Raw genomic sequence first — 71575 nt, forward strand, 5'->3', positions numbered from 1 at the left:
ATGAATCTGTAACAGATTTGACAATGGACCTTTGTAAATCATACATGGAGGCGCACCAGATGGCTGCTGATAGCCAGATGACAGATGACAAGGATGAACATTTTGTGGCAGCAGATCTGATAAGTGGTCTTTCTGACCAGATGACTGCGCACTGATATCAGAACCAGAGTGCCGTGGAGTACCTGGAGATGATTGATCTCACGATGGACAAAGGCCAATCAAGCACGGAGACGCATGCCTCGAGGATGATGCTAATTTTTTTAAATAATACATTTTTTTTATTAATTTGCACAAATATTACGCCTAAAAAATAATTTTCAAAAATAATACACCGTCGGCCCGGCCTAGTCAGCCCACAGCAGGCCGACTGGGCGTACTCGGCCAGTAGCAGGCCGATAGCTGGCCCGCCTGCCACTTGTCGCACGCGCATTGGGCAGGCCACGTCGCGGGGTGGGGAGAGGGAGCTGTCGGCGCGGCGGTCACGGGGTGAGCCCCTGTCAGCCTACTGCGGGCCGATCGGCCAGCTGCGGGCCGACAGGGTGCGGCCCCACGTCCCACGTCGCGCAGCACGCCCGGCTCCCTGCGGCCGGCTGCTTCCTCCTTTATTCGCTGCTCTTTATTCCCACTCGAGCATATCTGTTCTTCCTGTGTTCTTTCCTTCTCCTCTCTGTACACGGAAATTCCTTCAATTTGTACACCTAAATGAGCCATTTCTTGCGGATTTGGCACCGTGAATGGATTCAACTTAGTTAGGGCAGCCAAAAGAGTCCTCGATCTACTGATGGGGTAGCTTGTGGTGGTCGTGGTGAGCATTTTGGTAGCTCGTGGAGGTGAAGGTGGTGGTGGTGAAGTTGGGGCAGTGTGGTGGAGGTGGTGGAGGTGAAGCTCGTCGTTCGTCGTTCTTTGTTGGAGGCGGAGCACCGGCAGTTTGGTGGCCGCCGTTCGTCGTTCTTCATTCGCACGCACGCTTCAAGGGTATATTTTAGCAAACATTTTATTTTTCGTAGGTGCTCCGGTAGTATTTGTTAATATGTTTGGATGTGAAATAAATAAGGTGTGCGATTATTGTTATTTGCCCCGGTAGTATACGTAAATATATTTAGATGTCAAATAATTATTTGTGTAAAAATGTGTAGTTGCTCCGGTAGTATACGTAAGTATTTAGGAGTGTCAGTATTTGGAGTAGCTCCGGTAAAATCCGTAACATAGGTAGTCAAATATTAAAATCTGTAAATATTTGTAGTTGCTCCGGCAAATATTTGTAATATATTTGTAGGTGTGTGAATTGTATTAGTTGCTCCGTTAATATTTTGTAATATATATATATAGACATGTCTAATATTTTTTAGTGAATTGTATTTCGTTGTTGAAAAAAAATAGGTGAGCCGAGATGTCTGATGTAGTGAAGTTCAGATTTTACTATGGTCCTGGTACTGTCCAAACAACTGAGATGGGAGCAGATCTGAGTGAATTTACTCACATAGAGGTGCCAATGAGCGCACCTCAAACATGGTCTGTCAGTGAGTTGAAAGAATGGATTGCGGCAAGTTTAGGTCTTGATACTGAAACACACACCGTCGGTGTTCATGCATTATGGACACGGTCAAGTACAACAATTTACTTTTATTTGAGGCCGATAGAGCGAGACTCCGATTGGGTACGGTGGTTACAAGGTTGTGAACGAAGGGGATGCAATCATGTTGCTTTAGTGCTTCCCGTCGTGAAGGAGGTCACTGCACATGAAGGCGAGGGTGGCTACGATCCTGGTCATAGCAGTGTAGGGAGGCAGTTATCTATGTCAAATGCTGGAGATGATGGTTACGAACAAGGACAGAGCAGTCAGGTAGAAGGAGGAAATGCTTATGGTTATGAACCAGGGCAGAGTAGTCAGGTATAAGGAGGAAATGCCGATGGTGATTACAATGGTGAGGTGGACGCTGACGAGGTAGATGGGCACATGCAGGACCAGATGGAAGAAGAAGACACCGATGTTGAAAGGGGTCATGCCGATGATTCTGACGAGTCAGATGAAGAAGAAAATGCAGAGGAGGTCCCGAATCCTGCATCGTGGAATCATGACTTCTCATCTGCAATGACTGTGAATGATGGACATGATTCAGCCTGGCAATATCACCAGAACAATATTGCGACGGGTGCTATGTATCCGAACAAGCAAGCCCTGAAGGGTGCAATAATTAATTGGGCAATGTCCACGCAAAGGGTTTTCACAGCTCAGGTGTCCAGTCAGAAATTCCTGACAATGGTATGCAAGAACTCAGATTGTCCCGCCAGGGTGCACGGCTTTCTCCCTAAGTATGGCACAAGTTGGGTGATAAGTGACTTAGTTAATCACACTTGTCTTATTCCCTGCATCCCTCAAGATCATGCCAACCTTTCATCCACGCTTATTGCTCGGTTGTTTTACGATGAGATAGTGCAGGGCAAAGCTATGGAAGTGAAGGCAGTCCAGACAAAAGTCTTCGCTAGGTTCAAGTACATAATTTCTTATGGCAAGGCTTGGAGGGCTAAGCATGCGGCGCTTGAGAGGAGATTTGGTTCTTATTTTGATGCATATGACTCTGTTGTCCACCTCCTCCACACCCTGCAGCAGCGGAATCCAGGCACCTATATCGATATCCAAGACATGTTCATGCCAGAGTTCCCAACTGTGAGGGTGTTGCATCGTCTCTTCTTCTCTTTCGGTGTATGCATCGAAGCTTTCAGGCATTGCCGACCGGTGATATGTGTTGACGGTACTTTTCTCACAGGCAAGTACAAGGGTCAGATCCTGACAGCCATAGGTCAAGACGGCCAAAATCAAGTCGTCCCACTGGCATTTGCTTTTGTGGAGAGTGAGAACATTGAAAGTTGGACATGGTTCTTCAGGCAGTTGAAAATATCAGTTGTGAAGGAGAAGCCCAATGTGTGCATCCTTCATGACAGGCATGCAGGTATACTCAGTGCGATAAGGACACTGACAAACCCAGGCCCTGAGGAACAAGTTCCATGGCAGGACTTGCAGAGCCGTTGGTGCATGCGCCATCTGGGGGCTAATTTCTTCTCGCAGTTTAGAAATAAGAACCTGATGAATCTGTTCAAAAAACTCTGCAAGCAGAACCAGTTACGGAAGTACAATTTGATACGCGACAGACTTAATGTGTGCACACAGAGACACATGAGGGACAGGAAAGCTGCAAGAGATGCAGCGGTGAGGGCACATGTTGAAGCAGTAGCTGCACAGTTGGCAACAGGAACAACGGCCGTGGAGGAGGAGCCTGTTGGGCTATGTGACCTGCCAGGCTTTGACCCACCTGATACTAGGAGAAGGCTCGGGAGGTCGATTAAAACCTTCGAGCAGTGGATAGAGCATGAGCCTCTGGAGAGGTGGTCTTTGCTACATGACACACATGGAGCAAGGTACGGTGTCATGACAACGAACCTCGCGGAAACATACAACTTTGTCCTCAGAGGAAACCGGGCATTGCCACTTACAGCCATCGTTGAGGGTATTTTCTATAGCACCGTCAAGTATTTCAGAGATAGACGTCAAAAAGTATAGCAGCATATCTTAAACAACCCAAATACACGGTACTGTGAAAGAGTCACGAAGTACATGGACAACAAGATGCAAAAAGCTAGGTCACACACTGTAGTCGCCATCGGTAATCAAGAAAGAAGGTTTGAGGTCCGCTTAGCCAATAACAAATTCGAATGTGCAAATGAGTTGAGGACGCATGAGGTGAATATTGGTAATGAAGCCTGGCCAACGTGTGAGTGCACATGCAACAAACCGAAATTGCTTCACCTACCTTGCTCACATGTACTTGCTGCTTGCGGGCAGTTTGAAATGGACGCAATATCGTCTGTGTCTCCATTTTTTCTGAAAGAGTCTGTCCTCAATACCTGGACAGGTGAGCTGATGGGTTTTCGATCAATGGGTAATTTCAACAGCGTCAACCCCGCTGAAAGGCGTTACATTCCAAACCCAGAGCATATGCGTACAAGTAGAGGCAGACGGCAGTGTCAGCGCATCCGGAATGATATGAATGAATCTGAAGCAGGAGGTCCGACTAGGCAATGCATTCTATGCAATGAATTTGGCCATAGGGACACTAATTGTCCCACTTTCGTCACTGTGCGTGGACGAGGCAACAGGGGAAGAAGAGGAGGTAGATGCAGTAGAGGAGTAAGGGCGAGAGGAAGAAGCTAAGCTAGCAGTAGTATGTTCTGAATTTTTATTAAGTGTGGCACTATGTTCTGAATTTTTATTAAGTGTGGCACTATGTTCTGAATTTGTATTAAGTGTGGCACTATGTTCTGAATTTGTATTAAGTGTGGCACTATGTTCTGAATTTTTATTAAGTGTGGCACTATGTTCTGAATTTGTATTAAGTGTGACACTATGTTCTGAATTTTTATTAAGTGTGACACTATGTTCTGAATTTGTATTAAGTGTGACACTATGTTTTGAATTTTTATTAAGTGTGACACTATGTTCTGAATTTGTATGCATGCGGCGCTTGAGAGGAGATTTGTATTAAGTGTGACACTATGTTCTGAATTTTTTATGTGCAGGAATGTCGGGATTGTGGTTGCTGAATGGGGACATTGATAGGGGTCATCGTGCTGCGATATGGTATGAGCGCAAGCTTGAGCCTCTGGTCACTCGCACTCCTAAGGAAAACTGGATGATACACCCAGGATGGCTTCAGCGGTACATGCTTTATTAATTTGCACACTGACATGCATATTAATGGGAGACACTAACTGAAATGTTCTCTAATGAAGGTTGAAATGGGCCGGCCTTTTACCTTTCGTGCGTCTGGTTGAGTCTATCCCGGGTGAGAAACGCCTAGCCATCGACGGGTCCTTACTGAGCTGCTTAGTGGACCGTTGGAGGCCAGAGACCCACACGTTTCACTTCAGATGGGGAGAGATGGCTCCTACTCTGGAGGATGTGTCACTTTTGCTCGGACTATCGATGGCAGGTCATGCCGTAGGACCGTTGGACGCACCGGCTGGTTGGGAGCGAGCTCTTACACAATGTTTTCATGGTGTTTTTCCGGATGCTCTGGATCCAGTATGGGAGCATCACGGACCTAAGTATGAGTGGTTGCTCAATTTCTGGGTAATTTCCCCTATCTCTTATCTTCAAGTTATCGTGCATACGGTTTTACAGAAAATAACTGCGGCTTACTAAAACTTTCTCTTTGCTTAATGCAGATCCAGAACTTCCGGGCGCCGTTGACTGCGGAACAGATCACTCGGAGCCTGGAGGCCTACTTAATGTGGCTTTTCGGCAAGGTGATGTTCACAGAGAACCATGTCACCACTATTAGCGCCCTCTACATCCCTATGGCACTCGAGATAGCGAGCGCTCAGACGGCTGATCAGATCAGACAGAGGAGTTGGGGTTCGGCGGTCTTGGCGGCTACATACCGAGGTATGTGCAACGGTTGCCCGCTTACATCGAGAAAGCCAGCCCTTCTTGGATGCCCTCTATTCCTACAGCTGTGGTCGTGGGAGAGGTTCTCTATAGGGCGACCAGATGTACGTGTTCGTGAGCCTATAGACGCCATGTTTGATGTTGACGGCATCGACATGCCTACTTTCGGTCTGTGTTGGACACGTCGCAAGGTATGCACCGTGTTGTAGTTTAATGCAACTTTTTTCTGCACAAGAGATAATTTGATGCTAGTGGCTACTAACTTTTGTTTTCTGCAGAGACGCTTTGCTAGTGATCAGACCAGGAAGGCATACACAACATTGAACGAGCAGTTCGATGCATACACCGGGGTCATCTGGCAGCCCTACACGGAAGCAGCCATACAAGCGAGATACCCTGGTGGTATGTCTATGCACAAGGGACCGAGATTACTGGATGACAAAATCAAAGATCATCTTCGATGTCTTCGTCGAGGAGATGGCACAACAGAGGGTTATGAGGCAATTTGGTCTTCTGCAGTTGGAGCTGCCTCCCCCTATAGAGAACCCGGTGCCAGCACACATCCACAGGTATTAACCAGTTTTTCAATGTTGCATTATCTTTCATAGTACTCCATTCGAAGCTTTAGGTAATTGTTGAACACACACCATAATTTTAGGACGACAAGGAAGGGCATGACCAGGACAACTGCTGACTGGCTAGTTAGACTAGAGTCGTATGTTATAGAATGGGAGACAGCAAACACACATCTATGGCACGAGAATCACGATTTTGATCTCAATGAATTCAATCTCTATTTGCGGCGCTACATGACCGGAACACGGTTACGCATCGTTGAGCATTCCTACCCAGAGGAGATACCGGATCCTACTCCATCGGATATGTACCCGAGCTATGACACTTCGGGCTCTAGGCAGTACGCGGTAAGATTTATTTTCTTTAAGTAATGTTGTCACATACTTTGACGTGCAAGAGACAGACATTATTAATCATCATGGAAATTTGCAGGCTACCTTGACACACGAACTCTACGCAGACGTGACCATCTTTGGACGATCACTGTCGTCTGGACCTCTTCTTCAGCACCGTCCAGTGCTACAACCCTTCTTGGAAAGAATTCAGAATAAGATACGGACTGTGTACGAGGCTATCACGTGCACCTGGAGAACCGACGTTGTTCAGCACCAGCAGCAGCAGCCGCGTCACTCCATGCACCGACATCAACCACGTCCACGTCTAGCACATCAGCCGACAACCAGGCCACCCCGTCCTGACCAACCTGGCAGCAACCACAGCACTATGGTCCCACGTCGAGCTTCGTGTTTTCTCCACAGCCACAACAACACGGTCCCTCGTCGAGCTTCGTGTTTTCTCCACAGCCACAGCAGCACGGTCCCTCGTCCAGCTTCGTGTTTGAGCCAGAGCAGCTGTCACATCCAGCAGGTACGTGTCTTCATATTTATTGTTTTCAATATTAATTGACGCGACCTCATTCTTCATGATGAAACGTTCCATCGCGCAGGAGCATACAGATATCAGGCATCTATGTCGGCATCACATGATACGTGGGGGAGTGATCAACATCCCGAGGAGAACATACAGGCTCAGATGTCGCAGCACACCCAGTGGATGAATATGTTTTCGGCTCCTCCACCAGGCCCCACACAGGATACACAACATGACCAGGAAGAGTCTGAGATTCCTCCTCGTCACATTAGGCCACCCGACAGGTGGGGATGGTCGCCGCTTCCAGATCCGCCTCCCCGCCAGGCCAGACATCGTCACTGGCGCTTCTATCTATCCGTACAGACATTACCATCTATTTCTGTGTGAGACTTATTTCTATTCTATGTATGAGACAAATGACTATGTACTTATGTATGAGACATATGCCTACTCTATTTTAGTACTCTGTTATCTGAACTACAAGATCATATTTAGATAGAACATAATGCTCATACAACAAGACATTACAAACAACTACATAGAACTATATCTAAATTAAACGGTATGTACGACTGAACTTGCAACATACAGCATAAAAACTACATGAAGTCATCATCGTCATTCTCAATCGATGCAGAACTCTTGCCCTTCGACGGTGAAGAACTCTTGCCCTTCGACGATGAAGAAGTCGTGCCCTTCGACGATGCAGAAACCTTGCCCTTCGACGATGCAGAACCCGAAAGCGGCGGCATGAAGATATCATCTTCGTCCTCGCTCTCCTCAGTCCATAAACATGGATTATTTGCTGCAATCCTTCTAAAAGTTTCACTCTTCGGCACCACTACCTTCTTCCACCTTTCATGCAACCTAAAAAGTTCTTTACGTACCTCCTCATAGGTCCTTTCAGGCCACCCAGACCGACGTAATTCGTGAGCCAACTCATTCATTATGGTGTCACTACCGGTGAGTTCGTCCCATGGAACTATCCTATTGTCCCTCCTGAAATCGGTAGCTAGCCTCAGAAGAGTCCTGCTCATCCCAGGGTGAAAACTATGATCGAAAGGATAATGCGACATCTCAACTACACTACACTGGAATGCTTATCCACCTCCGTATGAAGGGGGTTTTATAGGTAGAGAGGAGAAAATGGCGGGAAAGAACGACTGCAGTATGGCGGGAAAGAGTTGGCGGGAAAGAGGTGGCGGGAACATATGGCGGGAAACGGGTGGCGGGAAAGAGTTGGCGGGAACATATGCCAGGAAACGGGTGGCGGGAAAGAGTTGGCGGGAACATATGGCGGGAAACGGTGGATGAGAAACGGGTGGCGGGAAAGAGTTGGCAGGAAAATATTGAGGGGAAAGGGTTGCGCGAAAATACGTCATAGTTTAAAAAAAAATCTGTAATATCGTACGGGGCAAAAAAAATCTGTAATATGCTATGCATGCACCAGTCGGCCCACAGCAGGCCAATTAGTTCCCGTCGGCCCACAGCAGGCCAATTAGTTCCAGTCGGCCTGCTGCAGGCCGACTGGACCTTGTCAGCCTCCAGTTGGCCGACTGAACTTTACCTGGTGGCCGATAGGCCAATCGGTCGACTAGGACCAGTCGGCCTGCTGCGGGCCGACGGTGTATTATTTTTGAAAATCATTTTTTGGGCGTAATATTTGTGTAAATTAAAAAAATGTATTATTTAAAATTTTTTAGCGGAAAATCAACTAGTGAAGGAGAATCAAGTAACGAAGGCCAATCAAGCACGGAGACGCATGCGTCAAGGATGATGGACCAAGGAAAATCAAGTAGTGAAGGCCAATCAAGCACGGAGATGCGTGCGTTTAGGATGATGGACCAACGAAAACTCGCTGGCGTGGACGAGCTCGCCTGCACACGGTATCACGATGCGTCCGTCCAGTTCGGGATGCGTGATGCACGACGTATTTCTGGATGCGGACGTGAACGTATTTAATGCGTATACGTGACGGCTAGAGACGCCGTTGCAGCAGATTGTGACGGTGACGCCGCTTCGTCCTGTATCGCATGTATAGGAACTTCATATGTATTGATCCACACAAAAACATGTGTATTATTTTGCCATGACGACATAATTTAAACTGCCATGGCATCAAATTTTAAGTTTGCCATGGTGTATGCAATATATTTGTCATGATTAAAATATAAAAAAATAACTACACACGAAAAATTACCATGGTACAATACAAAGGTGAACATGGTTAAACGGAGAGTGGCATTTTGGCACATGTGAGCGCGCGCTCATGGTTTTTAAAATGTGTTTTAAACATATTTTGAAATGTCAAAAAAATTCAAACAAAAACTTGACGTATAAATCTCAATATTGTACGTGCTCACAATGTTGTTTCGTGAAAAAGAGAACTCATCTGTTGCATGTTAAAAGACAAAATCCGGTGTTAAAAATACTTTTCACAAGACATCCTTCCGTCTTTTTACACAAGCCAAAAAAATGACGGTTTTCTCCGAAACTTGACGCGAACACATATAATGTCGAGATGTATGCGCCAAATTTTTTTTTTTGGAAATTTTTCACACATTGAAATATTTTTTCGCGTGCAGAAGCGCGCACTCCCGGGTGACAAAAAAATAGATATAATTTTTTTCTGAAATTGTGATGTATCAAACCTAGTCGACTATTCTACTCATGTGTGAAGTTTCGTAAAGAAATGAATCCCATGGTATTCTTAGTAAACAAAATATAATTGGGACCATACTATCATCAACAATGCTTTTAATATAGTTTCGATTTTCTCATTTTCACCGAGATTACCATGGTTGTGATTTCCTCGTGGAACTTCTTATCGGTTGACTAGCTATGTATATTACAAAAAAGTTTTTTTTTGTTTTTTCTAGTATTTTTATACTAGTCATAAGGGGTACGCGTGGAACCATGTTCACAAAATCCACGTCTTGGCAAAAATTCATTTATAAAACATATGTGAAGTTTTCATGGCAAAATTTCATTTTGAAACCATATCCAAAGTAATAAACAGTTGACACGGAAATATTATTATTTTTGAAACATATGCCTCTAATAAAAGTTGCCATGGAAAAATTCGTTTCAAGATCTAAACATGTTGTAACAAAAAATATTCAAACCGTTCGATCAAAACATTTGCGAGAGATTTGATGATCCGCACTTGAACTCTAATAATAGAAAAATGGTATTCTTGGCTCACCCAAGGCAAGCGACTGGGCGCGTGAGCCTCTTTTTCGCAGGGATGGATCCGCGTACTGCTCCTCGCTAGCTGTCAATCACCCAATAGGAACCATATTCGGGAAACAGCATTTCATTAGTTTGCATGCAAACAAATTAGATATATGGGAGTTTCGCAAAAAAAAAAGATATATGGGAGACCGAAGCTACTCACTTTGACCGCTGCGTGCTGCTCCTCGCTAGCAGAACCATCCATGCGTCCGTCACGGCGACAGCCAGCTCCGTCGCGACGGCCCTCCTGGCCCACATCGGTATACGAAGCCGTATTTCCCTCCGTCCATAATTTCCTCCTCCACGTGACCTTGTACCATTGGTCCACAAACCAGGAGCATGCGAGCTCGTCTGCCGTATCGCTGCTCTCGATGGACCAAGGAAAATCAAGTAGTGAAGGCCAATCAAGCATGGAGATGCAAGGCCAATCAAGTAACGAAAGCAAATCAAGCACGGAGACGCATGCCTCGAGGATGATGGACCAAGGCAAAAAATCAAGCTTTAGGATGGTGCTGGATTGCGATGAGAATGGTATGCCCAACTTGTGCAAATATTACGAGATACAGAGCTGTTACACAATGGACCCGATCCCCTTCTCACTTCAGGACGAGGCAGAGGAGACTGAGGAGGCGGAGGAGACGGAATTCACAAAATCAGACACGGAGGAGATGGAGATGGCGGACAAGTTGTTTGCTTTAGGGCGTAAAGGCTGGGAATCTGCATGGGGAGACGACTGCGGTAACTTCGAAGACAGGAGTAAGTAAACATAAAATCCGTCGATTCCTTCTCATCTTATTAGTCTTCCAAAACAATGGCAACACAGTCAGATTCGTCCCTTCCTATCTTCTTTCCTTGTATGAGTAAGTAAATAATTGATGTTACAACATGTCTTAACATTTGGATTAACTTGCTGCTGCAGCCGTATTGAGTCCTATGCACTTTACACATTGCACGCCGGGACTGATCCCGTACGCTGCTCGCACTGTGAGCACCTTGCAAATCTACTCCGTGAAGATTGTTGGAACAGATGGAAAGTTGAAGTTGCCACTCCATGTTTATGGGATTGTCGCTGCCCGAGATGCCGTGGACTACAACCGCAACATTCTCTTCTCCCGGCGAAGGGAAAACTGCCAAAAACTCACTCCAGAGGTATGTAGCATATTACATAGTACTCCCTCCGTCTCAAAATATAAAAGCATTTTTTACACTAGTGTAGTGTTAAAAACGCTCTTATATTTTGGGACGGAGGGAGTATTTCTCTTAATTTCCCCCTTTTCTTCCTGCATGTGCATTCGTTCATTTGATTCAACTATAATGATGATTATGATGCGATCCCTTTTTGCGCTTGACTGACCCGTCCCGTGCAATTGTGGCTGTGGACCATGTTGATTTCGAAGTCCAACTGAAAGTAAAGGGCTCATCAAGGTCTCGCGACAGAGCATTGATGAGTCATTGCTTTACTTACGCCGGTGGTTACCATGAAGGTTTACATACCACGTTCTCCAGCAACAGCTTTTGCACAGTAGAGTTTAGCTATGAGCGACTTACAGAAACAGTCCAGGCTACTATCTTGAGTGCGCGTGTTGTTGAAGGGGCGCCTTGGCCTTTTGAATATGGCGGGCGGATTATGTCCTCCTCGCCACCACAGGAAGTTACGGACTCCCTATCCAGGCAAGTTGTGTTGGTTGATTCTCATCGTTCTGATGATGGTGGAGAAATGCCAATGGGCTCGGATGGTTACATTGATCTGTCAAGGCATGTTGTTTCTGTAGAACTTGAAGAAAGCCTGCAGTTTGTCATACAAGCCTACTCACAGTCTGGTGATGCTATTGCTAGACAAGGTAGTGTCAGGTTCAGGACCAAATACTGCAACATAAGTCGAGCGATATGTGAGATTGGTGACTCTAAGGTGGAGATAACTGTCGCTTGGTCCCAACTTGCTAAGCACAAGAGGGATATCCTCTTAGAAGGACATGTTTGACGGCTCTTGTGCCGTGGATGTTGTGGACTGCCGAATTATTTGTCTTTGATTAGTAAATCTGTCCTGTACCTGTTGCCCAATTTTATCTGTTTCTGTCTTGCATGTGGTTTGCAAAACTGCAGAATTATTTCTCTTTGATTAGTTAATCTGTCCAACTATTTGCGAATCGATTAATGTTATCCGACTATTTGTGTCTACTATAACTTATTATGCTATATGTGAAGTACTACCTCTGTAAACTAATATGAAACCTTTTATAGATCACTGAAGTAGTGATCTAAAAGTGATCTAAAGTTTTATATTAGTTTACAGAGGGAGTAGTATCTAAAATGCCGCCGCCTTGTAATGATTATTAGCTGCTAACCGGGTCTAACTAACTGAATGCATGCTTTCCTGGAAGTTTATCCACCTCTAATCATAGAACCGAACTTCGTGGACTAACCGTAAATCCTATCTACCCCTTATAGCAAGCTAAAGAGGACAAACAAAATTCATGTAACCATCCTATCATAGTCTCCAGGGACCTTTGCCTGCCTGGAGCAGCGAGGCATAGAGCAGCTCATTCCAAGTGTCCGGCACGCCCGGCAGGCACCAGTGGCTGCAGTCCTGCTTGGTCGCCACCGCCGCCATCCGCTCCTCCTCCGTGTCGTAGCGCACCCGGTACACCGACGGGTGGCCGTCCTTCCGGTAGTCGGTGAGCCTGCTGATGTTGAGGTATATCACAGGGGTCTTCATCCTGCTCATGACCTTCTCCAGTATCCTCATCCTCTCAGGGTACTCGGTGAGGTACGTCTGGCTGAATATCGGCTCGGTCTCCCTGTGGCATCGCCCTCCTGAGTTCCACTGCCCTCCCCTGCAGTGAAACGGATCGATCATGAGAGTAAGATTAGTCGTACCGATGACATAATGGTTGTGGTGGCGGTCTCTTAATAACAATTACTTGAAGTGTGTTAGGGAGAGTCCTCTGAACACGATCTGAGTTCTTGTTGGGTCTATGTTCTTGTCGACCCATTTAGCCCATGTGGTCAGTGCTTTCCTGTATGCCTCCATCACCTCAAGGCTATGGTGCACGCGGTAGCCTTCTTGGTAATAGTTCAGCCTGTCACAAACATTTCACCAATCAGGATGTAAACAGATTGGCCAGCAGATCAGCTTAATAACCTGAGGAGTTCTGGGGGAAGTGTTGCACTATACACAGACCCTTTTGACGTCTTTGGGTGAGTCCACCAGTGCCCGGTGTTGACGACGACGATGTCGGCGGTCTGGTACGCCGGAGTCGTTGCGTCTAGCTCATCCAACCTCAGCTTCTCGTCGAGTACGGTGCCGTTTGGGCTCTCGCGGACCGTCTCTTTGACCAGAAATGTCGATCTTATGAAATCCACAGAGCAATTGTAGTCCTGCAATCAAGTGCCAGTGAGTTGGATAGACAAGATTCTACCAAGTTTCTCTTTCTCTCCTTTTGAATGTGAGATGAGAACAAAAAAATGGCAGTATTCAGTGAGGCAGCCAGTACGTACTCTGAACTTGAAGGAATAGAATCCTCTGGTTTTGAACTGGTTCTTCCCGGACTTCTCGTACACGTTCTTCTTATTCCTGACACCATGGCGGAGAATGCAGACCAGAGACTCCCACATGTTGCGGTTCAGCGAGTCGCCGACGAATATGATCCTCTGGCCCCGCAGCCTCTCCAGGAAATCAGTCACGTTCATCCTGGCCGACGCAAACAAGAGAGGATAACTCAAGTTTCGATCACCGAGTGTGCTATAATGAAATTGGTCGGAACAATTGATATGATCAGAATCTAGTCAGAGGATGCATGCACCTGGGAATGTTGCAGCCGCTGGGCTGCCACCTCCAGTTGAGGAAGCCGGTGTCCTGCCGGCCGTTCTTGTGGCAGTTGAAGTCGCCGTCGATGTGGGGGCACGACCGCGGCGGGTAGAACGCGTGGTTCTCCTCCCTCACCCACCTCCCGCTGAACAGATCGCACTTGGCGAAGGTCACCAGGTCCTGCACGCCCGACGTCCACACCACCCGGTGGTTGCCGGGCCCGACGGCCAAGCTGGTGTTCGCGGCTGCCGTGACGGTGCCAGTGCCGGCGGCGTCGCTGTGTTCGGCGGAAGGCGTCCACTCCACCCGGTGGTTGACTGGGCCGACGGCAACGCTGGTGTTCGCGCCTGCCGTGACGGTGCCAGTGCCGGCGCCGTCGCTGTGGTCGGCGGAGGACGTCCACACCACCTGGTGGTTGCCGGCCCCGACGATGCCGATGACGTCGCTGTGGTTACCGGAGCTGGTGTTGGCGCCTGCCGTGCCGATGCCGGCGCCATCGCTGTGGTCGGCGGCAGCTCCTTCCTGCACCGGGTGGACGAACTCCTTCCGTCGCCTGATCGAGCGCTGCTTGTGCCTCGACATGGAAGCTCTCTTGCGCCTGCGTCTGTCCTCCTTTCGCTGGCCCGGCGGTGTAGATGGAAGCGCTGCTCGCCGCGTCGAGGTCGGCAGTACATTGTCGACGCTGGCGTTCGCGTTTCGATCTTCCTTACTCGAACGCACAACCGTGTCGGTAGAGTTTCCGGTGGCGCCTTCGGAGTCTGAAGGCTCGTCCGGAGCGCTGATAATGGGTTTCCCGGTGGAATTCGCTGCGTCCGCTCTCCGCCACGGCGGCGTCGGCATTGCGGTTACATCTTGCGCTTTAGTGCCGTTGCCGACGACGGGCTCCCCGTCCGATTCGCTGATCGTGGCGTTTCCGGCGTTATAGAGGGGATCCTGCGCTTTTCCAATATCCTCCGGCACCAATGCCGGCTGTCCCGAGCCATCGGTCGGCGCCCAGTCATCATCCGAGTTGTTGCTCTGCACTCGACGCGGCGACACCACCGTGGCATTGCGCGCGCTGCTCCGCTGAGCCGTGCCGGTGCTACTTACATGAGGAGAAACGGGAGGGCGGGGAGGAAGCGGCTTTCTCGGCGACGTCGGCGTGGACGAGTTCGACGACAGCAGCGCGCCGGACGCCGGCGAGGAGCCCGTCGGGGTGGGGAAGGAGTCCTCGGCGGCGGGGCGACCGGTGATGGAGACGTAGAAGAAGGCGATCACCAGGACGACGGAGAAGCAGGCCAGCGCGGCCTTGGTGCTCACGAACGTCCCGCCGCCGTGCTTACCGCCCGGGAAGCTGCCTCGCTTGTGGGCGGTGGCGAGGGAGGAGGAGGAGGAGGACGGGGAGAGGAGGCCGTTGAGGTGCGCCTGGAGGGAGCCGCTGCTGCCCCCGCCGCCGCCGCCGCCGCCGCCCCGGTCCAGCACGGACAGCCACGCCTTCCTCCAGCCGGCCATTGTGCTCGGTCAGCGATCGCCGATCACTCCCTCGCTCACTCCAGTGCTCTACTGGTCAGTGTGACGGTTAGCAACTGCCGGCAGGAGCGGATCTCGATGGGCAGGCTCAGAGTTTATGGAGAAAAGTCCGTTACGGACCAGTTGGGCCCAAATCCACGCAGACCGTTGCCGGCAACTGGGCCTAGCCCACATATTACCCGGCCCACCAGATCCCTCGCTTCCTAGGGTCCGTTCGCCGCCCGCAATGGCCCACCCAGCCCGCGTATATATAGATGATCGTACCGATCCACCCGAATGTCGCACCGCATCGCCATTCCAACTGACCAGGCGCCTGCCTCCGCCACCTTTGCGAGGTGTCCACCATGGCCTGCGGCGGCGGCGGCGGCATTTTTAACCGGGCGCTGGGCTACGTCGTCAACGAGTTCCTCGTCCAGGGCCTCGCCAACAAGTAATGCTCGACTCCCCCTTCCCTCCATCCCTCTCCCTGGAACTTAGATTAGATCTACCGCTTCGTCATCTGGTCCTTGGGAGGATCGGTTCTCCGGTCGGTTCCCAGCGGACTCGTTCCCTTGAAGCCACATCGTCTCGTTGTATCGTGGGCTTGCCCTCTCATGTGCTCTTCGTAGCGTTACCTATGCCGCAGGGCGCAGCAAGCTCTTACATACTTCTGCTGTTACTGATTTGTTCTAGCATGTGGGAACAAGGTCAATTTTTTATTTTGGACCAAATCCCACAAATTTATAGGGTTGTGCACGTACGTGACGGTGATGAGCCTTTACAGACCTGTAATGATTCTTGCGAGCATGATCGCTTGATTCAAAGAACATCTAAGGGACTGAGTCCTTATACTAAACCAATGGGGCAGAGTTGAGGTGTCATGTGAATTCTGTTTCCGGAGTTATTGGCTTTGATAGTCTAGTTATGTTTGATTTGTCTCGTTGAAACTGACGTAGGCATGGCAACAGTGATGAGTTCTTACAGACCTGTAATGATTCTTGCGGAAATGATCGCACAGTTCAGAGAACATCTAAGGGACTGAGTTGTTATGCAACATTTGTATTGCATTTGTGTGCTGTGTTTCATTTCCTATTTGCCCAACAGTTACTGTATGTGTTTATGTCTTCTCTTGTTTCACTATGAGTTGGTGTTCAGTTTGATTTTTCATGGCAACAATGACTCAATGAGAGTTTTAGCAGACTTGTAATTATTCTTGCGGGAATAATCGGAAGATTCAAATCACATCCAAGGGATTGAGTTATAATGGAGAATTTGCACTAGTTTTCTGGTATAGTACGTGTTGTTTTTTGTCTGACTATATTTAAGGTTGTGTTGCCCCCTTCAACAAAATAAGTATTTCGCTCACATCTGATAGCCTTGATCGCACCCTTTATCTGGATAACGAACACATTATTGTGTTCCCATTGTTGAAGGAAACTGTCTGAATTGTTACGGTGGACGGTGAAGATTTATATTTGGTCTCGTTCGTCGTAACTGGCATTTGTTTGGCTTGCCGACTACCCAAATTTGAGTCCATCTATCACATTATCTCATTGGTTTGCTGTTTTAGTTTGTTTGTTGGGCCGATGATTAAACTAAACTAATAGACAAGCATATGTCTCAACTCTCTTCATGTGGAAAGCATAATTATCAATGAGGTCAAACTCTGTTTTTCTTTGTACTTCCTTTTATCGGTCTGCAAGTTCGGGTGATGATCACAAGTTCATAGTTCAGATGGCCAAACTGTGACTATTTGAACAAAATAGTCTTCCGCTCCTAGCTGATGAGCTTTGTCTGCCTGTTCAATTTTGATTGAAATTGCATTTGAGAAATCATAACCTAGCAAGTTAAATTATTTTAACTCGATCAAGGATACTGAAGAGGACATGCTATGTGAACAATTCCATGCGAGCCGTGCCACATAGCCAAGGATTTCATTTGGCTGAGTTGCCTTCCTGCTTCTGATGCATATAAAGACGAGTTGGTGTAAACAATGAATTTTCAAGAGGATGATGATTTCATATTTGTCGCCCCAGTCTTAGGGTCCGCTTCGGTGTATCTGTGCTGATTGACATACTTCTGAATCTGACTCTGTAAATGAATATTTTGATATTTATTTTTAAAATTGTGATTGCGTTATTAGCTCCTCATTAACTGGTGTGGGTTTGTGTTCTGTACTTTGGATGAGGCGGAGCTTGTTTGAGTTTTTCTTTCTTGTGATCTTATTAAATTTTACTCTGATGTTCAGGAACCAAACTCTTGCATGTGCCTTATGAAGTATTTTTATCTGCTTTGTTTAGGTACCATAGTTTCTTTGTTCTTGATTTCTGTTTATTTTTTTAACTGCCTGGTTGTGCTGTTGTTTCTGAGTAAGGTGTTTTTTTTATCTTTTTTATTTACATACCACTCCTCTCTTGAACAAATCCACGCCTGCTATCTGGCAGTGAGTGGGAATAAGACGAGCTGTGGCACTTTGTCAATAATTTATTTGGCTGAACTGCTTTAAACTTCTGCTGCTTTTAATGATTGTACTAAAGATGCTTTAGTGTCAGCATTGAATATCCAAGAGGATGATGATTTCATATTTGTTGCCCCAGTCTTAGGTCCGCTTTGGTGTACCTGTGCTGATTGACTTTTGAATCTGACTCTGTAAATGAAATTTTTGATATTCCTTCAAAATTGTGATTGCATTATGTCCTCATAAGCTGGTATGTGTTTGTGTCGTGTGCTTTGGATGAGGAGCTTGTTGAGATTTTTTTGTGTCATCTTGTTATATTTTACTCTGATGTCAAGGAAGCACTCTTACTATTGCTTTGTTTAGCCACCTTAATTTCCCTTGATATCCGTTAGTTTTATTTTACTTGCCTTGCTGTTTGTTCTGAGTAAGATGATTTTTTTTATTGTGCAGCCGTGCCTTCCAGAGGTTTGCTGTGAGGACTAGCAAGACTTTCGAGAATCTCTCATCTGGAGGTAATGTTGCTCATTTAATGGTTCCCCAATTTCGGTTGAATATCAGTTTGAAAATTTGTTGGCAGAACATTCGCATCACTGGTTTCTATAGTGAATTTGTATATAGTCATTTTCTTTGTGATAGGAGTATTTTTCATCGTTGTGGCATCACCAGTTCACCACATTATTTGAATATGTGGGTTCGATTTTAATGCCTTATTTATGCTAACATTAATCTGGTAATTTTTGCTTCTCACTCGACAGTTAAACAAGTGAGGGAGGAGGTGTCAGAGCAAATTAGGGATCCTCGTGGGCATGATAATGTGAGTTAAACCAAACCTTGACGTGGTTCACCGTTGTGGTTGTTTGAAATGCCACAGGTGACTGAATAGATCTTTGTTTGCAGGGCTTCAAGCAGTGATTCTGACTCCTAGGCCTGCATCAAGTTGCTAGCTGTACAATCCTGCTATCAGCGTTCCCGGTCATCTTTTCTTATCGTAGTTTTGGATGCCATCCTCAAGTGGCCATTGTATAAAATCTGAATCCAAATGATCTTATTTTCTATTTAGAATGTTTTTCTTAGAAAGAACTAGACGCAGAGCATTATTCTACTCCTTGGCTGAGCCTCAGTTCTACAAATTTCTATGCTGGAACAAATTACTCCCTCCGTAAACTAATATAAGAGCGTTTAGATCACTACTTTAGTAATCTAAACGCTCTTATATTAGTTTACAGAGGGAGTACTATGTAGCCTGCTGGAGCAAATTCTAGAGAGGGATTTTCCTTGGCTGGGCCTCAGTTCTACAAATTATATGCTTTGTTTTATGACTAGTTTTTGCGGTCTGTCTGTTGTTATGTCCTTGGCTGCCAAATCTATATGACAATGACACTGTTGATATCCAACCAGTTTAAATGTAGAAGCTTAGACATTTTTGTTTGGCGTACAAACAACCGGAAGCTATATTTTACTCCATCTGTATCAAAATTTAAGATGTTTTTTGACACTACAAAAGAAGGGTCTTATATTTTGAAATGGAGGGAGTAATTCATTACCTAAATTCCATACATTTAAGTGGGATTCTACTATGGTTTTTCTTTTGTTGGCGGTGTTCGCAACAGTTATGAAGGTCGCTGTTTGCAACCCGAATCTGCACTGCTAATGATTCCGAAGAAATCCTCACCTGGTTTTGCGAACTCTACAATGGTGGCTCAAGTGCCTTTCTTTGAGATTTCACAAATCCATTCTCTCCGGTCTCCGCCCCTCCTTTCTCGTTCTCTTGTTTGTTACTACTTCATCACACAATGTTAGACATTTATGCGAGCGATGATAGTTTGCAAAAATATTTTATATTATGGGACGGAGGGAGTAGTAAAGTTAGTACTTGTGTCCTTCATGACAATTTTGAGGATTCCGCATTGGGTTGGAGGCATCGATATTAAATCAGTGTTGAACCTGGAGATGCCGTTAAGGATGGTATGGGTACATTTAAGGATCGTATGGGTACACGAATACCATATCCATACCCATGTTTCTCATGGGGGTAAAATCCTACTCATACCCTACCATCGAGTAAATATGACGGGTGGTGGCCTAATTGCTACTCCCTCTGTGGGGTACTTTATCATTTAAGGATGGTATGGGTACACAAATACCATAGCCATACCCATGTTTCTCATGGGCATAAAATCCTATTCATACCCTACCATTGAGTAAATATGAAGGGTGGTAGCCTAATTGCTAGTTCCACATGTGGTGAAGGTGCGAGCCAATGAGAGATTTCTATGATTGGGAAATCGCTTATTGGGAGGAGGATGGGAGTGGGGTACTTTATCACTAGAGACCAAAAATGGAATGGATGTATGAGAGTTGACATGAAGCTTGTATATAAAGACTCGGTAACTTAGGGTTTATTACACATATGACCCATCAGTGAGATAATCGGGTAGGGTCTAGACATACCCTTGGGCAAACAATCGTACACATGCCTTATTCACGACTAGTCGGGTAGGGTTCAGGCACTATCCATCGCACGAAAATGTGCCCATACCCGACCTAAGCGGGTCGGGTACCCAAGGGTACCCGTGCCCATGGGTAAAACTGCCATCCTTAGATGTCGTCTTCATCTTTTTCGTTGGCATTTCTTCTCTTGGTTTGGCTTGCTTTCCTCTCTTTGAATAACCTCCCCTGATTGAGTCAATTGAATCATTCTTTGCGGGCAATTTGCAGCTATGTTAAAAAGGAAATATGAGAGAGGATCTCACTGTGTCACTCCTAAAGCTACAAAAAATTCATCCCACTGAATCATCGATATTCACAATGAGTGTCCACGTTTTACCACATTACCAAACCACCCCATCCACATATCATTAAACCCTCTTTGTCTCATGCTATAGAATAAGAAATCTCAGTTAACCTTGCCATAAGCCTTCTCAAAATCCAATTTTAGTATCGCACCTTGTTGATTTTTCCTCTTAGATTCATGCAAGATCTCATGAAGTGACATGACCCCATCTATAATTTTTCTTCCTTTGATAAATGTATTCGGAAAAACATAAAATAGTTTATGCATAAAAGGCTTGACTCTTTCATCCATAACTTTAGCAAAAACAAAATGAAGAGGAGATGTAACAAACAGATAGGCTTGTATTTCTGAACTATGTAGCACCAAGCCCTTTTGGTATGAGAGTGATTACTCCAAAGTTATTCTACCCAGGTCCAATCTCCCAACATGCAATTCAAAAGAATAAATCATCAAATCATCCTTAAGAAAACGCCAACAAGCTTGGTAGAATTCAATATGTTTTCATCTACACCTACTCGCATATCTGTTTTTTTCTCATACTACCAATTACGCTCTTGATTTCCTCCTCACTATATTTTTTACAAAGCCCAACATTATCTTCCTCAGATAGACGCCGGCTATATCTAGGGTGGGAGGAGGAGTAAGTCAGGAGACAAATGTGATGCATAATGGAGTGGTCTAACGAGGACAGACAAGAATGAGAAGGGGAAATGGATTAAGTTACGGTAGGGATTGGGCAATATATTCTGCATTTTCTAGACAAAGAAAAATTACAGGGAAAGATGGAGCGGTGGGGTAGAGGCCACATAATATTGTGCCAAAGTCAGATTATTGGATTGGATTTAGGTATACCTAGGAATACATAATTATGCTCATGCCCATCCGTAAATGTGCCTGGCAAGGCACAGCCCGTGGCGAGCCGCACTTCCAGGTCCAGACACGACACAATTGCTAAACGGGGCGACCCCGCATGCTATTAGAGCTTTTGGGCTATTTTAGACCTAATTTTGGCATTTTGGGCTGTTAAAAAAGCCATGTTGTGTCGGCACGTGTTGGAGATATGCCCTAGAAGCAATCATGTGTTGATGCTATTTTTCTATGTATTCATGAATCATAGTTATTGTCCTTGAACACTATCAATGATATGTATCAAGAAGTACGTGGAACTATATATTATATGATGATTGTTCTAATGGTCCTAGTTGATAAGGTTATCCTAACACATACCCTTTGACTACTAATATATGATTCAGTCGATGACTATGTTTCACAAGTCATGGGCATAGAGATGCTAAACCGATATTATGGATCGGGGATGGAGATCACTGAGTCGGACAGATCAACTTTGAGACGCAGCCTGATATTATCATCTCTTAGTCTCAGGTACGATGTATATGCCATGTCCTAGACCTAAAGTCCTCGCATGTTCTCGGAATGAGGATCAACTCACTTAGGGTCTATCAAACACTACACCGTAACTGGGTAGTTATAAAGGTAGGTTCAGGGTGAGTCATGAGACATGCCGCGAGACATGATTGACAAAGATGTGATTTGCCCCTCCGATACAGAGAGATATTCGCTGGACCCTCTCATGATCGGATTCTAAAATCATGGCCATGCGACTTCGGTTAAGTGTTAACCCGGTTCGGGAATCTGTATCACGATAACGAGAAGAGATGCCGAGCTACCACAAGAGTGACAAGTACTCGCAAAATGTTTCATATGACACATTGTCGAGGTCGTCTAACGACTTTACGCACACATGGAAGTTGGCACGTTTCGCTAGGAGCCGCTACCAACTATCGACTCGGTCGTGTCCATGTGTACATGAGCCTATAGGATTGCACACTTAAGGGGCTACAGTCTATTCAGATTGGATCCGAGTAAAAATTGGGTGTAGACTCCTAGTGAGCCTCAAGTGTTGACCCACCTCGGAGGTCTATATAAAGGGGAGTGGTTGCACCACTTAGGGTTGATCTTTTTCTGACTCTACGGCTGCCGCCACTTCCCACGCCTCATGCGGTGCGACCAGACCTAGTAGTTTGCCGCACAGCGCCGCTCCTCGTACGTGTGGATACCTCGGAGGCATCACATCTGTGGTGGTTGGACGGACCGTTCGAGGAAACTACAAGGAGCCGTTCGAGGGATCTGTAAGAAGCTGTCTGCGGAAGATCGTTGTTCGCGGGTGTAACGCCCGGATTCGATGCGCCAGGTGTCTTCCAGTTATTCGTCGCTGTTGCCATGTCTTTTGCTTGCGTGTTGCATTTTGCCATGTCATCATCTGCATTTCGTCTGCATGTTTTTCAAAACTTGCATCCGTTCGGGTTCCGCCGGTTCTCTCCGTTGTCCGTTCTGAGCACAGACACACTCGCACGCACCTGTTGCACCTCTCAGACCTTGTTTCGTGAGCGGGAGAAAAATGTTCTCGGAATGGCCCGAGATTTGCCGAGTGGCCTTGGTATATCACCGGTAGACCGCCCGTCAAATTTCGTTTCATTTGGAGGTCGTTTGATGCCCCAACGGTTAACCGGGTAACGGTAAAAGCCCTCTTTTGTGCAGCCCAACACCTCTTCACACAGCCCACCTAGCCCATCTAACCCCCTCCATACTCTCCGCCGTTCGATCACGATCGTGTGAGCGAAAACCGCACCCCATTTGGTCCCTCCTAGCTCCCTCTACCTATAAAAGGCCTTCCCCTCCCCAAATCACGGATGAATCCACCCTAACCCTAGTCCCGCTCCTCCGCGCCGCCAGACACGATGGACATGTCCGCCGGCCACCTCACTCCGGCCAATCCAGTGCCGCCACGTCACCGCCGCCGGCGCTCTCCTCCAACCCGCAGCCGCCACCTGTCCCGCCCCTCCCCCGCACCGCGCCAGGCCCGCGGGGCCCGGATCGGGCCCGCGGGGCCTATCCCGCCGCCGCCACCACCCGTGGGCGCTGCACCGTGCGCACAGCCCCGCCGCCCTTCGCCGGCGTTCGCCTCTGCCGCCGCCCCGCCGGTGCCGCCTCCTCCCGTCGCCCGCGCGCCTCCGCCCCGACCTCGCCGCCGGCGACCTCCGCGCCGCCAGACCCCGCACCGGCGCCGCCTCGCCGCCCTCAAGCTCCGCCGGACCCCTCCGCGCTCAGATCCGGCGAGCCCGACCTCAACCCGCGCTCCACCCCGCCGGACCCCATCTCCGCCGCTCGCCGGCGCAGCGGATCGGGAGGTGCCCCGATCCAGCCGGCCTCCCGTTCGCCTCGCCGTTGACCCGTGTGTGGGCCGCCGGCCTCCCCAAGGCCCAGCAGCGCAGCTCCAGATCCGGCCCGTTTGCCTCTTTTTTTTTTCGAATTTGGCCAAGTCCCTGAAATATCTTCTCATGTGCTCACGTTTGCCATGCCATAATTTCATGCTCGGTACTTCGATTTGTGCATATAATATATCAAAATGTTTACCATGAGATGCTCTATATTTTGTTCCATTGTGCCATGCTTGTTTGAGTTCATCTTGATGCTTTAGTCATCGTTGCAAGAGTGCTATATGATGTTAACTGTTGTCTGTTAACAGAACTTGGTGATTTGTCTTTTTCATTGCATTTTGTGTGTGCATCCTATGAGCATGAGCTCTACATGTGTTTTGAACTATGTCATGCCATCTTTACACAGGTGCTTGCCATGTAGTTTTGTGATATATGTGGTGACTAGCACAAGCATGCAAAGTAGCCTCCATGATGTTGCTGATTTCTGTGACCGAGTCATTTCTGCCAAGTCTGTAGCTGTAACATTATGATGCCATGTAAACCTTCTGTTACCACGAGTTCTATGCATAATCTGGATATGTTCACTAAGGATGTTTTGTTTTAAATGTTATGCTATATCCATCCATGCCCTTGGTTGCATTTATATCCTGCTGTAATTTGTTGTAATCTTGCTCCAAACTTGCTAAATAATGTTGCTGTCAGCCTGTTAACATGAAGTTCAGTTTTTCCATGTGTTTTGCTAGTGATCCATGCAACCTATGACTATGATATTGCCATGTTTAGCTCCATATATGTGTCTTCTTACTGTTTGTCACCTTGTCATGCCATGTATTGCTCTGTGGTGAGTTGTACAAGCTCACCAACATACCTACTTATCGTTGTTTCTGTCATGTACTGTTATTTTCACTAAGTCTGAATCTGTCATATCACTTGCCATGTTTGCATGGATGCTACCATGTTTTCTGTTGATCTTTGGCATAAGTTTAGTAAGGAAGTGTTGTTAAGTGCTTTTAGTATAGCATGCCATGCTTAAATTTGCCATGATAGCTTGCTGTAACGTGTTGTTTGATAGCTCTAAACATTACAACCTGGTGTTATTTCTGTCATGTCCAGTGAATTTCTGCTAAGTCTGTGAACTGTTATTATTTGCAATCTTGCCATGTCCTTTTGAGCATGTTCTAGTGGTTTATAGAGATAGCTCAGTGTTCATGTTTTGTTAAGCTTCATTTGTAATCATGTCCATGCCTTTTGTTATCATGTTGGAGTGTTGTAGCATATTTTCATGAGGCTTGCAAGATGCCTAGTTGCTGTTTTGGACAGATTATTGTTATATCTTGTTTGGAGTGTATGTGTTGCACCGTCGCTCCGTGTTGAGCATGCTCTATATGAAACTTGCTTAGAATTGCATGTAGTTTCATATTATCATGTTGCATCCTTGTTTGAGGTGTTCTCTTGATGTTTGGATGCATTTTGCATCAATGCCATGTTTAATTTGTTTTGCTCATATCTTCTAGGCCGTAGCCCCGAACTAAACGAACTTTATATGTAACTTGACTAGAATTTCGTGTAGATCATCTTTGTGCATCTTAACTTGCTGGTTAACAACTTGAACATAAGGCTTATTCAGATCTGGACCAATTTCAAAACTTGCATATGAGGACCTACCGGAATTGTTATATGTTGTTACCGGCCTCATTTAAACTTGCTTTGATGTGTTGCTCTTGTATGCATCATCTCTTGCCATGAGTAGCATCATATAGCCTTTATCATGCATCATGCTTGGTTGAGCATCATGCCTTGTTAGGTGTTGTGTGTTTACCATGTTGTTTGCTTCTTTCTGGTTGTGCTTCTTCTCGATAGTTCCCGTTTCGTTGCGATCGTGAGGATTCGTTCGTCCATGCTTGGTTCGTCTACGTGGCTTCATCTTCTTCATGGACTCGTTCTTCTTCCTAGCGGGATTTCAGGCAAGATGACCGTCACCTTGGATCTCACTACTATCATTGCTATGCTAGTTGCTTCGTTCTATCGCTATGCTGCGCTACCTAACACTTGCTCTTCAAGCCTCCCAAATTGCCATGTCAGCCTCTAACCTTTTCACCCTTCCTAGCAAACCGTTGTTTGGCTATGTTACCGCTTTGCTCAGCCCCTCTTATAGCGCTGCTAGTTGCAGGTGAAGATGAAGATTGCTCCATGTTGGATTATGTTTATGTTGGGATATCACAATATCTCTTATTTAATTAATGCATCTATATACTTGGTAAAGGGTGGAAGGCTCGGCCTTATGCCTGGTGTTTTGTTCCACTCTTGCCGCCCCAGTTTCCGTCATACCGGTGTTATGTTCCTTGATTTTGCGTTCCTTACGCGGTTGGGTGTTATGGGAACCCCTTGACAGTTCGCTTTGAACAAAACTCCTCCAGCAAGGCCCAACCTTGGTTTTACCATTTGCCTATCACCTATTTCTTTTCCCTTGGGAGTCGCGCTCCCGAGGGTCATCTTTATTTTAACCCCCCCGGGCCAGTGCTTCTCTAAGTGTTGGTCCGAACAGAGTAGACTGCGGGGCCCCCTCAGGGAAACTCGAGGTCTGGTTTTACTCGTAGGATGTCTCATCCGGTGTTGCCCTGAGAACGAGATATGTGCAGCTCCTATCGGGATTGTCGGCACATCGGGCGGCTTTGCTGGTCTTGTTTTACCATTGTCGAAATGTCTTGTAAACCGGGATTTCGAGACTGATCGGGTCTTCCCGGGAGAAGGAATATCCTTCGTTGACCGTGAGAGCTTATAATGGGCTAAGTTGGGACACCCCTGCAGGGTATAAACTTTCGAGAGCCGTGCCCGCGGTTATGTGGCAGATGGGAATTTGTTAATGTCCGGTTGTAGAGAACTTGACACTTGACTTAATTAAAACGCATCAACCGCGTGTGTAACCGTGATGATCTCTTTTCGGCGGAGTCCGGGAAGTGAACACGGTTTTTGGGTTATGTTTGACGTAAGTAGGAGTTCAGGATCACTTCTTGATCATTGCTAGCTTCACGACTGTTCCGTCGCTTCTCTTCTCGCTCTTATTTGCGTAAGTTAGCCACCATACTTTGCTTAGCCGCTGCTGCAATCTCACCACTTTACCCCTTCCTTACCCTTTAAGTTTTGCTAGTCTTAATACCCATGGTAATGGGATTGCTGAGTCCTCGTGGCTCACAGATTACTACAACAACAGTTGCAGGTACAGGTTTTGCGACGATCATGACGCGAGAGCGATGTTACTTGTTTTGGAGTTCTTCTTCGATCAGGGGATAGGTTCCAGGTCGGCAGCCTGGGCTAGCAGGGTGGATGTCGTTTGAGTTTCTGTTTGTGTTCCATCCGTAGTCGGATGTTGATCTCTTGTATGATGTTGATATAATCTTGTGGCATTGTATGCCTCTTGTATGTATCCCCAACTATTATGTAATGTTGATGTAATTATATCCACCTTGCAAAAGCGTTTCAATATGCGGGTCTATCCTTGGTGGGACCTTCGAGTTCCTCTCGGATAGGGTCGCATATTGGGCGTGACAGCGGGAGATCGACTACACGAGGAGGAGACGACTCGGTTGATCGACTACACGCATCACCAACTCTACTTTCGCCGCGGTGACTGCGCATCTAGTGATAAACCCAATTTCGTGATCTATTTCAACATCATGTTCTTGGGTGCGATAGGAAAAAAAATATTTGACGCTAGCGTAGCGTTCCGCGTGTTCCAACAGCACGCGGGCCTCACATCGCAGCTTAGGCACAACAAAAGGTGTGGCTTGAGCCTAACACAGATGCGACTATGTGCAGCCCGCGGCGATTTCTATCACAGGGTCGCTTGCAGGAGGCACTGCTGGGTCGGCCCAATGATCCCGCGTGCTAACATCGCCCGTGTTTTTTTTTTCTCATTTTGTTTTTGTTTTTTGCTTGATGTTGTTTCTATTGTTTCTATTTATAATATATTTATATTATGAAAAACACTTTACAAAGTTAAATATATTAATCATGCATTTGAAAAATATTAAACATGTATAGAAAATTGTTAACCATGTGTACAAAAAATGTTTGTGGCATAAAAAAAAGTCACGTGTTTAAAAGCATGTACTCCCTATGTAAAATAATATAAGAGCATTTCGATCACTAAAGTAGTAATCTAAACGTTCTATATTAGTTTACGAAGGGAGTACATGCCATTTAAAAATATATTTATACAATCTATATCTATACCTACTAATAAAAGATATAGTTATTCTTAGTCCGTCATGCTATTTTATAAAAAAACCCCTGATTTTTCTGACATTAAACCCGCCGTAGATATCAAATGTTTTTTAAAATACTCATATCTTCTAAACCGTAACTCCAAATTTAACATGTTATATATCAATTTTGATTAAAAAATATCTAGAATATGAATATGATATTATTTTACCTGTTAACAATTTAAAAAAAATACTATCTATGATGCAATCTTAATCATTAATGCATTATCTGTCTTTCTTTCATACTGGTAGTGATTCGGATTGGGGAGGAACAGCTCAGCAAAATCAGAATTGGACATGGAATTGAAGATAAATTTGCTAGAGACACCCAATAAATAAAGACACGCATGACAAGAAATAAAAGAAGGACCCAATAAAGATGGGATATCCGCTATAAAAGAAATAAAAAAGAAAATGCAGAGGAGATCCGATAAAGATGAGATGTTGCGCTATTCTCCTATATATAGAAAGAAGAAAGAGAGGACATGCATGGCAAAAAGTAAAAAGGAGGCATGCATGACAAAAAAATAAAATAAAAGACATGTTTGACAAGATATAAATAATGATGAAACAGAGACCAATACCTTTGACATGTATGGCAAGAAATACTGATGAAATATGGATGCAAGTACCTGCATCCACAGGAGACCATACAAAAATGCTTTTTTCCAGACAAAAAAAATCTCTCTTTATGCTTAAAAAATCCTATATCTTTTTAACAACTCTTCATGTATTTAAGAAATATGCATGTGAAAAAATGTGTTCAAGAGTTACCCTAAGTTAGTGATGCTTAAACTGAAAACCGCCCTTGATACACGCGTCTCCGTTGTGTGCTAATGTGTCATCGTCTATTTTTGTCGTTTTCCTTTACCGGCCCATAACAATACCCCATTTCACACATAACATGAATAAATGCATGATCACTTGCCCATTTCTTTGTACGGATTAAATCTATGTGCAAGTCGTGTCGAAATAGAATAGCTGTGGAATCTTGAACTGCGTTTTTGTAGGCTAATACCATCTTTGTTTGGGCCGTAGCAACAAATTATCAGATTATAGACCATTTTTTTAATTAAAAGCGTGTGGTATTTTTTTCTCCCATTGCAACGCACGGGCCTTTTTGCTAGTGTAAAATAATGTCTGAGTAATTAAACAAAAAGTCATACATACCAAAAATACACATACCATTTAAATAAAATGTTCACGAGTTTCCAAAATGTTTTCTGATATTTTATTAAAAAAATTGAAAAATATTTGCATACTGTAAAAAAATGTTTCATACCATTAAAAAAATGTGCATGACATTTTAAAGAAAAATTTCAGCAATTCAATTTTTTTCGTGAAATCCTAAATAAAAATTCTGGTGATTCAAAAATAAAAAGTCAACACGTTTGAAAAAAAGTTTATACAATGTAATAAAAATGACCCTGTAGGTTAAAATATGTTTAGTTCCATTTAAAAGATGTACAACGTGTATATAGAAAAATGTTATTATGAATTCAAAAAAGTGTTCAAAACATGTATTTTAAAAAATATACATCATGTATTTTAAAAATATCTGAAGTGATGATAAAAATGTACATAGACTGAGAAATAAGAAGACGTGTGTGTAAAGGAAGAAAATAATAAAAACCGACAAAAAAAGGTAAGCAAAAAACCCAAAGAAAATGAAGAAAAATAAGAAAGAAATAAAAGAGTACCAACGTATAACAATGCGTTCTTTTGGCTCGGCCCGCGTAGCACGGCCCAGATGGCCTGGTCTGGTTCAACCAACTGCGAGTGAACGTATCCAACCCTGCCAAATGGGCCAGGTACCCGCAGGCATGGATGGTATGTGGTTAAAACTGGGACCTTCTATTCCGCGTATTTAGTAGCGCCGACTGGGAGTTCCTATACGCCGCAGTCTGCGTCAACTAGACGAGAGTTCGCACAGGGGAGTTCGTTCGCGGGCTTTCTGGGCCGCGACCCTTCTTTCCCGCGCGGATCTTTGTTTCTACTGTTTCGTCGAGGATGTTTCTGTTTCTTTGATCTGGTTCTACCGTGGCGCCTTCTAGAGCGTTGCTAGCTGGTTCTTACTGGTTTTGGGAATCATCTAGAAAGTTCCTGAACCGTTTTTTTCCCTTTTTTTTACTCTTTTCTGTTTTTTCTTCTTCCTTTTTCTGTTTTTTTTCCTTTTCTTTTCCTTATTTTTTTGTTTTCTTTCAGTTTTCCTTTTCAAGTTAATTTCTCTTTTCAACAAATTTTCTTTATTTGGTTTTTTATTTCTTTTTATTTTCTACTCTTATTTTATTTTATTTTTCAAAATATTCAAGTTTTGTTCATGTTTCCAAGAAAAATTCAGTTCTCAAAAAAATGTTCTCAAAATTATAAAATTGTTCTCATTACACAAAAAAGTTCAAAACTTTTGAAATTCAGAAAAGTACCGGATTTCAATTCTTTGTTTATGTATTCTAAAAAATTCCCGCTTCCAAATTTGTTAGGGATTTTTCAAAATTGTTCTCCGTTTCAAAAATTGTTCTCAAGATTCAAAAACAATTCATGCTTTAAAAATTTGTTCGTGCTTTGAAATTTGTTCTCAGGATTCAAAAAATGTTTGTGCTTTAAAAAATTGTTCACAAATTCCAAAACGTTCATGTTTTCAAAAAATGTTCAGTTTTCGAAAAAATGTTCTTAAAATTCAAAAAATGTTCTCATTACACAAAATTGTTCAAAACTTTTGAAATTCAGAAAATGTACCGGATTTCTATTTTTTGTTCACGTACTCAAAAAAATTCACGCTTCCAAATTTGTTCAGGATTTTTAAAAAATTATTCTCAGTTTAAAATTTGTTCTTAAAATGCAAAAAATGTTCGTGCTTCAAAATTTGTTCTCAAGATTCAAAATTCGTTCATAGTTTAGAAAATTGTTCCCAAATTCCAAAACCTACATGTTCTCAAAAATGTTTGGGAAATTCCAAATTTGTTCGCGTGCAAAAGTTGTTCATGTTTCCAAATTTTGTTTTGGAATTTGAAAAATGTTCCTGTTTTTTAGGAATTGTTCCTGTTCAGTTTTTTGACTAGTTTAAAAAATGTTCTGTTTTTAAAAAATGTTCGCTTCTCCAAAATTCATTTGCATGTTTAAATATGTTTGAGTTTTCTCAAAATGCTGAACAAATTTGAAAATTGTTCCCGTTTTATTGTCGAAAGAAATTGTGTTAGAATTGAAAGCATTCGGATCGGCGTTTGAGTTTCTTGAGGTGTTGTGTTGTGCTGTAATCATTAAAGGTCACTAGCTCAACTGGTTAGAGTCATATGCTCTCAAGCAGCCGGTCTTGTGTACCTGTAGCGAAGACAGAAACATGATGAGGAACACAACCGTTATACATTGTTTTAAATTTCATCAGGTCAAGCAAACAGAATCAATCCCATATTTACCGCACTCCACATCTAGAACCTGAATTCAACATGTTTGAAGTGAAAAAAACAAAGTCTTGCCGGGCAGGTCGACAGGGAGGAGGCAACAGCAAAAGAGCAGGAATCAGGAAAATCATAGATGGAAACATGGGGAAACACCACCAGGCACAAACGATATATGCTCTAGTGACTTATGCAACCAACTTATCAAGCTTGCCTAAGCAAATATCAAAATACGCTTATAAATTACTTAAATGCAAGGTAACTGCAGAATGTTGATGGATGCATCCTAACACGACAAAACATATGAACAAAAATAGAAACTGCCACTAGTAGACATCACACACAACTGTCAGATAACAAAACAGAAACAGTTCGCATCACCAAAACTGTTTGTGCATCCACTTGCTTGGTTTTTCCTCAAACCTTAAACTCAGACAAGAAAATCATGTGAACTTCACAGGCCAACTCCACAAAGTGGATGCTGATTTGCTATCTTCTGTTCCATAATTTCTAGTCCAGCAAACCACTTTATTTTTCTTAATTACCAGCAAAACAGAAGAAGCTACACTGACGACACCAAATCAGAGCAAATACTACTTGTGGAGCAGAGGAATACATCCTAACAAGTCAACCGAACATGCTACACAAACGCCATATCAACAACAGACAGCCCCAGGCAAAGCACTACAACCAATCATCATCATGCTGCATCAAACCCGAAAATCCAATCTCTAAACCAAAGCCCCTAGTCCACACTCAGACTCACCAAATCAAAACTGCCCCTGTACAAGACGACGTTTGTCAAACCCTAGAAACACTGGAGAAGACACTAACACAGCTATACACTCGATCTAGCGGTACCACACAGAGAGAAGGAACACATCGCGGGAAATTGGCGCCGTTACCTTCAAGACGACGAACTTGACAAAGCCCAATTCGAGGCCGAGCTTGATGAAACCCTAGAAGACGCAGACCTTCACGGGAGCCTTGACGCCGCAGACCTTGAAGGAACCCTAGAAGCCGACGGAGACACTAGCCACCTGCAAAAAAACATCTAGCCAGATCAGACGAATCGGGAGCGGGGGCAGTGGGGAGAGGACCGTCGACTGCTCACGAGGGGCGGCGGTGTATTGCCGGAGTAGGATCCCCGGAGGAAGAAGCAGGTGAAGAACGAGGAAGGGGGATCCGGCAGGAGAAGCAGATGAAGAACGAGGAAGGGGGATCCGGCAGGAGAAGCGGATGAAGAGGAATGACTCGCACGGGGGAGGAGGGAAACCAGCGAACAGCTAATAAAACAGGCCGGCCCAAATTAAGTCGGGGGGTGTGCGGCACCTCGACACTTTGACGCAAAATGCGTCGAATAGGATTTTCCGCGCCGACTAACCAAACTGGCGCTCATTGCAGCGCCCTGGTGGGCCGGCCCACGAACACGCAGCGGCAGCGAAAAAATCCTGGAAAACTTGTTGCGGTCAGGAATCGAACCCGCACTACTAGTAATCCGTAATACTGTGAAGTAGTTAAGGAAAATTGTCGCCCCCCTGTCCCAAAATTTGCAAGTTCACAAATTTGTTTTAAAAAGAAAAGGTTCGCGTATTAAGAAAAGCTCACGGAAAATGTTCACTAATTCGGGTAACAAGTTCATAAAGTTGAAAAGAAATTCACGAAATTTGAAAATTTCACTAATTTCAGAAAATTTCACGAATTTTAAAAAGTTCACGAGTTCAAAAAAGTTCACAGATTGAAGAAGTTCATGAAAATTTTGAAAAAGTTCACGAAATACAAAATAGTACAAGAATAATTGAAAAGTTCATTAATTTCAAAAAACAGGGCGACGCTACGCGTCGGCCGGGGGATCCTTTTTAAAAGATCCGCCGCCTCCACATCCATTTGATCGGGGCCATCCAGTGGCCAACCATTTTCTCATCTTTGCAATAAAAGCGAGTGTTGCATAACCCTTTGCATCAGACCTCTTGTTGTAGAAACATTTGCAATAGAGGTTCTGTTGTAGATATTTTTTCGTCTGAACTCTTGAAACATGAGTGTCGTTGTGGAAGGACTTTTGGAACACGGATGATATTGCGGAATTTTTTCTGTCTTAACCTTTTTTACAACATGGGTGTTGTTGCGAAAAGACTTCTGCAACACAGATGATTTTGCAGAATTTTTTTTGTCTTAACTTTTCCGCAACATGGGTGTTGTTGCGGAATGACTTCTGCAACATAAACGGTGTTGCAGGAAAATTGTAAGTGGCCGAGGCACACGTCCAGTGGTGGACGTCCTGGCCGGTTGTACGTCGGCTAATCAAACTCGTATCTGACGGCTGCGCTTGCGGCAGAAGTGTACCTGTGATCGGTCGTGCTTATAATATTTTCCCTTTCAAAAAAAGTTCATACATTTGAGAAAAGTTCATCAAATTTTTTTTAAAAAGGAAAAAGGAAAAAGAACGAATAAAAGAGGAAAAATGTTAAAGTTTACTAGATCCCCCTTGGTGGCGTGGTGGTTACACCTACGTCGCGGGTTCGATACTCATACAACGCCCTTTTTTGCGCATTAATAGACAGAAAAAGTGTTAAATGGGCCGGCCCAATTAGAAACGCCAGGTTCCGCCGTTAACATTGCCATTCTTACTAGTGTCGCAATGCAACGCCGTTTCGATTGACCAGTCGCCTTCTTCCGCCCCCTTCGTGATGTTTCCCCGCTCCACCATTTCGCCATGGCCGGCGATGACATTTTCATCAGGGCGCTGAGCTACGTGGTCAACGAGTTCCTTGTCGAGGGCCTCGCCAACAAGTATGCTTGCCTCCTCCCCCTTCCCTCCCTCCCTTCAGAACATAGATTAGATATACGCGTCGCCGTCCTCCTCATCTGGTCCTTGGGAGGGTCGGCTCTCCGGTCTATTGATACGTCTCCAACGTATCTATAATATTTTATTGTTCCATGCTATTATATTATCTGTTTTGGATGTTTTATATGCATTAATATGCTATTTTATATAATTTTTAGGACTAACCTATTAACCTAGAGCCCAGTGCCAGTTTCTGTTTTTTCCTTATTTTAGAGTTTCGCAGAAAAGGAATACTAAACGGAATAAAACTTTCGCAATGATTTTTCTTGGACTAGAAGACACCCAGGAGACTTGGAGTGCAAGTCAGAGGAGCCTCCAGGCGGCCACAATGTTAAGCAGTATGACTTATATCGCCCACAACTCACTTGTGTTCTACTCGTGCATAACATCAACGCATAAAACCAGGCTCGGATGCCACTGTTGGGGAACGTAGTAATTTCAAAAAATTTCCTACGCATACGCAAGATCATGGTGATGCATAGCAACGAGAGGGGAGAGTGTTGTCCACGTACCCTCGTAGACCGAAAGCGGAAGCGTTAACACAACGCGGTTGATGTAGTCGTACGTCTTCACGATTCGACCGATCAAGTACCGAACGCACGGCACCTCCGAGTTCAGCACACGTTTAGCTCAATGACGTCCCTCGAACTCCGATCCAGCCGAGTGTTGAGGGAGAGTTTCGTCAGCACGACGGCGTGGTGACAATGATGATGTTCTACCGATGCAGGGCTTTGCCTAAGCACCGCTACGATATTATCGAGGTGTAATGTGGTGGAGGGGGGCACCGCACACGGCTAAGAGATCAATGATCAATTGTTGTGTCTATGGGGTGCCCCCCTGCCCCAGTATATAAAGGAGCAAGGGGGAAGGCGGCCGGCCAAGGAGGAGGGCGCGCCAAGGGGGGAGTCCTACTCCCACCGGGAGTAGGACTCCTCCTTTCCTTGTTGGAGTAGGAAAAGGGAAGGGAGAAGGAGAAAGAAGGGGGCGCCCCCCCTCCCTAGTCCAATTCAGACTAGTCCATGGGGAGGGGTGCGGCCACCCTTTGGGGCCTTTCTCTCCTTTCCCGTATGGCCCATTAAGGCCCAATACGAATTCCCGTAACTCTCTGGTACTCCAAAAATACCCGAATCACTCGGAACCTTTCCGATGTCCGAATATAGTCGTCCAATATATCGATCTTTACGTCTCGACCATTTTGAGACTCCTCGTCAAGTCCCTGATCTCATCCGGGACTCCGAACTCCTTCGCTACATCAAAACACATAAACTCATAATATAACCGTCATCTAACTTTAAGCGTGCGGATCCTACGGGTTCGAGAACTATGTAGACATGACCGAGACACGTCTCCGGTCAATAACCAATAGCGGAACCTGGATACTCATATTAGCTCCCACATATTCTACGAAGATCTTTCTCGGTCAAACCGCATAACAACATACGTTGTTCCCTTTGTCATCGGTATGTTACTTGCCCGAGATTCGATCGTTGGTATCTCAATACCTAGTTCAATCTCGTTACCGGCAAGTCTCTTTACTCGTTCCGTAATACATCATCCCGCAACTAGCTCATTAGTTGCAATGCTTGCAAGGCTTATAGTGATGTGCATTACCGAGTGGGCCCAGAGATACCTCTTCGACAATCGGAGTGACAAATCCTAATCTCGAAATACGCCAACCCAACAAGTACCTTCGGAGACACCTGTAGAGCACCTTTATAATCACCCAGTTACGTTGTGACGTTTGGTAGCACACAAAGTGTTCCTCCGGTAAACGGGAGTTGCATAATCTCATAGTCATAGGAACATGTATAAGTCATGAAGAAAGCAATAGCAACATACTAAACGATCGAGTGCTAAGCTAACAGAATGGGTCAAGTCAATCACATCATTCTCCTAATGATGTGATCCCGTTAATCAAATGACAACTCATGTCTATGGCTAGGAAACATAACCATCTTTGATCAACGAGCTAGTCAAGTAGAGGCATACTAGTGACACTCTGTTTGTCTATGTATTCACACATGTATCAAGTTTCCAGTTAATACAATTCTAGCATGAATAATAAACATTTATCATGATATAAGGAAATAAATAATAACTTTATTATTGCCACTAGGGCATATTTCCTTCATAGACTTGTGTACAGTACATACTTTCCACCTCCTGTGTGCCATTGTGGGGACCCCTTTGACTATAAAAGGAGGCTCGAGGCGTACTGAGGAAGGATTCAGACTTTTTGGACCCTGCACGCTTTGTAGCTAGTCCAAGAACACCAGATAAACACAAACTAGCAGGAGTAGGGTATTACGCATCGCTTGCGGCCCGAACCTGGATAAAATTCCCCCGTGTTGATCTCCCAAACCCGCTCTTTGCACAGCCCCGCGCCCGCCGACCGTAGAAGGGATCCTCGTGATCCCATAGGTGTCATTCTCCCGACATCTTTGGCGTGCCAGGTAGGGGGCGCGAGCTGTGAAAATCCGGTTTGGAATCGACTTCATCATCACCATGGCCCCCAAGAAGAAGGGGATCACTCCATCGGGTCGTCCGGGGCCGGCCCGTCCGCACCAGCACAGGCGGGCGATGGGGTGGCCACGGACGGCGCCGGAGGCGCAGCCCACGAGCGTCCACGACACTCTGGAGATCGGAGCCAAGGGAGCGGCGCTGTCTGGGTCCAAGACGACGAGCCACACGCTGCTGGGCCCGGGGACGGGGCTGTGCTGCCAACGGGCGGCGCAGCGACCTCCCGGACGCCCCGCCGGCGCCCGTGCCGCAGCCTTCCCAGGCCACGCACGATGAGCAACACCGCGACGTCGGTGCCCCCGGGCGCCGCGGGAAGAGCCCTTTGCGTCACTCTCAGAACGCATCCGGCCAGCGTGCGCACCGGGACGCTGGCGGAAGCGGCGCGCGACCGCGGGACCGTGATAGAGCTCTTTCTAACGTGGTTAGAAGTCGGAGCGCGTCATGGTCCACGCAGCTTTCGCCACCACCCACACCAGCAGAAGCGTTGGCGCGCGTACAATTGCTCCTCGACTTCCCGCCCGTCACGGAGAAGCTCGAAGAGTGGAGAGCCACCATTCGAAGCCTTGTCAGCTTCGCCAACAAAGATGAGCCACTCCCAGCGGGACCCTCGTGCCGGCGTTCTGTCGAGCTGACGCATGCCGGCGGTGGGAGGACCGGGGATGCTGTGACCGCGGTGCACTCTCCTCCCCTGTGGCCGCGACAGCAGCCGCTGGCTCACCAGGCCGACGTCCGCATCAACGTTTCTACGGTGTCGTCCGACCCGCGAGCCAGCCGCGACCAACGCCAAGTCCTTCGGGAGCGAGCTCAAGAAGACGCTCGAACCACCATTGAGCGACAGCGGGAGACGCGCCATCAGTCAGATCGGCGTGCGGGGCCTACTATGGACCACCCGGCGCCGGGGGGCCCCGGCGACCTGCCTTACGAGGTGGGTTGTCCAGCCTTTACCCGAGAGTTGCGGCAGTTCCAATGGCCCTCCCACCGCACGTTCAAGCCTGATGTTGGGGAAAAGTACAACGGCAAGACTCACCCGTCGGAGTTCCTCAGCATCTACACCATCGCGATGCAAGCCGCCGGGGCTCGCGACGACAAGGTGCTCGCCAACTACTTTCCGTTGGCGCTTAAGCCCAACGTCATGTCGTGGTTGATGCACCTGCCAGTGGATTCCATCTCTTCCTGGTCGGATCTGTGCCACGAGTTTGTTGGCGCCTTCACCGGAGGCCACCAAGCTCCTGGCCAGGCAAGTGACTTGCATGTCATCCCCCAGAAGGATGGCGAGTCCCTGCGTAAGTACATAGAAAGATTCAGCCGTGTGCAGTACACCATCCCAGATGTTCATCCCACCGCTGTCATCAGTGCGTTCCATCAGAATGTACACAACCGCAAGATGCGTGAAGAGCTGGCGATGAACAAGGTCAAGGATGTAGCCGAACTTTATGTTCTGGCTGATAGATGTGCTCGGGCTGAGAAAGGAAGGAAGTACCCCGGCGAGGATGCCGGCACGGAAACCGACTCCACTGACGAAGACACCGCCACCCCGACAAAGAAGGGTCGACACCGCAGCAGGAAGCGTAAGGGCAAGACTATGCTTGCCGTTGAGGGATCCGGCGACCCCGGCGCCGCCAAGAAGGCCAAGGCTGACGACCCCGGCAAGGAGGTTGCCGGGTGCGCCGCCAGCCAGGCCTTGGCGGCCGCCGACAAGCCAGGAGGCTCCGACAAGCAGTACTGGAAGATCCACCGCACCAAGGGCCATGACCTCCAGAACTGCCGACAGGTTGAGCTGCTTGCAGAAAAGCAGAAAGCTGAAGATGAAAGGCGGGACAAGGAGAAGGGTCAGGATGGTGCTGAGTGTCCGGCAAGAAGCGTGGCGGCCAAGGAAGTCGCCGCAGCAAAGATAATCAACAAGAGAGGCCCGCTTGGGGCCGCGATAAGAAGGAGGAAGATGATGATCATGACGAGGACGACGAGTCCGGCGAGCATGAGTTCCAGAAAGCTACAGAGGCCATGTGCGTCGACGGTGGCGCCTCGTTGCACACCTCACACCGCCAACTGAAGCAGTGGGCGCATGAGGTCACTATGGCAGAGCCATCGTTCGATGCCCAGAAGCCACTGAAGTGGTCCCGCATGCCCATCATTTTTGACACCGAGGACCACCCTGATCGCACAACTGCGGTCGGGTGTTTGCCGTTGTTGGTTTCACCAACAATACGCAACCTCAAAGTGACAAAAGTGCTGGTTGACGGTGGGGCCGGTCTGAATTTGATCTCGCCCGATGTGATCAAGTGGTTGCAGATTCCTGATGGAGATCTCGAGGAGACGAGCATCACTACAAAAAAAAGACACATCCGTGACATTTTGGGCCGAACGAATTTTTTTCTGTCATACTTATGACACTTCTATGACGATAATTGTGACAAAACCTAGTATCATCATAGATGTGGTGGGGTCCTACTTCTATGACAAAAAATCATGACAGAAAATGGGCTTTTTGTCCTGGGGGGCCGAAGACGCAGCTGCATGACATTCTTTGGGCCGTCCATGACGGAAAAAACTGTGGTAGAAGCGAGGGCGAGGAAAATATCGGGGTGTTCCCGGTTACGGTGGGTGGTCGGGGCCGAGCGATGCGCGTTTCTCTCATACACGCACGCGCGTGGGTGCAAGGCGTTGGGCTCTAACTGAACCTGAGCGATTGCACTGCAGGCTACGCGTTACTGAACCCAAATGATCGATCGATGGCTGTTAACTGAACCCGATCGAGCGGTTCCTTCGCTACTGCTGCTAACTGAAGCCAATCGATGCTGCCTCTGGATGAACAGTGAGCGTTGCTGGGGGGTTTGGATGAATAGTTCCTGGTGGGGGTGGATGAACAGGACCCCGTGGTGTTGCCTCTGGATGAACAGGACCCCGATCAATCAAGGCGGTTGGGGCTGGATGAACAGGACCCCATGGAGGGCAGGATGAACAGGACCACCCCGTGGAGGGCTGGATGAACAGTAGACGGTGGAGGGCTGGATGAACAGTAGCCCATGGAGGGGTGGTTGTACAGGAGCCCGTGGAGAGGGCTGGTTGAACAGTAGCCGGTGGAGTAGCGCGCGGTGGAGGCTGGATGAACAGGAGCCCGTGGATGAACAGTCGTAGGTGGAGGCTGGAGGAGGTCGACGGTGGATGAACAGTAGCCCGTGGAGGCTGGAGGGGGTCGACGGTGGAGATGAAAGTATCCCGTGGAGTCCCGTTTTGCGGTACGCCACACCCCTCCCGATGAACAGGACCCCTATTTCGACCGTAGCGCTCCAACACAAGTCTGTTTCCTCCGTTTTGCGGTACGCCACACCCCTCCCGATCAACAGGACCCCCGTTTCGACCATAGGAGGTCCGTTTCCTCTGTTTTGCGGGACGCCAGACCCCTCCCGATGAACAGGATCCCGTTTCGAACATGGCCGGTCGAACACAAGGCCGTTTCCTCCATTCTGCGGTACGCCAGGCCTCGTTTCCATTGGATGTTCCATCCAAGCCCTCCCGATGAACACGACGACGCATTCCGTTCCGACCCAGCCGGTTGGCTCCCCATGAACACGACAATGACGCTGTTTCTCCGTTCCGACCCAGCCATGTACACGAGCCCTGGCCATATGTATGCGCGAGTAGGCGTTCAAGACCCCACCCGTATGTACGTACGTGGCCGTATTTACTTTCTTGCACCATGGCCGCTGTACGTACGTGTACATGCTACGTGCGCGCCTCTAGTACGACACATGCGCGCCTCTACATTGCCCAGTATGTACGTACACGTTTGCGACCAGAATGACAACGCTACGTACGCTTTGACCAGGTGGGTCCCGACTGTCAGGCGCTTCCTTGCGTGCGAAGATGTAGCTGGTGGGTCCCAGCAGTCAGGGGGGCGAATCATTTTTTTTGCCCGGACGCACTTCCTTGCGTGCGAAGATGTAGCTGGTGGGTCCCAGCAGTCAGGGGAAACTTTTTTTTTGTGAAATACGGTGGCCCGTCCGATGGGTCCCCGCTGTCAGGTGGAGGAATAATTATTTTGCGCGTAATAAGGAGGCACTTCCTTGCTGAGGCCATGGACCCAGCTTTCAGCCTCTCCACGTACAGTCCACGTCCGATGGAAGCCGTTCCTTAACCACGTTGACCACGCCGCGCTGAGAGCACCAGGGCGGTGGACGACGGCGAGGCCTAGGAAGGGGACGACGCGGAGCCGGGGAAGACGCAGCAGTGGATGCCCACGCGTAGAGGAGTACGAGGGTTCACTGGTTCGCTGCGGTGTGAGGCTGCCGTCGCCGCAGAATAACAGGGGGTGTGGGTGAGTAGAGGGATGGCCTGGCGAGCGGTGGGAATAGTAGGGGGCGGTGAGGCCTCCGCGGCAGCACAGCCGGCCACGGGAGGCAGGAGCATGCGGCACGACCGGCGCTGCTTTGGGTGGCTGGAGCATTAAGACCAGAGGTTGAAGAAGCACTACGGCCGTTTGATGGACATCATACGGTCACTGGAGCTAGAATCATTCATATTGACTAAGTTAACAAAGCACTCCATCCCCGTCAACTTAGTAGGCCCATAAGTCAGCTTCCCACCAAGGTGGGTCCCAACCAGCAGGGGAAGTATTCATTTTTTTGTGCGTAATAAGGAGGCACTTCCGGTGGGTCCGAGCTGACAGCAGGGGGAACGTTTTTTTCGCGCAATACGGTGGCCTGTCCGGTGGATCCCAGCAGTCAGGGGGGAAATGTTTTTTTCGCAAAATACGGTGGCCCGTCCAGTGGGTCTCTGCTGTCAGGTGGAGGAATCATTATTTTCCGCGTAATAAGGAGGCACTTCCTTGCTGCTGTCGTGGACCCAGCTTTCAGCCTCTCCAGGTATAGTCCACGTCTGATGGAAGCCGTTCCTTGACCACATTGACCACACCGCGCCGAGAGCACCAGGGCGGTGGACGACGGCGAGGCCTAGGAAGGGGACGACGCGGAGCCGGGGAAGACGCGGCAGTGGAAGCCCGCGCGGAGAGGAGTACGAGGGTTCACTGGTTCGGCTGCGGTGTGAGGCTGCCGTCGCCGCGGAATAACAGGGGGTGTGGGTGAGTAGAGGGATGGCCTGGCCAGCGGTGGGAGTAGTAGGGGACGGTGCGCCCCAGATGTCAGGGGGAGGAATCATTTTTTGGGCGGCTGAAGCAAGAATATCCGAGATTGAAGAAGAAACACGACATCCGTTGGATGGACATCCAACGGCCACAGCTGCCGGAACCGTGTGTTGTTGACAAAGCCTTGCATACGCGTCAACTAAGTTTTTTTAGGGGACACGTCAACTTAGAAGGCCCACAAGTGTGTGGCAGAGAACATATAGCCCATTTGCGATTTGTAAGAATGTACAACCCATTTTTAATTATAATGGAATTTACTATAGCCCATTTACAGTTTGTTAAAAGTACAACCCATTTTCTAGCTAGGACAACGAATAATAATTTCAACCAACCGCTCAAAACAGAATTCAAATAAAATTCCCACATTTTTATGGGATCCGAAATATTTTTATCCGAAATTTCTAGTCAGATTAAATATAATTTCAAAATAAAGTTGTATTACATTAAAATCCAACAAAATATTGCGCGCGCAACAAGTAATGAAATTAAAATTTTCAAATTCTGAAAATAATATATTTTTAAACTAATTACGTGTTTGGTGCATTTTTTATAGTTACTGCCCAGTTATTATAATTACATCCCATTTATTATTTCTTAAAGTCCATTTTGTTGTTAAGCCTAATGCATACCTCCTAGGAAAGTTTGCAGCCTAGCGGGGCGGAGAATAACAGGTTGACCCGGATATTGTGTACAACTGTCGGCCCAGTTGCATTGCTGATGTTGAAAAAAAGGCCTGTGTAGTACAGTACAACCTAACATGGCTACTCAGCCCACATTCACCGACGCCGGAAAGGCCCAAACAAGGCTTCTGTACAACTTTTTGAAGTCACTGAGCTCAATTAATAACTTAAGAAAAAAGTTAGATTACAGTGGAACCTAATTAAAAGCTGTCACGAGCAAAGAAATAATTCAACGGGTCCCACTTGTGCGTGTGTGCGTGTGTGCGTGTGTGTGAGAGAGAGAGACCCATCGGTCGATGCTCGTAAATACATCTTTCAGCCATATGCATTGCTGATGCTCAGTAAAAAATTATATAGTTCACACAATCATATAGAACATCGCACACTGAACTTGCATACAAAAATTTCACGCAGGCAGCACAATCAGGATGGAAGCAGTGGATCGCTATGGGTAGGGCTATGTTGAAACCAACGAACTCGTACATAATGGTTCATCGTCTTTATCAATGACAGGGAAATATCTTGAATGCTGTGCAAAGAAAACAGACAGACAACACAATAAGTTCTGCTAGCACATTAAGTTGACGTACATCCCTTTCTAAAAAAAGTTTAGGTACAAAATTAGAACAGGTCACAATCAAATGTACTGGCACATCAGTGCTTCACACCCATAGCTCGGATTTAACTAGTATCTGACAAGATTCAGTTGTTACCTCAAATTAGAGCACATCCAGGCCAGCCCTGCCTCTTCTCCCAAAGAAGCAGTGGCCTCCGCCGCGCGATGGAGTAGGCCCTGTGCCATCCATCGTTCCGAGCAACACGGGGAAAGTCTAACATTGACTCCTGTAATGGACGTCGTCGACGGACCCTGGCACCAGCGGCGGCGGCAGGACTTTGATTGATGGATTGACCACTTCTTCAACATGCACGAACAGTCGATACAGGTACATCCCTAACATGGTCCGCGGCGGCCTTGGTGGCGACGAATAGTACAACCCCGGTTCCTGCACTGGTATCTCAACACCAATCACCTTCGGTATGGTGGACGGCTTCTTCATCCATGCCATAACCGTCAGAGCCCAGCTGTCTGGAGGAACAAACATACTTACGAGCTCACCTCCAAGGTCGTTGATAAGCTCATTCATGGACTTGCTGTTCCAAGCACGTCGAGGCATGCCGTGGAAGGTAAGTTTTGTTAAAAACTCAAGCTCAGAGCGCACCGAGCCCCATCCTGGGTGCCACCGATCAAAGCTCACTAGCGCGCCAGCACAGAACAAACGCCGGGAAGATTCGAACACACGACTGCAGTCGAAAGTTGTCCGGAACCTGACGAAGAAATCAGCCGGTGGCGGACAGACTTCGACGAGCAAGTCACTTATTTGGATGCCGTGCGCAATGCCAAGAGCTTTGATAAGGTCGTCTGGCGAGACGGGAGGCCGGTCGCCGTTGATGGTTACCATCAGCACTTTGCCGACAAACTGGTCGTCAAGCGCCACCATGCCACTGTTGAGCGACAGTACGCAGCGACCGAAGGCAGGACGGACCTCAGGATCTCTGGCTCAGAGATCCGCGTTGACGGGCGACATGATAGTGAGCTTGAGTACAGGGAGTACAGGAGGGGGATTTAGGGGAACTGGAGTAGGAATCGAGATTCCAGAGGTGGGGGAGGGACGGGAGATTGGGGATCAAAAGGTAGCTTGAATTTCGAACACGCGCCAATATGCTCTCGGCGCGCAAGCGCATGAAAACACCGGTGGCGCTCACATGTCGGCCTAAGAGTCCTTATTTTTTCTCTTTTGGAGAGCCCGGCTTTTTTTGAGGATCTTTTGAGAGCCCGGCCTGAGAGTCATAATTGACCTGTTTGGCATTGCGTTACTACTCGGCCCATATTCAGCGACACCTCACTGGCACAAACAAGTGTACATCATCGAAAAGACACTGAGCTCAAATCATATAACTTGAAAAAAGGAGATACACTCTGAACACTGGAGAATGGTGGTGCCCTCATTTAGCCCACCAGTAGTTCGAGGCAATAAACAGTTCAAAACAACGATATATACAACATTCAAACACTGACTAGTGAGTACTACTGACATAAACAGCAAGACATGATAGTTCATAAGAAGTCTTGCTACACCACCAAAACGCACCCATCTGCAGCGCTCAGACTCTCGTGATCCAGACGAGAATGACATTTTAAATAGAGCCAATTATTACATAGTAAGAGTGACATAGACGAGGATGACCAAATGACAAGGAATATGCATAACAAAAGAAAGAACTACCCATCCAGAACAAGCAGCAAAGACAACAAAGTCATTCGAAGAGATGATCCAACACGATCATAATTTGCAGCCCCGCTTTAGCGACCTATGATCCGGAGACACCAGTACTCCACCCTTTCGACGCGACAGCCCAATTACCTATCAACCTGAAGGCTTGAACCACATCACTGCCTGTCGTAATTGAGACATCCAAGGATCAAAGTTAATCCGGATGCCTTTGTCATTCTCACCTTCTTTTGGCTGCAAGCTGTATCGTTGACAATCAGGGGAGTTTGCTCCCGAACTCCTAGGGCTCGCCGTGTAGACACAGTTTTCCATAGCAAACAGAGCCTCTCTACCATCAAGGTCCTTGCCAATGGTGATCTCCTGGTTAATTGGATAATTGAGTCCGAGAAACAGAGAGTGTGACCCAAGGCTGTTTACCCGCCTCCAACTAAAAAATCCTGAAGGCCCCAACAAGCTGGTATCCTGCTCATAGACGTAACAGCCACTGTCCGGATACTCACGTATTTCACGGTGCTTGTATACAGTGGGGTTTTTGCAATATAACTTTTCCGGCTCATGTGTCCGAATGATCATCAGTCTTTTGCCGTCGTCTGATCGAGCGAGGAACCAGTTGTGCTTCCCTATTTTTGGCAAAGGTGGTGTGATTACAAAGGGCAGTAACTGTAGGGACACTTCATCATATCAAAAAGGACAGGCATTGTTAATGTAAGATCAACATTGTTCAGAGTATGAGTAGGATAATGCAAGAAACAACATTGATATGTCCCTGTTGGAACTGGGAGGAAAATACAGGGAAATGTATACTGGGTTCAAAAATATAGAAGTGCCATGCATGGTTATACTCATGTTATCTCGCGATCGATTCTTCACAGGAAACTACCATGTCATTCATGTTATGGAATCATGTTCTGTCCTCACAAACAAATTCTTCAAGGTAACTAACAGACCATGCATTGTTATATACTCGTGTTCTGTGGGCAATTTTTTTGTGAGGATATTATTCTAGCCATTGATTGCTGAAGAGCGAATATAGGTATGTACACATGGTAAGCATTACAGGGTTTCACTACTTCCAAATATAGAGTTCTTCATATGCACATTTACTTCCCTAATGTATGGTTAGATGAAACCAACAGTGTGGTGCATGTTTCTACATCATGAAAATGAGGAAACTAACATGGCCATTGATACACACTCATATTTAGTAGTAGTATATAGATTACTGTAAAATAAGGAGAATATCCATATATTCCTAACCGTTTGATTATTCAGGGGTACAAATTGGCTGTAATGACATGATCACAATCGCATGAATTAACTCATTCCAAATATAGCTGATTTACGGCGTCTCTAATACATTGCCATAGTTCTACTCAAATTCTGCTCAAACAGGGATATGCCAATCATCACAAAAAGTTCAAACAGTGTCATGGCGTCATCATTAACATGAGACGGAAACAACTTACACGCGCCGTCCTAGCAATACGTGGTGCCATCTGCTTTGTCGATCGCGAAGTGTGTATCAGCTTTGACGATGATCCACTGCGAGCTGAGTTGTCTCCAGCTAAAGAAGGCACCGGCATAAAGATAGGCGAGTCCGCAGTCGAACAAGGCAATTAGCTTGAAGTCTGCGTAATTCGCATGTCGTGTGGGCACTTGGCAGATTACAATCTTCTGCAAAACAAGTTCCGTCCAACTGACGTGGTAATCTAGATGACTAGGACCGCGATGGTAAAACTCTATATAATCCAACGGAGGAAGGATAATCTCATGGGAGGTCTGGAAGTTCACGAGCACCAACTTTTTACCGTCTTCTCTGAAGGTAGACATCCAGTGGGAGTTCATGCCGACCCAGTACATACCTGCCAAGAAGTTTCGGGCGATGGTGATCGGATCGAAGTCGAGGGAAATGATGTACGGCGACCCACTACATACCTGCAAAGAAGTTTCGGCTAATGGAGATCGGATTGAAATCGAGGGGCATCATGTACGCCTCCGTATCATGGTGAGCCAATCTCGCAAGACCAGATAGCAGCAAGCAGGGTGTCTTGAAAAGCTTTGGCCTCACTTCGATGATGGCTGTGTGCATGCCCCTCGAGCATGCAGCCAGCCGCAGGGCGCTCAACTTATCCATACACGAAAAACAGAGGTCGAGGACGTCACTGGGGAGATTTCTCCAATCGCGGCTCATATGGATCCTGCGCGGTTCGCGTTCGGCCATGGTGGAGTTTGGAAGGTGGGGTTTTGGGGGGCTTGATTTACGGGGGAGGAAGGTTGTCGATGCTGGAGCGGCTAGCGAGGGAATAGTGGTACTGGGGGAGGCGAGCGAGGCGAGGGTATGCGGGGGCACAGTGAGATAATGAAGAGTGACCTCAGGATCTCCGGCGAGACGGAGATGGAGATGGAGTTGTGCTAGGGGAGAGGGAGATGAGGCGAGGCATGCTATACAGTGGCGGTGACAGTGACCGCACAGTGCACAAGGTGAGGCTGACTTTGGTAACCCGGACACGCCGCCTGGACTGGTGTCACCTCGGGCGCAGGGTCTTGTCACTTCACTGTGAGGACCAAATGAATAATAGTATTTTGACCATCAAGTGTACCGTAGTTGTACTACTACTACTACTAGTAGGAGTAGTAGGAACATGAGTACACTCCCGTGCTAGCATGCCTCTGGGTTCACTTCATCCTCCAGCTATCATCCATATTGCGAGCAGAACCAAATTCTCGTGCATGTGGAAGCATGAAGAAGGACTTTTATATTTTGAGGATAACCGCATATTCCTTAACCGTAGTAGGAACATGAGTAGTATTCCCTCCGGTCCTCTTTTGTCTGCGCATAACTTTTTTCAGTATTTCTCTAATTAGTCTGCGTATATACCCTTTTGCATGCGCCCATTTCCCTCCATGCCCCGCATTCATAGCATTAATTAGCGTACGCATGAGCAGCTGCAGCCAGACTCCAGCCAATAAACTGCAGCATGCAAGTGGGCCACTCTGTGCGCGTGGGAGAGAGAAAAGGCAACCGAAGAGCCCGTCCAATCCATTGCATGCAGCAGTCAAACCACTGCACCTCTCCTCATGCATGCGCATAACTTCTCCCATTTACCCCCATTTACTTCTCCATCGGGAACCAATTTTCCTCGGCTTTTTCACTACTCCTTGATCTTCATTTGCATCCAAACCACACTGCATTCACATTGTTTTAACCTCTTCACATCCTCCTGGAGTAATTCCGAAGCCCCTATAAATAATCATCTTCTTCAGTTAGACTAGCCATCTAATCCTAATTCTCCAAACCATAGCCCTCGGGTCCAGCGGTTCCAAATGGCGAAAGAGATCGAGATGCAGGTTTTTAGCGTCCAACATGTCCTCTTTGAAGGCTCGTTGAGCATAGTTGCCACAGTCACCGACCACCCAAGGGTTGTTCGGAAGTAGATCAACAATGTATCCAACTCCCTCCAAAAGGTGGAGATGAATGTCATCGGTCTCGACGCAGAGTACACGGAGCGTGCCACTGGGAAGATCCAACGCGCCGCTGTCCTTCAGCTGTGCCTCGAAGATGATGTTTTGGTGTACCACATCATACACGTGCCCTCCATACCAGGTGAGCTTCACGATTTCTTGTCTCGGGAGGACATATACTTCTCTAGGGCAGCCATCGCAGGGGACAAACAGAAGTTGGAGCCGTACAACCTTGATTTGAAAAGCATCGCTGACCTACAAACCAGAATAAAAATTCTTGTAGAAGATTGTGATAAACCGACACCATCCCTATTCGACGTAGTAAATTTTGTGCTAGGAACAAATCTTCAGAAGGGTGATGAGACGCTGGCATTAAGGTCGTCTGGATGGGAGAATTATCCCTTGATGTACGAGCGGATAAAATATGCTGCCCTCGATGCCTGTGTGAGTTTCGAGATAGCTGCAAGGTCCAGAGAGCTTGTTGCGAAGCTGTCTCCCACAGAAAATGAGAACAAGAAGAAGAAGAAGATGCTGCACCAGCAGCACGGCATTATGGATGGATGAACTATTTCCTCTCTTGTAAAAAAATATATCCCCTCTCTATGTATATTGATATAGATGGACTATTTCAATGGTGTGCATGTCTTTGGAACAAGTAGTAGCATGGGTCCGCTTGACTATAAGGAACTATTTATCTGCCTAGCTTTCTCTACTACTCCTTCCAGTGATCGGTATGCAATGCATGTGTCCGTAGACATGACAACTTGTCCATGGAAGTTCAACTACGGCGACCATCACGTTTCATCCACTGCCACTCGCGATTCCCACGACGCCACTCCAACCCACGGCACCACGTCCCCCGACGTGCGCCTCACCCCTCTCGGCCGCACCGCCCCTCTGCCTTTGTGTGCATGACATGTGGCCACCTTAAATGTAGCGAGCATCAAGTTTCTACCACAGCCACACGTGATTCCCACGACGCCGCACGAAACCATGACACCACACATCCCGCACCATCGAATTTTCATCCAGCGACTGTGACACATTTCGTCCCGGGCATCAATCCTCAGCTGGAGTACTTCTGTACTACAGGTAGTACCCGCCGGTGTGGCCATCTACGCCTCGTAACGCCCCGACGCCCAGCTGTGGCACCCTCGCCACAGCCACGCCACCACCGGCTGGTTCATCTCGAACGAGTGAGTCGCGAACCACACCACCACCATGAGAGTGACATGTGGGCCAACCGCATTTAAGGTCCGCATGTCATTGACTCATAGGCCGGGCACTAAGCCACTGAAGTTCGGTCCTATGGGCCCCGAGAGGGAAATGTAACTCCTGCGGCAGGCCTTGTGGTGCTCCCGCAGTACGAGCTCGTGCCAAACCCGGAATTTGTTTCTTACTACTACCAACTACTAGTAAGGTACACATGCATTGCACGCATGAGATTCTGGTGGTTTGTGCATTATGCTTCTACATGTGGAGTCTTCTAGATTCTAGATGTGGCAAAATCTGGCGGAATGTAGATGATATCCAACGACCAGTAGTGCTCGGATTTGCCATCTTTGTACCGTCGGATTGGCTTCATCCAACGACCAACTTTCAAAGTTATTGTTTGGTTTGCAGCCTAAGGTTGCCACGCCTAAGCTTAGGCGTGCCGGCATGTGTTTGGTTCATTGCTACACTTGTGGCTTGCCACACTTTTCTAGCTACATGGTCCACATGTCATAGACTCAACTTCTTGCCAAATCTTGCCACACTTGTGGTGGCCATTTTGTTAGCCACATTTTTTGTGGCAGACACACTTTGCCTAAGCTTAGTTGTGGCAAAGTTAGTCATGAATGAAGTTCAACCATGTAGTCTTCTAGATTCTACATGTGGCAGAATCTGATGGAATGTAGATGATATCCAACGGCCAGTAGTGCTCGGATTTGCCATCTTTGTACAGTCGGATTGGCTTCATCCAACGACCAACTTTCAAAGTTATTCACACACTATATAGAGGGTATAGATATAGATGTGCCAGCCCATTGCAATGGATCCAAAGTATATCTGTTTAGTGGAGTGCACTCTAAACACATTATTTATTTATTTTTCTCTAACCTTTCGTAGCCATGCAACCAAGCCACATAAGCTTCATGGGTGCCCCCCATATCATATTATTCATACTACGTTGACAGAAAAAAAGATAAATCACCCAAAACAAGATCTTCCCCTTTTTTGTTCCTATGATGTTGTGCCGTGCACGTACCTACTAGTTGTATAGTGGTAGTACTAGTTGTATAGTACAAACTTGGTACTAGTAGGAGTAGAGTAGTACGGAATGCTCCTACTCTATCAACGAGCCCCATCTGACACCAAATTTCTTGGCTTCCGTGCTACAGCTAGATCTTCCCCTCGTTTCTGTTTTCCAACCCGGCGGCGGGCGGGGTGCGGTTTGCCAATAGTCGGTTTGCTCAATGGCGGTCCCACATGAAAGTGAAAATGCTAGGCAACACGCCTTCCCTAAGCTATGTGTCATGCCGGACGCGCCGTGGAGTACTCCTAATTCCCGGGCGTGTGGGGGTGCGCCGCGAACGTGGCATGCCTTTTCCTTTTACTAGCAATGTGCCCGTGCGTTGCGACGGATCCAAAGTAGTAGAATAGTAGTACTTGTTCACAAACTTGAAACAAATCACTCTTATTTTGATATACTCCTAATATATTATTCCCTCCGTACCTAAATATTTGTCTTTTTAGAGATTTCAAATGGACTATCACATACGGATTATATAGACATATTTTGAAGTGTAGATTCACACATTTTGCTCCGTGTGTAGTCACTTATTGAAATCTCTAGAAAGACAAATATTTAGGAACGGAGGGAGTACTTTTCACTCAAAATATATTTCTCAGGCTGTTTTGATGAGGTGAGGGAGGGATGTGGTTGCTTTCAAGATAATAAGGGGTTTTCTGCAAATTGGAGCAGAGTAGTGGGCTATTGTTGCAAAAATGCCACAACTTACCTCACAGTAGTTAGATGCAGATCTAATGGTCAGAAACGACGGATGGCAGACACACCACCATCACCAACTGAGTCTTTTATAGGAGGATATATTTCTCATACTGTTTTGATGAGGTGAGGGAGGGATGTGAAGGAAATATGCCCTAGAGGCAATAATAAAGTTATTATTTATTTCCTTATATCATGATAAATGTTTATTATTCATGCTAGAATTGTATTAACTGGAAACATAATACTTGTGTAAATACATAGACAAAAAGAGTGTCACTAGTATGCCTCTACTTGACTAGTTCGTTAATCAAAGATGGTTATGTTTCCTAACCATTGACATGAGTTGTCATTTGATTAACGGGATCACATCATTAGGAGAATGATGTGATTGACTTGACCCATTCCGTTAGCTTAGCACTTGATCGTTTAGTATGTTGCTATTGTTTTCTTCATGACTTATACATGTTCCTATGACTATGAGATTATGCAACTCCCGTTTACCGGAGGAACACTTTGTGTGCTACCAAACGTCACAACATAAATGGGTGATTATAAAGGTGCTCTACAGGTGTCTCCGAAGGTACTTGTTGGGTTGGCGTATTTCGAGATTAGGATTTGTCACTCCGATTGTCGGAGAGGTATCTCTGGGCCCACTCGGTAATGCACATCACTATAAGCCTTGCAAGCATTGTAACTAATGAGTTAGTTGCGGGATGATGTATTATGAAACGAGTAAAGAGACTTGCCGGTAACGAGATTGAACTAGGTATTGAGATACCGACGATCGAATCTCGGGCAAGTAACATACCGATGACAAAGGGAACAACTTATGTTGTTATGCGGTTTGACCGATAAAGATCTTTGTAGAATATGTGGGAGTCAATATGAGCATCCAGGTTCCGCTATTGGTTATTGACCGGAGACGTGTCTCGGTCATGTCTACATAGTTCTCGAACCCCTAGGGTCCGCACGCTTAAAGTTCGATGACGGTTATATTATGAGTTTATGTGCTTTGATGTACCGAAGGTACTTCGGAGTCCCGGATGTGATCACAGACATGACGAGGAGTCTCGAAATGGTCGAGACATAAAGATCGATATATTGGACGACTATATTTGGACTTCGGAATGGTTCTGGGTGAGATCGGGATAATACCGGAGCACCGGGAGGTTAACGGAACCCCCCGGGAGGTATATGGGCCTTAATGGGCTTTAGTGGAAAGGAGGGGAAAGGAGCAAGGGAGGGGGCGCCCCCCAAGCCCAATCCGAATTGGGAAGGGGCCGGCCCCCCTTTCCTTCCTCCCTCCTTCCTCTTCCTTCCCTCTCCCTCTCCAAATAGGAAAAGGAGGAGTCCTACTCCCGGTGGGAGTAGGACTCCCCCCTTGGGCGCGCCTCCTCCCCTGGGCCGGCTCTTTCCTCCCCTCCTTGGAGGAAGGGGGCACCCCATAGACACAACAATTGATCTCTTGTATCTCTTAACCGTGTGCGGTGCCCCCCTCCACCATAATCCACCTCGATAATATCGTAGCGGTGCTTAGGTGAAGCCCTGCGTCGATAGCAACATCATCATTGTCACCACACCGTCGTGCTGACAAAACTCTCCCTCAAAGCTCGGCTGGATCGGAGTTCGAGGGACATCATCGAGTTGAACGTGTGCTGAACTCGGAGGTGCCGTGCGTTCGGTACTTGATCGATCGGATCATGAAGACGTACGACTACATCAACCGCGTTGTGCTAACGCTTCCGCTTTCGGTCTATGAGGGTACGTGGACACACTCTCCCCTCTCGTTGCTATGCATCACCATGATCATGCGTGTGCGTAGGAATTTTTTTGGAATTACTACGTTCCCCAACAGTGGCATCCGAGCCTGGTTTTATGCGTAGATGTTATATGCACGAGTAGAACACAAGTGAGTTGTGGGCGATACAAGTCATACTGCTTACCAGCATGTCATACTTTGGTTCGGCAGTATTGTTGGAAGAAGCGGCCTCGACCGACATTACGCCTACGCTTACGCGAGACTGGTTCTACCGACGTGCTTTGCACACAGGTGGCTGGCGGGTGTCAGTTTCTCCCACTTTAGTTGAACCGAGTGTGGCTACGCCCGGTCCATGAGAAGGTTAAAACAGCACCAACTTGACGAACTATCGTTGTGGTTTTGATGCGTAGGTAAGAACCGTTCTTGCTCAGCCCGTAGCAGCCACGTAAAACTTGCAACAACAAAGTAGAGGACGTCTAACTTGTTTTTGCAGGGCATGTTGTGATGTGATATGGTCAAGACATGATGCTATATTTTATTGTATGAGATGATTATGTTTTGTAACCGAGTTATCGGCAACTGGCTGGAGCCATATGGTTGTCGCTTTATTGTATGCAATGCAATCGCCCTATAATTGCTTTACTTTATCACTAAGCGGTAGCGATAGTCGTAGAAGCAATAGTTCGCGAGGCGACAACAATGCTACGATGGAGATCAAGGTGTCGCGCCGGTGGCGATGGTGATCATGATGGTGCTTCGGAGATGGAGATCACAAGCACAAGATGATGATGGCCATATCATATCACTTATATTGATTGCATGCGATGTTTATCTTTTATGCATCTTATTTTTCTTAGTTCGACGGTAGCATTATAAGATGATCTCTCACTAAATTTCAAGGTATAAGTGTTCTCCCTGAGTATGCACCGTTGTGAAAGTTCTTCGTGCTGAGACACCACGTGATGATCGGGTGTGATAGGCTCTACGTTCAAATACAATGGGTGCAAAACAGTTGCACACGCGGAATACTCAGGTTAAACTTGACGAGCCTAGCATATGCAGATATGGCCTCGGAACACTGAGATCAAAAGATCGAGCGTGAATCATATAGTAGATATGATCAACATAGTGATGTTCACCATTGATACTACTCCATCTCACGTGATGATCGGACATGGTTTAGTTGATATGGATCACGTGATCACTTAGAGGATTAGAGGGATGTCCATCTAAGTGGGAGTTCTTAAGTAATATGATTAATTGAACTTAAATTTATCATGAACTTAGTACCTGATAGTATCTTGCTTGTCTATGTTGTTGTAGATAGATGGCCCGTGCTGTTGTTCCGTTAAATTTTAATGCATTCCTTGAGAAAGCAAAGTTGAAAGATGATGGTAGCAATTACACGGACTGGGTCCGTAACTTGAGGATTATCCTCATTTTTGCACAGAAGAATTATGTCCTGGAAGCACCGCTAGGTGCCAAACCTGCTGCAGGAGCAACACCAGATGTTATGAACATCTGGTAGGGCAAAGCTGATGACTACTCGATAGTTCAGTGTGCCATGCTTTACGGCTTAGAACCGGGACTTCAACGACGTTTTGAACGTCATGGAGCATATGAGATGTTCCAGGAGTTGAAGTTAATATTTCAAGCAAATGCCCGGATTGAGAGATATGAAGTCTCCAATAAGTTCTACAACTGCAAGATGGAGGAGAATAGTTCTGTCAGTGAGCATATACTCAAAATGTCTGGGTATAACAATCACTTGATTCAACTGGGAGTTAATCTTCCGGATGATAGCGTCATTGACAGAATTCTTCAATCACTGCCACCAAGCTACAAGAGCTTTGTGATGAACTATAACATGCAAGGGATGGATAAGACAATTCCCGAGCTCTTCGCAATGCTAAAGGCTGCGGAGGTAGAAATCAAGAAGGAGCATCAAGTGTTGATGGTTAACAAGACCACCAGTTTCAAGAAAAAGGGCAAAGGGAAGAAAAAGGGGAACTTCAAGAAGAACAGCAAACAAGTTGCTGCTCAAGAGAAGAAACCCAAGTCTGGACCTAAGCCTGAGACTGAGTGCTTCTACTACAAGCAGACTGGTCACTGGAAGCGGAACTGCCCCAAGTATTTGGCGGATAAGAAGGATGGCAAGGTGAACAAAGGTGATTTGAAACAATGCGGAATAGTTTCACAACTCACGCCACCCGGAACACCACAGCTTAATGGTGTGTCCGAATATCGTAATCGTACTTTACTAGATATGGTGCAATCTATGATGTCTCTTACTGATTTACCGCTATCATTTTGGGGTTATGCTTTAGAGACAGCTGCATTCACGTTAAATAGGGCACCATCTAAATCCGTTGAGACGACACCTTATGAACTATGGTTTGGCAAGAAACCAAAGTTGTCGTTTCTTAAAGTTTGGGGCTGCGATGCTTATGTGAAAAAGCTTCAACCTGATTAAGCTCGAACCCAAATCGGAGAAATGTGTCTTCATAGGATACCCAAAGGAAACTGTTGGGTACACCTTCTATCACAGATCTGAAGGCAAGACTTTTGTTGCTAAATTTGGATCCTTTCTAGAGAAGGAGTTTCTCTTGAAAGAAGTGAGTGGGAGGAAAGTAGAACTTGATGAGGTAACTGTACCTGCTCCCTTATTGGAAAGTAGTTCATCACAGAAACCGGTTTCTGTGACACCTACGCCAATCAGTGCGGAAGCTAATGATGATGATCATGAAGCTTCAGATCAAGTTACTACCGAACCTCGTAGATCAACCAGAGTAAGATCCGCACCAGAGTGGTATGGTAATCCTGTTCTGGAAGTCATGTTACTAGACCACGATGAACCTACGAACTATGAAGAAGTGATGGTGAGCCCAGATTCCGCAAAATGGCTTGAGGCCATGAAATCTGAGATGGGATCCATGTATGAAAACAAAGTGTGGACTTTGGTTGACTTGCCCGATGATCGGCAAGCCATTGAGAATAAATGAATCTTCAAGAAGAAGACTGACGCTGACGGTAATGTTACTGTCTATAAAGCTCTACTTGTTGCAAAAGGTTTTCGACAAGTTCAAGGGATTGACTACGATGAGAGACGTTCTCACCCGTAGCGATGCTTAAGTCTGTCCGAATCATGTTAGCAATTGCCGCATTTTATGATTATGAAATTTGGCAAACGGATGTAAAAACTGCATTCCTGAATGGATTTCTGGAAGAAGAGTTGTATATGATGCAACCGGAAGGTTTTGTCGATCCAAAGGGAGCTAACAAAGTGTGCAAGCTCCAGCGATCCATTTATGGACTGGTGCAAGCCTCTCGGAGTTGGAATAAATGTTTTGATAGTGTGATCAAAGCATATGGTTTTATACAGACTTTTGGAGAAGCCTGTATTTACAAGAAAGTGAGTGGGAGCTCTGTAGCATTTCTGATATTATATGTGGATGACATATTATTGATTGGAAATGATATAGAATTTCTGGATAGCATAAAAGGATATTTGAATAAGAGTTTTTCAATGAAAGACCTTGGTGAAGCTGAAGGAAATATGCCTTAGAGGCAATAATAAAGTTATTATTTATTTCCTTATATCATGATAAATGTTTATTATTCATGCTAGAATTTTATTAACCGGAAACATGATACATGTGTGAATACATAGACAAACAGAGTGTCACTAGTATGCCTCTACTTGTGTAATGCCCACGATGCGGCTATATCTCCCACGTGTCGAGGCACGACTTAGAGGCATAACCGCATTGTGGTTTTGTCGCAAGAAGGGTCATCTTCACACAATCCCATGTAATGAACAAGAATGGGATAACGATGAGTTGGCTTATAATCGCCACTTCACGCAATACATAAATATAATCCATACATCATCCAAAATCCACACATAGACCGACTACGGTCAAAACTGTCGTGGAATTAACACGTCAGATGTCCTAGGTGTAAGGACTTAGTCGTGAGGCCAACACATCTTTGTAGTAGCTTGAGAGGGGTTGATTGGGATGAGAGATGCAGGGCGGATCAACGCACAAGACAAGGGTTTAGACAGCTTCGGGCCTCGGGAAACATCATCCGGTAATAGCCCTACATGCTGTTTGTGGCTAGGTCTCATTATGATCATGGGAGAAACGCTGGCTCCGGCTCTCGGTGTTTAGCCCTAGAGATTATTTCTTGTTTCTCGTCCCTCTTGGGGAGCCCTGCCCCTCCTTATATAAGTTAGAGGGGCGGGTTATATGGAGTCCTAGTAAGACTAGGACTAGTCTATCTTCTCTTACAAGTTAATTACAAGTCCGGGTCTTGCTTCCTCGTAAAGGAAATATTCGTCATCCCTTTCTTCTTAAGCCGACCCATCATAAATGTGAGCCGGCCTTCTAGGCCTTGGGCCTAGTCTTCTATCTGACCCGCCGTCGGGGTCATCCGTGAGTCGTCAGGCTCGTGAGTCGTCTGACAGTGAGCCGCCAGACCCGTGAGTCGTCAGGCAGTGAGCCGCCAGAACCGTGAGTCATCAGGCAGTGAGCCGCCAGACCCGTGAGTCGCCAGACCTCTGGCGGGTCACGGTGAAGCGCCAAGTCCGGCCGGGTCATACTTCCGGCCGGGTCATTCCGCGGGGTATATCCCCGACATTGGCCCCCAGTTTAATTTGGATTTATCCATGTTAAACTAATCTGCAATATAAACACAAGAACAAATTTGACAGGTTGTGTTCCGGGTTAAATATTCTTGGTAAGCCGGCACTTGATCATCCTTAAGTCCTTGTCATCCTCCTTCTTGATATGTATCCATAATCTCATAGCAAATCTCTTTAGCAGATATGTTCAAATTTTGCCAATGCAAAAAATCCAGATACTTCCTTTGAAAAATCCGGGTCAATAGGCCAGCTTCAGAGTCAATTTGCTGACATTGGTCTCTTTGTTGAGAAATATTGTAAGAGACAATCCACTTGAGTCGGCTTTCAATGCTCTGACTTGACAAAAATATTGGTCTTCAAATATTCAACTTATATTCAGCCGGCTTAAAGATATAAAACTTGCCGGTTTATGAGTACCAAAATTGCCGGGTTATAAATAGATGATGCCAAGTCATAATTGTCACCGACGCCGGTTTGTGATTTTTGCAGACACCAGGTCAATCCGATTTACTCAAAACTGAGAATTTGAAGATATTTCTCCCTTATATCCATATTACCTGTAGCCCCCAAGGGCCGGTTTAATCAGCATGAATAAGCCGGGACTTATCACCATGGCTTTAAATAAAATCCAGTTGTGTAGCCCCCATGAGTCGGCTATAGTCATAGTAGTGTACCCGGGTCATCCTAGAATTGTCTTGAATTTTTGACAGGAACAATTAGTAGTCCCCAAGGGTCGGCTCATTATGATATGATGAGTTGGGTCTTCAATAAGATTAGTAAAAATGACTTTGCATTAGCCCCCAAGTGCCATGGTGCATGCTGGCAGTGACATGGGACTTGCATATTTGATGTAATCTCAATTTGAATAATGTAGCCCCCAAGTGCCGGGTTATAAGCCTGCAGCGACTCGGGACTATTCCTATCATTGTAGAATAAATCATATCCATTGATAAAATAATAGCCATTGCGCTGAAGCGACTTTGAAAACCTCAATCATAATATTAGTTTCTGATAACCATAATAACAATCCAGCCATGTTGGCTATTAAAGATTTGACTAACCCGGTTTGAAAACCTCAATCATTCAAATCATAATGAAAATCCAGCCAAGTTTGGCTATTTAAAGATTTCAAATACCTTATCTGTTGACAAGTAAATCCGGAGTTTAGATACCCGGCGGCTCTTGGCCGATGGCGATTTATTACGCCTCCATTGTAAGCCGGAAATTTTATAACCCGGCTATTTATAGCCTTTTGAGAAAATCAAGAATTGATAACCCCTTTGAGACACCAATGTCAATCTTTCGATGACGGGCTTGGACTTAAACATTTATATAAGTCATAGTTCTGCAAATCCTGCACAGAGTTTAAACAACATATGCCCTGACGAATTAACGTCAAAAGCCAGGGCGGGTAACCACCCAAATGTAGTCTTATCCTGCACACAAGTAGATCACAAGACACCTTGGCGGTTTACCGCAGGGCGGGTCATAATATCTTACATATGACCACGGATGTGTAAAAAAGGAGTCACAGATAAGCCTGTTATGAATCATAACTTTGAAAACATAACAATAATATCATACTTGTGATATTGAATTTGCATTTGTCGGTTTATATGACCTGCACAATAAGGGTGATAACCTAATCTTTGATACGCGCATGATTCCAATGGCGCAATTCAAAACATACCGGCGGCTTAAAGCCCATAGCCAGGGCTAGTTTAAACATAATTATGTATAAACAATATCATACCTGTGATATTGAACTGTACCGCCGGCTTATGATACCTGTGCAGTAAGTGTGATAACCCAATCCTTAGAAGCCAATGCTTCCACATAGATGATGATTGTCATAAGCCGGCGACTTATCATCGAAAATCAAGCCGGGTTTAAATAGAAACCACTCATATACACTTTAGATGTGTTCAAAAGAGCTTCAAATAAAATCCCAAAAATTATTTGCAAAAAGAAACTTCAAAAATCTTGAGGCTTCTGATTCGAATACGATCAGAAAACCGTCCCAAAGGGGTTAAGCTAAGATTCGAATACGATCATATAGCCCCCAGTGGCTTTGGCGTTGCCGATCAAGAGGGTACCGACAGCTATGTTCTCTTTGGTTCGAATACGACCTATGTTGAACAGGAAGCCCCAAATGACCTTGAGAGTTGTTTAACGACGCTGATTCGAATACGATCCACGTCGGTTCCCAAAGGGGGTTGAGCTATGGTTCAAATATGACCAAGAAACTCCCCAATGAGCTCGGCAGTGTGCCGATCAAAAGGGTATCGACATCTATGTTCTCTTTGGTTCGAATACGACCTATGTTTGAACAGGAAGCCCCCTAGTGATCATGAGAATATTTAACGACTCTGATTCGAATACGATCAGGGTCACACCAAAAGGGTTAAGGTAAATTCGAATACGATCAGCTCCCGATGGTCATTAAAGCAGGGTACCTATGTTTGAGTTGTGCTTTGTAACAGACTCTTTGGTCCCTTTAATTTTTCCTGAGAACTCGAACTTTGCGAGAGACAACCTCTTTTTGAACCGAGAAATTTGTAAACCGGATATTAAGAGCTTCAAAGCTTTATAAGATACAAATTTACCTTGAGTCGGACGTTTGAACCAGATTTGAGAGCTTCAAAACTTTGCGGGAGAAAGATATCTCTTGAACCGGATTTTAAACCGGAATCTTTATTTGAACCGGCAATTTTCTGACGGTCTTTAAAGTTTCATCAATATGGTAGCAGCCTCCGGAACCGGGTTATCATTCCCTCCAACGACCCGGGGTTCCCGAGTCATGTCACTGTAGCCCCCGAGTCTCAAGATGACTCGAGGAGTTGGCTTGAGATTCTCCATATTTAACCGTGATATAAACCGGTATAACTTGTATATCATTGGTGTTGATAACACGATGTGTATCCACAGAAGGTTGAGGTGACTGCGGCGGGTTATAAATGATCCCGTATGAGCCGTGTCAGCAAATCGGCCAATGGTTCCTTCCAACTGCTGTTTGAAGTTTAACCAAACTGTAGTGATGGCGACTTGTGCGCATGTCCATTGAGCCATCCAGGTGCAGACGGCGGCTCATAACATATGATAATTTGCCTCCAATTTGTTGGAAGAAAACCGGGCTTCCCAAGTAGTGACCTGCTCATACTCAATACACAGCTCATGCAGATAGGTGCGGCTCGGTGTGTTGATGTAGACCAGGCCGCGAGAGCGGACGGAAAAGATGACCTCAGCATCAGAGGCGGCTCAGACAGATGAACCGGCCGCGGTGTTGTAAACCGTCGCGGTCGGGCGAGTTAACCACGTCGTTTTGATGTAGTGAACAATTGTCCTGCATCAACAATATTGCAGACCAAGACAAAGATAAACTGCTCTTTGACAAAATAATATGTACCAATAAAATATATTTTAGATGGATATCACCTGATGTGCCAGGCCGGAAATAATCCGCCATGAAATTGATGATCGCTAGGTGCAGTTGAAGTCGCTCATGGGTGAACCGGCCACGGCGTGGTAAACCGGTGTGGACGGGTGAGTCGGCCGTGACTTTTGTAAGCCGGCGCGGACAGCAAGTCGGCCACGGTGTTGTAAGCTGGCGCAGACACGTGAACCGGCCGCGGGGGCGGACGGGCGAGTCGTCCATGGCGTTGTAAGCCGGTGAAAACGGGAAAATTGTCCTCCTCGTTGTAAACCGGCGCGGTCGCAAGAAACGGCCACAGCGTGGTAAGCCGGCGCGGTCGCAAGAGACGGCTACGGTATTGTAAGCTGGTGCGGACGGGCGAGTCAGCTGGCGCATTTGATGTAAACTGAACCGCAGCACGCGTGCCCGTGAAGCCATGCAGCACCGCCGAACGTGCCTCCGCGGTATAACACCACCCCTTTTCTTTAATAGTCGTCCTGCGTAAAAATATTACAGGCCAGAGTAATTGTTCTTTGAAATATATATATATATATATATATATATATGACAAAATAGACTTAGATGGATATCACCTGATACATTGGGACGTCAGATTTTCTTTGCGTGGTCCAGAATTTAACCGGGACATACGGAGGACTAGCAGCAGCTTACTGCAGACCGCCTCTCTCCTGTGTATGCATCAAGTTGCATCGTGCAGATGAACTGATGAACGCTAGCACTACCTCTGTAGTACCTGTTTGAACTGGCGAGACCAGCACTACTTGACAAAATTTAAGCCTGATGTGATGTGCTGCTCCAGTCTGTGACCAACTGACCATCGATTGCTTGTCCTCCTCCATAAATCGTAGCCTCACGCGCCACCTCAGCCTGTGACTACTGACTGCTTTAACTGATCTATAGTTTGGGCTAAGGCTTATACCACATAGTTTGCTGTAGTGGTGAGAGAAAATTGCAAAGAGTGCACCCGCTCAGCATCGATGGATGATTGTAGCTATGGAGGCGGCCCATCGAACTCGGTGTCCTGCACGCTTGTCTCCAGTAAATATTTCTTCTGTGCACACCTGTACAAGTTTTGTCTGAGCAAGCAGCTTGAGAGCCTTTTGTTTTGTTGGGTAGCTTTAGGTGCGTGCTTGCTTCTTCATTATTTTAATATTGCATGCTCCTCCTTCGTTCTGATTGCACCAAGTCGCTACATGTGGAATCCTTCTAAGTCTTTGAGGCCACCAGGGGGCTACTCACCGGCAGGCGGCTCACAGCCCGGTCGGAGGAGAAGGGACCACGAGGCAGCCAGCGGCCTGACGGGGCGCGGAGCGACTCTCGTGCGGTGGAGGCAGAGAAGCAAACCCACAGTGGCCCTCGGGCAGTGGCAACTTTGACGCCGGGGGGCGAGCCAGCAGAAGGAGAGGCGGACGGCGGGGACTCGGTGACTCAAGACCGCAGCTACGCTCGGCAGAGGCGAAGGGCAAGACCGCAGCTATGCCCGGACTCGAGGCCGCGCCCGCGGCCGCGGGCTGACGGCAGCGGCGGAGGGCAGCCACCAGCTGGACACGAGGCAAGGTCGACCACGGGGCGGGTCAACGGAAGAGCCCGAGTCCGAGGACAATTTGCTCCCGGGTTGTGGCCCTTTTCCTTCGTTTTTTTAATGTCTGAATCGAATCCGAGTTGAGGAGAGTAGGAGTGCCGGCAGTCTCTGGGTCCTTTTTTGGTGATTTGATTGCTCGACGTAGTGCAGGCAACGATAATTTGATTGATCCCTGGTGTCTGGTGCCATGACGTGGGGAACAGTAGCACAATAACTTCTGGTGGGTTGCACTTGCTTTGAAAGTTTTGGACGATCTCGATCTGGCGACGTGTGGGCAGTCTTGACTCGGCAACCCGCGGGACAGTCTTGACCTGGTCGACTTACAGAACCCTAATCCGCCTAGATCGAATCTGAACATGCTGTTTACGACTGCTCGTTGATGTAGATCTTTCTGCTGCAGTCTTTTCTTCACCCCATGAAATTTCTTGAGACGTGGGATAGCCACGGAAAACTGCAAACTTCTCGATCCCTAAAGAAGATCCCTTCAAGAATTCCGTGGGGTATATCCCCGACAAAAACCAAATGAAAATAAGACAACCCCAAATGCTAGATCCCCGATCGTCCCAACTAGGCTCCACTACTGATCATCAGGAAAAGAAACATAGTAACGACCACGTTCCTCGTCGAACTCCCACTTGAGGTCGATTGCGTCATCTGCACTGGCATCGTCGGCACCTGCAACAGTTTTGGTAGAATCTGTGAGTCACGAGGACTCAGCAATCTCACACCCGCGAGATCAAGACTATTTAAGCTTATAGGAAAGGATGGTGTAATGAGGTGGATCTGCAGCAGGCACTAAGCATATATAGTGGCTAACATACGCAAATGAGAGCGAGAAGAGAAGCAGCGGAACGGTCATCAGCTAGTAATGACCAAGAAGTGATCCTGAACTCCTACTTACGTCATTCATAACTCAAACCGTATTCACTTCCCGGACTCCGCCGAGAAGAGACCATCACGGCTACACACGCGGCTGATGTATTTTAATTAAGTCAAGTGACAAGTTCTCTACAACCGGACATTAACAAATTCCCATCTGCCTCATAACCGCGGGCACGGCTTTCGAAAGATAATACCCTGCAGGGGTGTCCCAAGTTAGCCCATTATAAGCTCTCACGGCCAACGAAGGATAAACCTTCTCCCGGAAAGACCCGATCAGTCTCGGAATCCCGGTTTACAAGACATTTCGACAATGGTAAAACAAGACCAGCAAAGCTGCCCGATGTGCCGACAAATCCCGATAGGAGCTGCACATATCTCGTTCTCAGGGCACAACGGATGAGCCAGACGTCGGGTTGGCATAGACCCTGGTTGCCCAGGGGGCGCCGGACATCGCTCGGTTTGGGCCAGCACTCGAAGGAGCACTGGTCCGGGGTTTTAAATAAAGATGACCCTCGGGCTCGCGAAAACCCGGGGGAAAAAGGCTTAGGTGGAAAATGGTAAAACCAAAGTTGGGCCTTGCTGGAGGAGTTTTATTCAAGGCGAACTGTCAAGGGGGTCCCATAAATCACCCAACCGCGTAAGGAACGCAAACTCAAGGAACATAATACCGGTATGACGGAAACTAAGGCGGCAAGAGTGGAACAAAACACCAGGCATAAGGCTGAGCCTTCCACCCTTTACCAAATATATAGATGCATTAATTAAATAAGAGATATTGTGATATCCCAACATATCCATGTTCCAACATGGAACAAACTTCAACTTCACCTGCAACTAGCAACGCTATAAGAAGGGCTGAGCAAAAGCGGTAACTTAGCCAAACAACGGTTTGCTAGGAAAGGATGGTTAGAGGCTTGACATGGCAACATGGGAGGCATGATATAGCAAGTGGTAGGTAGCGCAGCATGGCAGAATAGAGCGAACAACTAGCAAAGCAAAGATAGAAGTGATTTCGAGGGTATGGTCATCTTGCCTGCAAGGTTCTCAGAGTTGTCGAAAGCTTGATCCTCGTAAGCGTACTCAATAGGTTCCTCGTTCACGAACTCGTCTCCCGGATCTACCCAAAACAAGAACACAAGCAATGGAACCACAATCAATCACGGGAAATGCACAAGCAACATGATGCAAAACATGAATGATATGCAAGATATGATATGCGATGCATATGCGTGCTCCGGAAGGAAAATGATGAACAAGGCAGTAACTTGGCAAACCAAGCATGCCACTAGAAAGATGAGATGATTTTGGTCGAAATCGATATAAAGATCACCGGAAACGGATGCACGGTTTGCAAATGGGAAGCAAAACAAGAATGACACGAATCTGCGATTAACAGCATGATAGCACTTAGAATGCAACAAGTAATAATACTACAGCACACCACCATAGCAACAAAGCATATGGCAGTAATCTACAGGAGATGCTTGACAAAATATGAACACTGAGCTACGGCTAGATCACAACATAACAGGTTCAAACAAGCATGGCAAAAGTGCAAAAGATATCAGGTTCACAGAATTGGTGAAATTACTGGAGATGGCTGAAACAGCATTAGGTAGAAATGTTCAGAGCACTAAATCAACATGCTACAGGAACTTAACATAACAAAACAAGGCATGGCAGTATTCTACTAAATGCATATGACAAAAGTCCCTTACTGACCCTAAGCCAAAAAGGACCATAAGATATGATGGCAACCATGTAAACATAGCAAGTTTCGTTAACAGGTTTCAGACTTGGCAGAAAACAGAGCATGGCAGAAACAGACATTATGAGGGCATCTTGGTGAGCTTGATGCACTCACAACAAAGCAATGCATGACAAAACAAGCATACATACAGCAAGATGGAATGTTTATGAAGCTATCCATGGCAAGAGCAAATACATAGCATGTGTGAAACAACTACAACAAGCTTAGCAAAATTGAATAACACGTAAACAATCTGCCAGGAATATTTTATAGCAAAAGTAGAGCAAGAATGAGTCATGCTATGGCACTCCATAATTGAAAAGAAGGGCATGAATGGATTATCTACAACAATATCTACAAAAAATCCTTACTGAACATCTCCAAAAGGAGCATAGATCTCTCTGTAGACACATGGATACATAGCAACAAAATAACAGCAGACAAAGACTCGGTAAAATCACTAAGTCCCTGAAATCAGAAACATCACGAAGCCTAGTTTGCATGCTTGTGCTAGTCACCATAGAGATCACAAAAATAAATGTCATACACCTCTGTAATGATGGCATGGCATACAACAAAACACATGTAGAGCTCATGCCCATAAGATGCACAAAATAAATGCAACAAAAATAACAAATCCTCAAGTTCTGATAAGTAACAGCAGATAACAGCAACTAGTACTCTTGCACCAGAGATTTGGGCATCAAGATGGATTCAAATGAACATAGTGCAATGGAACAAAATGAAGAGCATTATGAGACGGACATTTCAATATATTACACGCGCAAAACGGAGCTATATGCAGAGAGTTATGATGCGGTGAACAGGAGCATGTACTGCAAAATTATTAGGACTTAGGAAATTTCGGGGGGAGAAAGAAAAAGTCAACCTAGCAGTTTCCAGATCCGATCGGGATCCGGCTCGGCTCGAGCTCGAACTCGCCGGAGCTCTTGCCGGAGGGAGCTCGCAGTGAGGGAGGAGGGAGAGGGCGGCGCTCGGGGGAGCTCGGGAGGAGGCGGAGGAGAGGGGCGGCGACCCCGGGCGGCGCGGCAGGGGTCCCGCGGGAGCGGGCGGCGCCGGCGGAGTCCGGCAGGCGGCGGGGGAGCTTCGGCGGCGCGGGAGGAAGAAGGAGGTGGGGCGCGGGGCGCGGGAGCCGGGCTCGAGGAGGGCCGGCCACGGGCTCCTGCGGGCCGGCGGCGATGTGGGCGCGGGGCGCCACGTGGCGGTGTCCCGTTGGCTGCGGGCGGCGGCGGCTTCTGTCCGGCCCCGGGCGGACGTGTCCGGCGGCGCGGAGGAGCGGGTTAGGGTTTGATCTGCGAATGTATTTCGGGAGGGATGCATATATATAGCTAGAGGGAGCTAGGAGACTCCAAATGGAGTGCCGTTTTCGCCCACACGATCGTGATCGAACGATCTAGAGCATGGAAGTGAGTTTGCTGGGTTTTGGGCTGTTTAGAGAGGGGTTTTTGCTGCACACACAAACGGACTTTGCGGTTACCCGGTTAACCGTTGGAGTACCAAACGACCTCCAAATGGAACGAAACTTGACCGGTGGTCTCCCGGTGGTATACCAAGGCCACTTGACAAGCCTCGGTCCATTCCGAGAACGTTCAACACCCGTTCACGAAAAGAAACAAGAGGGGTGCGCCGGAGGAGGTGGGAGTGCCGGATTGGAAAACGAACAGCGGGGAAAATGCTCGGATGCATGAGACGAACACGTATGCAAATGCAATGCACATGATGACATGATATGAGATGCATGACATGAACAAAAAGCAAAACGAAAGACAAAACCCGACCACGAAGGGAATATCATAACACATAGCCGAAAATGGCAAGTGTTGGAGTTACAAATATGGAAAGTTACATCCGGGGTGTTACAACACTCCACCACTACGAGAGGATTTCGTCCCGAGATCTAGGACTGAAAGAACTCCGGATATTCAGAACGGAGGTGGTCCTCGCGTTCCCAGGTGGCTTCTCGGTCGGAATGATGCGACCACTTCACTTTCAGGAATTTGATTGACTTGTTGCGAGTCTTGCGCTCAGTTTCTTCAAGAATAGCAACGGGGTGCTCATGATAAGACAGATCTTCTTGGGGGTCAATCTCTTCGAAGTTGATGGTGCGCTCAGGAGTCTTGAAGCACTTGCGGAGCTGTGACACGTGGAACACATCGTGCACGTTCGCGAAGTTGGAAGGAAGCTCAAGTTGATAGGCGAGGTCGCCTCTTTTGCCAATGATCTTGAAAGGACCCACGTATCTAGGGGCAAGCTTCCCTTTGATACCGAAGCGACGAGTGCCTTTAATTGGAGAGACGCGGAGGTAGACATGGTCTCCGATCTCGAAAGCCAAATCACGGTGCTTACTATCATAGTAACTCTTCTGGCGTGATTGCGCGGCTTTGAGATTGTCACGGATGACTTTACACATTTCTTCAGCCTCTGTGATTAAGTCATTGCCAAGAAGTTGGCGTTCACCAGTCTCTGACCAATTGAGAGGAGTACGACACTTTCTGCTATAGAGAATCTCGAATGGGGCCTTGCCCGAACTCGCTTGGAAGCTGTTGTTGTAGGAGAATTTGGCATATGGAAGACAATCTTCCCATTTCATGCCAAAGGAAATGACACAAGCCCTGAGCATATCTTCAAGAATTTGATTGACTCATTCGACTTGGCCACTAGTTTGAGGATGGAAAGCTGTGCTGAAGCGAATGTTGGTGCCCATGGCCTTCTGAAAGGAGTCCCAGAACTTAGAAGTGAAGATGCTTCCACGATCTGAAGAAATCAATTATGGAATGCCGTGCAAGGAGACAATCCTGGAGGTGTATAGCTCTGCCAACTGAGCTGCTGTGATGGATTCTTTGATTGGAAGGAAATGAGCCACTTTAGAAAGCTTGTCGATGACAACGAAGATAGCATCATTTCCGCTCTTGGACTTTGGAAATCCAGTCACGAAGTCCATTTTGATATGATCAAACTTCCACTCTGGGATAGCAAGAGGTTGAAGGAGACCAGCTGGTTGTTGGTGTTCTACTTTCACTCTTCGACAGACATCACATTCATTCACGAATTGCGCGATTTCTCGCTTCATTCGAGTCCACCAGTATGACTGCTTGAGGTCATGGTACATCTTCGTACTTCCAGGATGAATGGAAAGAAGAGAATTGTGTGCCTCGTTCATAATGACTTTCCTTAGATCACCTTTAGGAACCACAATCCGGTCCTCGAAGAATAAAGTGTGTCTGTCATCAATGCGATAGCACTTGTATTTGGAAAGACCCTTGTCGATACCACGTTTCACCTTGTTCACCATGGTATCCAGGAGTTGTGCCTCACGAATTTGATCTTCCAAAGTAGGAGAGACTATGAGGTTGGCAAGAAAGCCTTGAGGAACAACTTGGAGATTCAGCTTGCGAAAAGCTTCACAAAGATCCGGTTGGAATGGCTTGAGAATTAAGCTGTTGCAATAAGCCTTCCTGCTTAAAGCATCTGCAATGACATTGGCTTTGCCTGGAGTATATTCGATACTCGGATTGTACTCTTGAATCATTTCGACCCATCGAGTCTGCCTGAGATTGAGGTTGGGCTGAGTGAAGATGTACTTGAGACTCTTGTGATCGGTGAATATGTCCACTTGTCTTCCCAACAAGAGATGTCTTCACGTTATTAAAGCATGGACAACTGCCGCCAACTCAAGATCGTGAGTGGGGTAGTTCTTCTCATTGGGCTTCAACTGACGAGAGGTATAGGCCACAACTTTCTTCTCTTGCATTAACACAGCACTGAGACCTTGAAGAGAAGCATCACATAAAACTTCAAATGGCTTGGATTCGTCAGGAGGAGTTAAGACAGGGGCTGTGACGAGTTCTCTTTGAGAGTATTGAAAGCAACGTCACACTCAGGAAACCTGTCGTGGAATTGTCACGGCAGATGTCCTCGTGTTAGGACTTAGTCGTGGAGCCATCGCCGCTAGGAAGCTTAAAGGGGTTAAACGGGACAAGGAACACAAGGGTTATACTGGTTCGGCCCCTTACGGTGAAGGTAAAAGCCTACGTCCAGTTGAGGTGGTATTGCTTGGGGTTTCGATGACCAGGGAGCTTAATCGCTATGCCCGGTTCTCGATCTGTTCTCTCTCGTCCTGAACCGCCGTCGGGTCGTCCCTTTATATAGAGAGGTTGACGCCCCGCGGCTCTCAGAGTCCTGGCCGGCTTATAACAGTATCCGGCTCGGACTCTTAACTACTCTTGCCTTACATTACAAGTCTTGCCATAACGGCGGGTTATCACTACGGGCCTTAAGCCGCCTCCGGGTCTAAGCCCATTATTGATCCGCCATCCTCAAGCTTGGTACTGGGCTTCGCGTGATGACCATTATGACGTAACCCGGCCCCTCCTGGGCGGGTGACTCTAATGGTTATATCCTCAACATTAGGCCCCAGATTGATTTGAACCGGTTCATGTCAATCTTCAATCCTTCTGAAAGAAAATCTTCCGGCTTCTGCTTGTGCGAAAGTTATAACCCGCCGTGACGTCATCTTCTGGATTCTTGGTAACCCGCCGTGACGTCATCTTCCATTAAATTTATTTTTTATTCTGTCATATCGCAACGGATCTTATCTTTAATGACCATCCCGAAAATCGAGGCGTTTTTGTGGCGAGATAATCACGTCTTGGCCTCCTCGTTTCTCGCGCCCACTTATCAGTCACCCTTATAAATAGGCCCGGCCCATAAGCCTTCATTCACTCCTCTCTCCCATCGTCTTCCTCCTCTATCGCCCGAAAGCTCGAGCTCCGTCGCCGCCGCCGCGCCCCTGGTCTTCCTCAACCTTGGCCGCTGCATCACCCTGAACTGATCCAGAGAAACGGCGGCGACCTCCGCATCTCATCAGCGCCAGTAAGTCCTTGCACCTCCCTACAGTAGATTCACATTAGGGTTCCGTAGTTCTTCCTCTGTTCTTCGCAGTTCGTCGCCATTTCTTCACAGTCCTTCCTACACGCCCCCCCTTGGATCCAGAAACCATATAGAGCTCGTGCGGCTGTGGTTTCGCACCCATTTTCAACAATAGCATGTCCCCTTTATTTGCAAAGATATCTTCTTAGAGCTCATGAACTTCTCTGTGTCAGCTTTCTAGGTCTAGAATTTTTTCTTTCTAGACGATTGTTTGATCCAAAATAATTACTGCGATCTGTGAAACTTGTTTGTGCCACACTTAGTCAAAAATTGCATCTGTTAGCTATGGCGGCTCATATCTCCGGCTTAAAAGAGGCCAAGCGCCGTGAAATTTCCGGCTCATTTATGATAGAGTTTTAAATAACTTGAATGACTCATGATGCCCACAGCGGCTTAGATAACCCGACACAATTAGCCATATGTCATTAGGCCCCTTCATAAGCCGCCATCTTGAATACTGAACTGTAATCTTCCTCCGGCTTATATTTGAACCGGACATTTCCCTTTGTCATAGGCTTTCGTCTTTCACAATGCCGCCCAAGGCTCCCAAGGCACCCATTACGTGCAACTGGATGAGATCCAATGTTACTGATGATACTTTAGCTGATTTCGTGAAGACGGGTTATCTGCCTAAGAAGGAGGTCATGTCTTATCGTGCCCCTGACCCGTCCGAAGAAAGACCTCAACCAAGAGATGGAGAAGTTGTGATATTTGCTGATCACATGAGCCGGGGCTTTGCTCCGCCCGGCTCAAAATTCTTCAGAGACGTTCTGAACTTCTTCGATCTGCGACCTCAAGACATTGGACCCAATTCCGTGTCGAACATTTGTAACTTTCAAGTGTTTTGTGAGGTATACCTTGGAGAGGAACCCAGTCTGCTACTCTTTAGGGAGTTATTTTACTTGAACCGCCAGAATGAGTGCGCCAATGGGCCTAGCTTGGAACTTGGCGGAATCTCCATTCAACGACGGAGAGATTGCCTCTTTCCTTATGCTGAGCCGCCAAGCCACCCAAAGGACTGGAACCAGACATGGTTCTACTGCCAAGATACTTCTCCGGCTGATGAGAACC

The 71575-nt window shown here is 46.6% G+C and overlaps 2 protein-coding genes, 1 long non-coding RNA gene, 5 other non-coding genes and 2 pseudogenes across 8 annotated transcripts; 8 read left to right on the forward strand and 2 right to left on the reverse strand.

Annotated features, from left to right (window-relative positions):
* Positions 1–12359: 12359 nt before the first annotated feature.
* Positions 12360–15523, reverse strand: LOC123049584 (protein trichome birefringence). Its single transcript, XM_044472478.1, has 5 exons — positions 13930–15523; positions 13625–13817; positions 13308–13504; positions 13048–13206; positions 12360–12960 (listed from the first exon to the last, which is right to left on the reverse strand). Exons 1-5 carry the CDS (start codon positions 15423–15425, stop codon positions 12615–12617), a joined length of 2391 nt encoding a protein of 796 aa, XP_044328413.1. The 5' UTR covers positions 15426–15523; the 3' UTR covers positions 12360–12614.
* Positions 15524–15728: 205 nt separating this feature from the next.
* LOC123049585 (uncharacterized) lies at positions 15729–19160 on the forward strand. The gene is made up of 4 exons (XM_044472479.1): positions 15729–15873; positions 18331–18392; positions 18636–18694; positions 18778–19160. The coding sequence occupies exons 1-4, from the start codon at positions 15788–15790 to the stop codon at positions 18790–18792; spliced, it is 222 nt and encodes a 73-aa protein (XP_044328414.1). The 5' UTR covers positions 15729–15787; the 3' UTR covers positions 18793–19160.
* On the forward strand, positions 16183–16270 carry LOC123056265 (small nucleolar RNA SNORD25). The gene has a single exon (XR_006426695.1). It is a non-coding gene; the product is annotated as a small nucleolar RNA SNORD25 (small nucleolar RNA).
* Positions 16383–16470, forward strand: LOC123056264 (small nucleolar RNA SNORD25). Its single transcript, XR_006426694.1, has one exon. It is a non-coding gene; the product is annotated as a small nucleolar RNA SNORD25 (small nucleolar RNA).
* LOC123056269 (small nucleolar RNA SNORD25) lies at positions 16597–16685 on the forward strand. Its single transcript, XR_006426699.1, has one exon. It is a non-coding gene; the product is annotated as a small nucleolar RNA SNORD25 (small nucleolar RNA).
* On the forward strand, positions 16879–16957 carry LOC123056353 (uncharacterized; annotated as a pseudogene).
* LOC123056314 (small nucleolar RNA snR60/Z15/Z230/Z193/J17) lies at positions 17122–17214 on the forward strand. The gene has a single exon (XR_006426738.1). It is a non-coding gene; the product is annotated as a small nucleolar RNA snR60/Z15/Z230/Z193/J17 (small nucleolar RNA).
* On the forward strand, positions 17428–17514 carry LOC123056372 (small nucleolar RNA U31b). The gene has a single exon (XR_006426755.1). It is a non-coding gene; the product is annotated as a small nucleolar RNA U31b (small nucleolar RNA).
* Positions 17989–18070, forward strand: LOC123056373 (uncharacterized; annotated as a pseudogene).
* A 10604-nt stretch (positions 19161–29764) lies between the features above and the next one.
* LOC123049586 (uncharacterized) lies at positions 29765–32821 on the reverse strand. Its single transcript, XR_006423614.1, has 3 exons — positions 32688–32821; positions 32479–32613; positions 29765–31496 (listed from the first exon to the last, which is right to left on the reverse strand). It is a non-coding gene; the product is annotated as an uncharacterized lncRNA (long non-coding RNA).
* Between the last annotated feature and the right edge of the window lie 38754 nt (positions 32822–71575).

Source organism: Triticum aestivum, chromosome 2D (assembly GCF_018294505.1).
Source record: "Triticum aestivum cultivar Chinese Spring chromosome 2D, IWGSC CS RefSeq v2.1, whole genome shotgun sequence".
NCBI classification, from domain to species: domain Eukaryota; kingdom Viridiplantae; phylum Streptophyta; class Magnoliopsida; order Poales; family Poaceae; genus Triticum; species Triticum aestivum.

Coding starts and splice junctions, on each gene's coding strand:
- LOC123049585 (XM_044472479.1), top strand. CDS start 15,788: ATGGCCTGCGGCGGCGGCGGCGGCATTTTTAACCGGGCGCTGGGCTAC. Junction 15,874..18,330: donor GTCCAGGGCCTCGCCAACAA/GTAATGCTCGAC, acceptor TTTATTGTGCAG/CCGTGCCTTCCAGAGGTTTG. Junction 18,393..18,635: donor CGAGAATCTCTCATCTGGAG/GTAATGTTGCTC, acceptor CTCACTCGACAG/TTAAACAAGTGAGGGAGGAG.
- LOC123049584 (XM_044472478.1), bottom strand. CDS start 15,425: ATGGCCGGCTGGAGGAAGGCGTGGCTGTCCGTGCTGGACCGGGGCGGC. Junction 13,505..13,624: donor TCTATTCCTTCAAGTTCAGA/GTACGTACTGGC, acceptor ACTTGATTGCAG/GACTACAATTGCTCTGTGGA. Junction 13,207..13,307: donor CACCCAAAGACGTCAAAAGG/GTCTGTGTATAG, acceptor TGTTTGTGACAG/GCTGAACTATTACCAAGAAG.